Below are 72,089 nucleotides of genomic sequence, written 5' to 3'. Positions count from 1 at the left end.
TTTTGTTAGTTCCCAGCTGCATGGGCTTCCAGATAAGGCTGGCATCATACAGACACAGCTTTCTCATCAGAGGGGGCTGAGGAGCCTTACTGAGAGCCAGGTGGGTTGGCTCAGGTGGTTGTGTTTAATTTGTTGGCTGCCATTTTGCCCTCATTAAATCAAATCATTTGAAGCTGGGAAAACCTTCTTACAAAAAGCTGTGTTGCTGACCTATTGCTTTGGGCTTCTTGCATTTGTTTCCTCAGGAACATTGAGTCACAGTGAGAGATGGGTTCTGTTCCCAGTAGGTTGAGGTAGGATGCGTTACTTGAGAGTTTGATGTGTGTGTGATGTTTCTTGTAGCAAGGAAAAACTGTGTGCAGAGGATAAAGCTTTGCTAATAGCTGCTGAAGGCTCTTGGACAAGCTCTCACAGGATCTAGGAACCAGCTCAGATCTCTTTGCATTCCATTCAAATGCAAGCTGTGCTCTTTTGATATGACTCCAGTAGCAAGCCAGGCACAGAGTGAAATAAGGGCACTTGCATGCCATGGATGAGTGTCATAGTTTAAACCAATCCACACAGGTCGTCCACTCACCCCCCCCCCCCCCGACCCTCCCCACTCCCGGAGGGATGGGGAGGAAAATCAGGAGAATGTAACTCCCACGGGTTGAGATAAGAACAGCCCAGTAACTAAGGTATAACACAAATCACCCCTGCCGCCACCAATTATAATATTGATAAGAGAAAATAACAAGAGAATACGATACCACCGCCGAACAAGTTTGACCCCCCCCCGAAGAGAGAGAGAGCGTGCCCTTCCGGGTAACTCCCAGTTACCTCTCCGGGCATGCCGTGCTGTGGTATGGAATACCTCTTTGGCTAGTTTGGGTCAGGTGTCCTGTCTCTGCTTCCTCCCGGCCTCCCTCATCCCCAGCAGAGCATGAGACTCACAGAGTCCTTGGCCAGAATAAACATTACTGAGCAACAATTAAAAACAATCGGTATTATCAGCTCTCTGCCCAGGCTGGAAGTCAAAACACAGAGCTTGCACCAGTTACTAAGAAGGAGCAAAACGGCTCCTGGTAAACCCAGGACAATGAGGAAAGAGAGAGAATGTCTTGTGGCAGATGCTGGTTTCCTCTGTAGGGTACTACTGGGTTATGACAGAATGATTCAGGTTGGAAGGGATCTTAAAGCGGTTAGTGCAGAAACCTGAGTGGAATAGAGTGGATGGGGACACATACCTACTTTTTACTACAGACATGTTGATCTAATCTGTTGCTTCCCAATATATCCTATATATCCTTATCATAAGTGCACACTAGTAGAACCCCAAGGCACCCAGATTCACAATCATAGCTTCAAAGAATGTGTTGGAATGGACCTTAAAGATCATGTAGTTCTGACCCCCTTTTCATGGGTAAGGATAAAAGTGTGTTGCCTAAACTCATCCCAACATGTGAAGTACTGGTTAATGCTCACTATGGTTTTGCATTATTGTGTAACTGCACAACTTACTCTGTCTGCTTAGAAAATGAAGCTTATCTTTTAAGACTGAAGAGAGTTTGCCTCTCTAGGAGGACCTTTCTGTGTCTGGACTAAGAAGGAATCCCCTTCCTTCTGCTGAGTGGAGTTTTTCAAATACACATGTGCATTGATGGACAAGGGTAAAGCAGTTGATGTCATCTACCTGGACTTGTGCAAAGCATTTGACACTGTCCCACACCACATCCTTCTCTCTAAATTGGAGAGATATCAATTTGATGGATGGACCACTTGGTGATAAAGAACTGGCTGGCTGGCCACACGCAAAGAGTTGTGGTCAATGGCTCAATGTCTGGCTGGAAACCAGGAATGAGTGGTGTCCTTCAGGGATCGGTGTTGGGACCGGTCTTGTTTATCATCTTCATCGCTGACATGGACAGTGGGATTGAGTGTGCCCTCAGCAAGTTCGCCAACGACACCAAGCTGTGTGGTCCGGTTGATATGCTGGAGGGAAAGGATGCCATCCAGAGGGACCTTGACACGCTTGTGAGGTGGACTAGATGATCTTTTGAGGTCCCTTCCAACCCTTGGGATTCTGTGATTTTAAAGCAAATAGCATGACTTGGAGTTTGTGGTGAAGTTCCTCCTGTCTTAATATTTTGGGGTAGAATAGAGAACAGAAATGAAAGTTTAGTGAAATTCTGGGGTGCTGAACTGCGCTTCCGAGACGATCCTTAAGTTAATTGTACTTAAGCCATTTAATAGCATGGTTTCTTTTGGGCTTCCTGTGCTGCTGCATGGGTGGCCTGCTGCTGTCTGCAGTGTGGAACATGAACTTTCTTAGACAAACAGCTGAAATTGGCATCAGGGAAGGCATAGAACGTGGAAAGAAAAAGAGAAGTGAGGAAGAATAACAGAACACTGGATAGTAAGTATTAGTGTGACCAAAACTGCTGGGTTGCACGTGCTGCTGGGAGATAAATTTGACACAAAGGAAGGAACTAGAGCAAAAACTTCTTGGAAGATAAGAAACACAAACAGTTCTTTCCAGAGCTCTTAACGTAGGAGTCCTTCCAGTTGTTAAGGTCAAACATAGAAGAGACTGACTATGTAGAGCCTTAGGATGTGTGGAACTGTCAGCTTTCCAGCTACATTACAGAATAGTGTTCTGTTTGAATGTGGAAAAGCATGCAGAAAGGAAACCTGCTGACAACACCACCATGTGAGAGCATCTGGTTTGATTTGAACAAGAGCTAATTAGAACAAATGGGCAGAGATGGGAGCAGATCTGTTTTCTAAATTGTAACCTGTTATGAAGAATTAGCATTTCAGGTTTTGTCTAAGCTGTGTAGCTGAAGAAAAGACAAATGTGACCAAAGATCTGTGACAAGTTACTGGAAAATGAGGGGTTTTCCTTGAATGTTTTCAGTAAAATAACCTGCATCAGTTACTTGTGCTTCTTGGCACATACAAGGGTGTATCAAGTGAAGTTACTGGGGTAGGTGGCAATGAATGTGCTGTTGGCCAGTATTCTGTTGAACATAACGTGGGTACTCTAATGGAAACTCTGTAAGCAATTTATGAATGACAGCAGGCTGCAAAGAGCTGCTAGAATGGAGAAGGACAGAAGTAGGATTATAAATGACTGACAGAAAACCTCTAAAAGAGCAGCTATAACTTAAGAATGACATAAAAGATCATGTAAGAATAAGCAACATCACACGTGGAAGTAAATGGCAGGTAAGGTCTGTAGTGAAGAATCTGGGAGATGCTACAAGCTGAGCAGGGAAGGCTTTAGGGAAAGAGGCAAATATACTATGTGTTATAGGCAGATATTTGTGAGGTGAACGTGACAGCACTCACACAGGCACTTCTGGATCGTGTTCCCCAAGAAAGGTGGGGATCTCTAGGGATCCATCCAGACCAACTTCGAGCTCTCTTACCCCTGAGTTGTAAACATGAGATAATGCCAGGATATCTCCTTATATGTCCTACATATGTGTCAAATCTTTCAACTGTGAGCCCTGCAAACAAATACTGCAAAGAATAATATAAAAGTGCAACCCAAATGGTGCAGTACCAGGCTCAGAAATTAGACAAAAAATATACAAGTGACAGAAGCAGGATGAGTACAGACACTTGCTTCTTCCTAGCACTGTGATCATAATGCTGCTTTCTGTCTTTATTTAGCTCTCTTGGTTTGGTTGCTCAGAAATGTAGGAAGTCTAAATCTGTTTGCTTCATTCTCCTAGGTAGCAGTTGAATGCCTTTTAATTAGCTGTCTTCTGCATTTCCGGTCCAGGTAGAGAGCTTTTCATGGATGCTTCAGAATGCTTTTGAAAACTGTCTGTGGTGCTGTTCAAAAGATGTTTGAGATCACAGCATTTCTCATGCTGTGTGTGTTGGCTTCTCTCTGCTTTTCATTCATGGGTCCTTGAGAATTAAGCCCTTGTGGCTATTCAGCTGGAATTGAGATGTTAGGGGAGAGTGGTTGTTCCTAACTCACTGATGTGTCTTGACATCCACGTTTCTGTCGGGTGTTTACGTGTCTGCGTGTTGTATACCTCAGAGGTATCCCTGGTGCACACAGCTGAGTTGGTGGAGATCAGTCCTTGCTCTGACTCTGTGCTGTTTAATGCTGTTACAGCAAAGATGATACTATTTTAGTGGTGCAAATGGGACCGTCCCCCAGCCCTTCCTGACCTGACTACATGACTGACAGCCTGTCTTGTTCCTGCACAATGCAGGACGTGGTTGTCCCATCAAAATGGTGCCTGTTACTGCACATTTTGAATTCCTGTTCCTGAGCAGTAGCTTGGCCATTGGGTTTTGGTGTCTCTGTAGTGAATTCTGGACTGAGTTCAGATATTTGAGGTCCTTTGTTATTGGTGAAACTGTTTCCTTTGTTATTGGTGAAACTGTTAACTAACATTTAAATGGGTTTCTGTTTGATGAACCTGACAATTTGCAGCTTCCCTATAATGATACAGTGTGTAGCAAACTTTTTGAAGTAATGTAATTTGGTTTTGAAGGTTTTCTTTCAGAATAATAAACCCCTCCTGTGTTTGCAGAGGTTAGGCCTCTTTGCAAGAGTTGCAAACCATTTACTAAGGATATGGCCTCCAGTGTGGGCAGAGGTACAGTAAAAAGAACCATACGACTGAACTAAGATCCTGCAAGGAGGACAAGGGCTGGAAGCAGTTCAGGTCTCTGCACTGAGCTGTTAAAGTTGAACTTCCAAGTTTCTAATCAAAAGCTGAAAACAGATGGAAGTAAAATGTGAGGAGTAATATGAAAAATATGTTGCAGGGAAGATCAAATGGAAGAAAGAAAATTAAAGTGTTCTCAATTGACTGCAGAGTTCCTTCAGAAGCCGTGTTAGAGGAGAGCAAGCCTATTGATGCTTTGCCTTTAGTTTATGTCTAGATGCACACAGGTGAAACAAAGTAGAGCCTGATGGAGCTGGGGTTATGCACTGCAGCATTGCTCCTGCCAGCACTGAGTAGCTCAGCTTTTCTGTGTTATTAAATTAGATTTAGGAAACCAAGAGGCTTGCTGTGATTTCTGAGGGCTGTCATTGCAATTTCCACCTGAAAAGACAAAGATTGAAAACAAGGATCTCTTCTGCTGCTGAAGTTTTGTTCTTCTTCGAGGCAGTAGGATTACATCTGTGCCATCATGTGGAAAAGCAGGAGTTAGAAGGATTTGAAGTATCATGATCCAAAGATCCAACAAGGAGAAGGGAAAATAATGAATTAATTCCCTCAAACAAGCAGAATGTGTCCTTATTCAGCGCACAGGAATACCATTCTTTCCTTCTTTGGGGATTACATGAGCAGGAAAATGAACTGGGAGAAAATAACATAAGAGTGTTGTCAAAGTATTCAAAAAAATAGCTGCAACTTGTGCAGATGCCAAGTCTAACTTGGGCTGATTCTCTTTTAGGGATTTTTGTGGAACAATTTCTGAATTCTATTAAGATAACAAGCAAATCTCCTTTGGTGCTCTGGGTCTGCACTGTGGGAAGTAAAGGTGATTTCTTGGTGAGTTTTCAAAGGCCAAGAATATGCATGCTTTGAAATGCAAACTTAAATGTTACAGAGAAATAAAAACTGGTGAAATGTTAAGGGAAAGGAAAGGGGAATAAAAAGAATAAACAGCAAAAGTGGAACCAAAGTGGAAATGCAAGAGTAATATAATATCTGGGGGTTTTTTTGGACAACACACCACAATACTGGGCAGTAGCAAGTTTCTTTGCTGCCTGCACACTTCGCATTCTGAGTCTGAGATAAGCCACAGCTTGTATCATAACAGCACTCAGGTCTGTGGTGTCAGCAACGTGAATTGCTGAATGTCACTGCTGTTTAAAACAGGAAAAGGCTGCCCTGTGAGATGAGCACACACCAGTTTGTTGATCTGTGTTAGTTAACATGTTAGTTAGTTAGTTGTTAACATGTTGAGTGACACAGCTCAATGGCAGAAGTATCAAAGGTGTGACAGCATGTAAGGCCTGTGATACATGATGATAATGCTATAGGATATATGCAGTCCATGGTAATGGATGATTATAATGATATATTCAAATATGCCAACCATGGCAAGAATGATAGTGAGGGGTGGTATGTCCGTCTCTCTTACCTGAGTGCCTTCCATAGCACTTTGCCTGCTGCTACAGTAGGTTTGTGTCATGCAATTGAATGCATGTTGCTGTGTCCTGCATAATTCAGAGGAGCTGAACTCTTTCCTCTGTTGAAGTGCGTTTGTCTTTCCCAGATCTGCATTTCCCACTCTTGGTAGCTAGCATGAGTGTATCCTCAAGGCCCAGAGGATGCATGTGACCAACAGCAGCAGATGTGCTTGTCACAGAGATGCTGGGAGCATCTGCACTGTGTTCATCAGAGGCTGAAGGTATTACCTGGGTTGAATGTTACTCATAGTTTTATAACTGTGTGTTATACCAGACTCCTGTAGCATCCTGTTGTGCATCCCTGAAATACGTTTGTGTGGATGAGTAGGATCAACTCCTGGTAGTATACTGAGTAGGTGTTAGTTTCCACAGGTATAAGAAGCAGTCTTTTAGAGTGATGAGTGCATTCAAACATACCTGCTTCTGAAAAAGGAAAAGAAGTTATTAATGCTCTGGTTAATAGATTTCTGTTCGTATTCCTTTCATCTAATGCAGAAGAAGTAAGATGCGTGAGATAGCCATAGTGGAACTAACTGCCACACTAAATTCTCTTAAGTAGCAATTCAGCTTTAGCTGTTTTTACAGTTACTTTTTAACTAGAGTTATAAAAATAGCCCATCACAGTATTGCTGAGTCAGACTAACCAGTCTCAAGACCTCTTTGCAAGGCTCCTCTCACTTATACTTCTTATGTCTTTGCATATAAGAGCACTGCCTGCTTCTTACAGAGATACTGTCTGTGTTTCCAGAGCTGCCATGGGATGCTGAGGGTTACCCCCTCAGGTAATGCTCCTTGTGATGATGTGGTCCAGTACAGGAGGCTGCCATGTTTCTTTGATTCATTTTTCATTCCTAGCTCCCTCTGTGTCTTACAATGATGCAAAAGGAAGAGGCTAAATAGAGGCTTAAATACTTTTTCAGTAATGCCAAAATCCTGCTAAGGTCTTAAAAGCTGTAGAAACTATTTCTGACAAGCTTAAGGAGGTTTTTGTGTTTGCTCCTGTTGGCTCAGAGATCCTCTATTTCTTATCTCTGTTTCTTAACTAACAACTTTTCCCACCCTGATCAAACGAACCATTCTGCCCATGGACCTTGAAGTTTAACCTCTCCTTCCTGGACCAGATTGTCCACAGAGCCACCAAGATCATCAGCTTCCCATATTGAGAAAAGTGGTCTCAGCTTTATGCTGTTACTGCTTCAAAATCCACCTCAGAGAAAGTGTAGGCAGTTGTTTGCAGTGTAAGTTAACATGATCTGTCATGGAGTAACACCATGACATTCTGCTTATTTCATCACACTATGAAAATAAATACAAGAGGTTTCACTTTGACCTCTGGCTTAGAAATGAATTTAAACACTGAGAATAAGCATGCAATGGAGGACATACAGCTTAAGAACTACTAAGTCATTCTGACATATTCTGGCTATTTATCTTTTGCTGTTGATTAGTCTCTGGTTTACAAAGGATCTTTTGTGCATTCACAGCAAAGATGTGAATGAAAGTAACTAGCACTACATCTAACAGCAGTTTAACAATAACAGTGAGTTAGGTTTTGTAATGTTACATGTGATGGATGGCAGACAAGAAGCTGTTTCCAGATGATTTCAATTTCTTGCATCTTTTAGGTTCTAAACAGCTTTAGGTAACATTCCAGCAAAAAAGAGTATAAGAAAAGCTGAATATTCGTAGAATTCCAGCCTGGTTTGGGTTGGAAGGGACCTTATAGCTCATCCGCTCAGGAACGGTGACCATGTGCCTGTGGTACTCCCCTGTGGTGGTTTGTATCACAGCGGTCTCACTCTTCATCTGTTTTTCTTTGCTGTGGAAGCTCTTGTATCTGTATATACATAGATATTTATATATGCAATAGTTGTTCTCTCAACCTACTGGTTATGCTGTGCAGCATCATAGAAGTGCTAAGACCATCTTCCTGCTTCCAATTTCATGCTGCATTTGCAATTTCTAACTTCCAGTCCCTACATGCTTACTTCTCTTGTTTGATCACTGAATGAGGAATACAGGCTTTTTAGCCAAATATTGTCCTAAGGTCTCTTGAAACTTGAAATCTAGGAGGGAGAGTGTTTGGAGGAGGTGTTGAAGCAATCGCTTTCTTTTCTTGTTTCCCCATGTACCTCTTCTCTTGCTCTGGTTTCCGTTTCTGGACTCTCATATTTGAGTTAGAGCTGAACCAAATGGTTGGTGCTTGAGATCCTGAGCACATTTGCTGGTTGCTCAATTTTTCTGGCCTGCAATCTCTTTGGAGTATTATTCGCTGTGAATAGGTCATTCACTCTGAACCACACAATCGTAACAGGAGATTGTTTAATGTCTTTCTGTAACCTTACTTTCTGCTACAGGCAAACCACAGGCACATCTCTCAAGAGTGTTGTTTGGTGCACTACTTTGTCTAAACATTTTCCCACTGGATCTAATCCAGTCTGAGATCTAAACTGTCGTGAGAATGCAACAAATCATTCTGGGAAGTATCTAAATTTGCCCCTATTGGTCAAAGCAATGTTTATGCACAGCCAGAACCACATGACAGAGGAGAGGGTCCTCTTGAACCCTGTTAGTAATATGTGCTAAAAAAATACCAGAGCTCCCAATTTTTTTTCTATGAGTAAACCACAAAACTACTGTTTGCTCGTTTGAACAACCCCCGATTCGAACATCATTGGAAAAGAGCCAGGAAAGCATCTGGAGTCAGCCCAGAAACATTTTTTCATCTTCAGGGCAACTTTATTGATTCAAACAAACAGGATAAAAACCCACTGAAAAAACCTACAGAAGAAACCTTTTCAGAAATGCGTATGTTCTTTGAAAGAGCATTTTAGGGCTTTACAATGATTGCTTGAGATGTGGGACCTACATGACAACTGCCAGGAGGGATCTGTCAAACATAAATGCCATAAGTGTACTTGCTCATTTTCAGACCTGTTTCAGATTAGCTGCAGACACTGCTCATTTCCTATACAGAAACATCCTGACATCTCCAAGGTATGTGGAAAGGAGCAGCTCTGCAAAGAGGTATATTTAGCAGTTTTCCAGTGGAGTGGGTTGCAGAGCACTCACACAGGGCAAATGACCAAGAAAATCTGCTGTTTCCATGGGCTGCTCTGAACAGTCTGGAGTGGTGGATTTGTCTCCAGCTGTAGCTGATGCTCAAGTTGCAAAATACAGCATTTAATACATAGCTGAAGGGAAGATCTAAGGTACTTGGATGACAGATGCTCTGTCAGGCAAAGAGTGAAGCCTGTTGGCAGGAATGCTGGTGTTGTTGCAGCCTGTTCTGAATGAACTTTGGGAGGTAAAATGTGCATTCGTGCCTCCATCTACTACTTTATCTGAAACAGCTAAAACTGTGACCTGGTTGCTCCTGCCTCCAACTGCTGTTTCAGTTTGGGGTATTGACAGGGAAGATGCTTTATGTACGGAATGAGACCTGTTTCAAAGTCCTAGAACATTTCATAGATAATAAGCTTGATCTTGAGCACAAAAAAAAATGGTTTATGGAAATAGAAATAAGAATGGCATGGGGAAAATCTGCTAAACCAAAAGGAAACCTTCCAACTGCAAGGCAGCCTGTTTGACTTGCGTTGCTAGCACCAGCTGGGTGTCAGTACTACAGCTGTTTCCTAAGTATGTCAGCATTAGCAAAAAAGGCAGCAGTTTGTACATAAATACAGGGAATGCTGAGAAAGTGACACTATTAAATGTTTGAATCTATGCTCAAACACAAGATCTGGTTCAAACTAGTTAAAGGGAAACCATCATCTGTTGACTTGTCTTGCAGTGCATGATCCATGCTGTGGGTGTATACTTTAGCTGAAGAATGACTAGTGAACAGAAGGAATAAACTCTGATAATAAACATAATTTTTCAGGCTAGCACTGAAGAAGCTGGGAGCAGCTTCAGTTTGCAAAACCTCATTAATTAATGCGATTCTGCCTATTTGCTTTTGCAGAGCTTTGATGTTCAGCAGTCAGTGTTTAAGCTTCACTGTATTGGAATTTATTAATCACTGAATGAGTCATCTGTTCACCTTCATTGCTCAGTGTCTGAGCAATATGATCAAGTTAAAGATGACCTGGGTTTAGGGAAGATGAGCTAAATGTCACTTGTTTCAATCTATGCCAAATCCATGGTAGATAAGCCATTCTGTTTGCTAAATTATCCAAAGAAATGTCTGGTTATTTTTAAACACATCAGAAAATTAGGACCTGGAATGTCTTAAACACTGGTGGAATAGAGAGCAATTCAGTATTTCAAGTGCAAATTGGAAGGAAACTTCTTGGTTGGTTCTAACCGAAGTTGCTGGGGATGACATCCTCTTCCAGTTTCAGAAAGATAAATCTCTTGGTAACTTTAGTGGATGGAAAGTGTTGCATGTGTCAGCAGTGAGGAGCTTATACACAAGTCTGCTGCTCCTGGAATGCATGGCTTTCATTTTCATAGTGCCACCCTCCTCCTCATGCTGGCTGTGGGAATAGTCATGAGCGCATCTGAGCCAACCTGGGACACAGCAGAAAGCATTGAACTTTATGTTCAGAAACTTTGTTGCCACAGTTCTGGTGCTGGAAACTCTCTCAAATCAGCAAGGAGGCAGTATGGAAACTCCCAGAGGAGGTGAAGTGCAACTAACCAGAACATGCTTGTTTTCCCTTTCATATGTCAGCAATTACTCATTAATTGTAACAGTACCGTCAACATATAGTAAGCTGTGTTATGTGCAGGCCACTATACTTATGTGGCAAAGAGTGAAGCAAGATGATGTGACAGAGAAGCCTGTCACAAAGGGCTTCTCTGCATCCCCTTGCAGTCTTGTGGCAAAAAGTAACAGCATGTTGCCTGGTTTTTGCCTGGTTATTGCAGTTCACTGATACACTTGTGTGCAGCAATTCTAATAGTGTAACTGGCAAATAACTCTGCAAGAGATATATGTTAAATGGCTGCTGAAAAGTGTTAGTGCCTAACCAGTCTGCACTGAGCTTGTCTAATAACTTGCTCCAGTCAGACATCGGAAAAGTTGTTTGCTTCAGGCTAACAATAGCCCTTGCTGAGTTTGTTGTGTTTGGCTTCAATGGTCTTCTTTGGGAGTGCACTTTGAAAGAGAACTTCAAGAACTCTTGTCTTCCTAGAATGACAAAACTGGACTTCCATCATTAGTAAACAGTCCCAGTTTAGAACAGCCCTTTCCCATTAGATACTGCCTTTCCTATGATCCCAGAACCTTTTTGCTCTCTTTCTCGATTCTGATTTTATAGTTGGGAAATAAAAACTTGAGTCTTGCAAACAGAGGTTTGACAGAGTGGACACTGTACACACTCTTTTGTTATTTACCTGTTCAGCAGCAATTTCCTATGGTCAGCTCATTCCACTCAAAATGTCATCCCATGGTGCCTAAAGACTCACAGAGCATGTGTGTTTAGAAACTAGACATGCAGTTTGTGTGAAGAACCTAGAACCAAAGCAATCACCTGCAGTTCATGATGAATGCTCCTTCCCTTCAAATCAATACCAAATGAAAATGAACAGAGCTTGAATGTTGTTGCAACCTATAAAACTGAATATTGCAATTAGCACACAGATTAACTCCTATATCAGACAAGTTCTGTTTTAACCAGAACCTGTAATACAAGTCTCATTATTTATAATAGCTCTATCCCATGGGAATTGGGATTGTGCATGTTCCTTCCTTCCTGCCATGGCTTAACTTGTTCTCAGAGTTGGATTCTGTGCACTCGAGTTGGAATCTAACCAAATCAAATGATTCAAGAGGAAAATGGAAAACGGGGCAAAATCCCCAGAGGATGGGTATGATCAGGAGCAACAGATGTGCTTTTCATAGAGATACTGAAAGCCGCTGCACTGCCTTCATCAGAAGCTGGAGGTATTACCTAGGCTGAATGTTATTGCATAGCTTTGCAACTGTGTGACTCATTTCTCCAATGAATACACTTTGGATCGCAAACTTAAGGGCGAGATCTTGCTAAATGCCTGAAAAGGGGCCACTATGTGGCTGGATTATGTAAATAGAAGTGATACAAAAGAGACAATCCATGAGTCAGTGCATTCAGTACAGGCTTGCCTCTTCCAGACAGAAGAAGCAATTGCACAGTAACTGAATTGCGTACACCAGTTTGTGCTTCACATAACAAACACCAGTTTGTGCTTCACATAACACTTAGATTTTGTGCTTTATGCTGCCTTGCAGTATTCTGTTTAAAAGCCATGTGTGCCAAAAGCAATGCTTCAAATGAAAAAGCCATATGCATTTAAAACAGTAATCCATTGAACTGATTTAGACATGGGCATTTTTAGGGTGTTTTGTTTTCTTTTGGTATAAAGCAAGAAAAAAGTGTCCTCCAGAAGGGTTTGGCAGAAGCACAGCAGAAGAACCTCCTACCTCACCTGCTGACTTCAATTATAGTTAGATTATAGGGTTCCCATCAGTTGGACAACAGGTAGCAAATGATGGCTTTCCTGAACAGAGATGCACAGTAAAGCTTGCATCTTCATCCTTCCTCTTAATTTTTTGGAGAGATTAAGGGAACCCTACAAAAGGTAGGAATTTCTGATTCCATCAGGAAGTATTTGGTGCTGTTTGAAGTCTAGAAGAAAAACTCAACATTGAGGAAGTGCTTACTAGATTGATAAGCTAAAAAAATAATGATTGTAGGAATAGTTATAACTGGGAGGATAAAGACAAAATACTTTGATAATTTGAGGCCAATGCTGGGACCTGTTGTAGTCTTGGAGAAATGAAGAATCCTCAAGCCCCTTACCTGCAAAGCCCCTTCTTGTCTGCTCTTGTCAAGCTTGGGATGTTGTCTTCTGTTACATGCTGCCTGTGAACATTACATTCTCTTATTTGATCCAAGGAAATACCAAAAGCTGTTGGCTGAGGAAAGTGCATCTCTGAATGTTGTCAGCTATTTATTTAAACCGTTATGGAGTTGTTTTGCTCTTCAACACCAGCAAACCCAAAGGAACATTCATTTTTCTATGGAGATGTTGGTCGTGCCACTGAAACCCTTATGATGTCTAAAACCACTGGATACTCTCTCTCATCCAGGTTGGAAGTTAGATAATTGTCTTGTATTTTCTTGGTTTCAGCCCTGTGCCCAGGTGTTCTGCTGGACTGTTTTCTTTAAATATTAAACTGCTGTAGAGTGGTTATTCCATATTTTGTTCCACATTGGGCTGTGACATACAATGTTCCTTAGTCTTTTGCTAGTTTCTTTTCACTTCATAAAGCAGCTTGGTTGAAGGGTGCTACTGAAGTGTCAGTGTCCAATCCTCATTGGTTATACAGACTAAAAGCTGGAATTGAAGATTGTGTATCAGGTCCAGTGGCTTCTTTGTAGGCAGACAGAACTGACTTTTCTAGAGCAAAGAAGTCCTCTAGAACCCAGCCAGAGAAAAGTTAAAATGCAATACACAGTGATTCCAACTAAGTTCTCTGACAGGCTATAATTGCTCTAATGAAAGATATTGCTTACAAAAGGAAAGCTGGAAAGGGTGTGGCTTCTCCAGCATTTAATTGCATGTTTAAATAAGGGATTAGTTAATGAAGCAGCAGTGTCATGTAGGGGAGTCACAAAGACAAAGCGTCATTGCTATGGAACCTGGCTCTTTCCCTCTCAATGTCAAAATTTCCTGTCTGTGTTGCAGTTAAAGTCAAAATAATCAAGGGAAGCCCCAATGAAGTGTAACCTGACTGCAGGTCTAGGCATCAGAGTGGCCTTCCTGGCATTCCAGGCTTTTGGCATCAGCTCAGGAGTAGGAATGATTGAGTAATCAGTAGGATTTCAGACATGTGTCATCGTCTCCCCCCAACAAAAACCACCACCAAACCAAAACTGTAATAACAGCAGTGACGAGAGGATGAGTCCCATGTTAGGTGATGGAAACTGATTATGGTCCACACCTTCTTCATCTTTCTAGAGAAGGATCTGTTTTCCTGCAGGCAAAATTTATCCTGCACTCCTTAGTCAGACCAAATAAGCAGCAGTGAAATTGTTGGTGTTCTGCATGTGGTGTTTGATTAAAGGTGAAACCAAGTCTGGTTTGATTTGCTTTTAGATATAAGGATCTTGGTTTTCCTTCCTCAGAATCTAAAGGGATGAATTTCAGATTCTTGTAGTAGTGACTATGCAGTTCTTCCAATAAATGTGTTTCATAGAAGTCCATTTAGTTCATCTTATTTGCTATGAAGTAGCTTTCCTTATCCATATTTGTTTTCAATCCTGATGTTTATAGGCGAGGCTCTGAGAAGAAATGAAGGCTTTTAATTTTTAGGGAAGCAGTTTGTATTCAAGCTCATATCAATATATAAACTTAGTAAACTTCTTAAACAGTCAGAAGAGAATCTAGCAAAGAGTCTGCAGCACTTCTTTTGAAAGAAGTGGACAACGTGTGTACCACTCTCCATGCTGAACTGCAGTTTTGAATCAACATTTATGTTCAAACTACAGCTAGTACAAATGAAAGTAACATCCAAGTATGGATGCTCTTGTCATTCATTGGATACAGTGGGACGAACAGCAAAGGAAGCCGGTTTTAGTGTATTTAACAGTGTTTCAGAAGTGTAAGTTGTGCTGTGATGTCCCCTGGGTCTTTAGCCTCTCATCCCTTCTCTTGCTGTTGTGGTACAGGTTTGATCACAGGAGATCTCATTCAGAATCCAGGAAGTTCCTGATGGGCAGTAATCCTGTAACTGTTCTCTTCCCTTAAATTCATGGAAGGAAATGGATTTCCACCTTTCCTCTATAACTTTCCAAGGGCAGTGGTGGAATCACCATCCCTGGAAATGTTCATGCACCATGTAGATGAGGCCCTCAGTGACATGGGTTAGTGGTTGCCTTGGCAGTGCTGGGGAACGGTTGGGCTTCATGAGCTTAAAGGTCTTTTCCAACCTGGTTGATTCCATCATTCTGTGACTTGCTGCAATTGCCATCAGTCTGCTTTCTCCAGCAGAGGAGCCTGTAACATGCTGCCCTCTCCTCAGTAACTAAGCTACTGAGAGAGGGCACTGTTGAAAGTTTCTCAATCAGTAACATCCCACTGACATGACAGACATTACCCAGGAATGTGCAGCAAAAAAACTAAGAGGAAGGCATTTAAACACGACACTCAGGCCGCTTTGTACATGACTTCTGCAGCACTACAGGATTCTTTGCATCAATCACAGTGTCAGTGGCAGACAGTGAAATGGTAGATTACCACGTGCTTGACTGGAGGGGAAAAAAGAAAGAAATCAAAGAAAAAGGCTAGCCATAGTAAAGGACAGTTCCTGAAAATACTTACAAACTTCAGATTCAGCACAACAGCTATGCTAACAGTTGCTAATGGCTGTCACAGCTTCCCAACCACCGCCACTGAATCAATTCAGTGTAAGTATTTGGAAAATTACTTGCTTCAACACTGAAAATAATTTTTTTCAGCTTAGAATACATAAATTTGAATTGATCTTCTGAAACTCTCATATTGGGCTGATAATTCCTCAGGTGTTTGCCTTCCAGAAGAGCAAACTGCAGACTGGTGGGTTTGTTCCCTTTTCTGTACTCTGGCAGGAATCCCAGACCAGTTTGGGTTGAAGGGACTTTAAAGCTCATCCAGTTCTAATCCCCTGCCGCAGGCAGGGACACCTTCCACTAGAGCAGCTTGCTCCAAGCCCCTGTGTCCAACCTGGCCTTGAGCACTGCCAGGGATGGGGCAGCCACAGCTTCTCTGGGCACCCTGTGCCGTCACCTCAGCACCCTCACAGGGAAGAGCTTCTTCCTTATATCTAACCTGAACTTCCCCTGCTTCAGTTTGAACCCGTCACCCCTTCGTCCTGTCGCTACAGTCTCTGATGAAGAGTCCCTCTCCAGCATCCTTGTAGTCCCCTTCATGCACTGGAAGCTGCTCTGATATCCCCATGCAGCTTCTCCAGGCTGAACAGCCCCAATTTTCCCAGCCTGTTGTACATGGAATCATTGTAAACAGCAATCTGCTGTAACCTAATGATGTAAAAGGTCAAATCACTGCAACTGAGATGGTGTCTGGGGCATCTTTAGCTGGATTTTTATCTCTGGGGGAAAAAAGAAAACGAACAAAGCTTGGCACTGAATTAGTTTTCTAATTAAATCTTGATGTCGCCCTTCGTTTTTAAGATACCAGTTGTTGCCCAGGGAAGCAGAGAGCAGTCGGGATAATCAGTCACAAATGCACACACTAATTCACCTCCTGGAGGCATTGCATTCTGAGGCCAGTTGCTGGTATGATGCAGGAGGCACTGCCTCTCACTATGTGCTTGTGTAGAAGAATTTTCCACGACAGTTCACCTGTCACTGTAGAATGCTAAGAGATGCTTTTTATTGAGATAATCAGAAGGTCTTTATGAAAGGTGTCTTGTCAATGGCTTCATGGTGGTTTGGAAAGCTCCAGAGGATCAGCAGTTGCTTTTCCCAGGCTTTGTTCTGATTTGGTTAACCTAGCCTGTCGTGCTGTAGAGCAGCAGCATTTATGAGATTCAGTCAGTCCTGTACTTCATTTCTGGCTGTTCGTGGTATCCTATGGTATGATACTAACCTCTTCAGATTGCATGAAACTTTGCACTTGGGCTTTATCAACAGTATTTCTGTTGTTGGAGGTATCAGGAAAATATGATGCCAGTTACTACAAGAATGTCTTAGACTACTGTTGTTTTAAATCCAAGTCTTTAAACATGGTTGCAAACATCTGTAAGTGGAATAAAGTTTTTGAGTGCTGCAGGGGGAATCCCACAGGCTGGGTTTGTGTAGCTGTGGTCAGAGATGGAGCTTTATCTTGCCATCTAAACATGCAGTTAATAAAAAACTTTAAACATAGCAATAATTCTCTTTCTAAGAATGAGCTTTTCCAGGTTTTTCTTGCCCTCTAATCATAAACCCCATATTATCATTACATTATTTTCTTGAAATACTTCAGCACTTTTCAGCACATCATTGGTCAGATCTACATGTCACGCCAGTATAACAACAGATGTGCAGGGAGAGAAATGATGTACACCCGTAAAATTGAAGTTAACCGGCTTGGATTTGTACCTCTAAGTTTGGAATTCCAGAATCTGCAGCTAACAGTGGGATCAAGGTCAAGTGTGAATGTCTTGAGCTGTCCTTTTCACTAGATAAGTGTCATGAAGGATGAGGCAATAATGTCAGTCTCAATCACTACTCAGGTAGTCCTGGATGAGCAGCAGCTTCATTTTCCCTAGTTGCATTGTGTCACGTATGGTAAAGAGCACTTCTAAAGCGGATTTGTTACTTCTGTCCATTGCTTTAAGGCCACCATAGAGCACAGACAGGATTCTGCTAAAATCTGTTTTCCTTTGCTTTGGAATACTGTGTGTTCCACTGATCTCCCTCCATCTTCCTGTGATGACTGGCAGGTGGCTGCTGTTGTGTTTGTGTGCTGTTGTGCTCTACGGCATCAGAGCATCTGATGCCTACATGATTGCACTGTGACTATTCCTTAGCCTCCATTGCCTCCCCCTACTCCAGGACAAGTTGTCATTATTTGGAGGACACAGGACAGTCAGGAGCCTGCCTTCTTGACCTTTCAGATAGCTGACTGTTCACGCAAGTATTGCAGATATGTTCTTCTGGAGAGAGCAAAGCATTCTTGCTGGAATATTGCTGCCCCATACCAGAACCACCTATTAGAGAGAGCAGCAAAGTGGCATGCTAGTGATTCTTGAGAATAGTATCTGTCTTGGTGCCGTCCACTTCATGCAGACTGGCACCATCATACCAGAGAGCAGATCTTGCCTAGGTTTGGTTATTTCCACCGACACTGAACACATTTTCTGTTGAGATTTTCTGCCTTTGCTGTTTACATGGAGGAAGCAAATGACAGCTCTGCTTTTTTCATTAAAGAAAGAACTGCCTAAGGGAAGGCAAGGGTAAAAGTCTGTCCTCTAGGACTTAGAAGAAACCAGGAAGAAAAACCTTCATGGTATTTGTTTTGAACCAGTTTCTGTAGTGGATAACAGCTGCTCTTCCAAAGGAAACATGGAGAGAAAGTACAGCTTTTTCTCAGTATGCACTGAGTGAAACACCCATCACAGGCTTCAGGTTTCACTGGGTCCTTCTAGACCAGTGTTCTCCAAAGCACAGAAATAAGGAACACAGGGTTACTTGGGGCTCCTTCTAAATAGTCCCTTTTGGGTTTTGTTTTATTTTTCTTCTATCATGCATGAAAATACTCACTCTATGTCAAGTCCCTGTTGCGAAAATACTAGCTGGAGAGAATTTAAAATGTTAATTATAAGCCACATAAACTATTTTTATACATTTATACTGACATTTGCAGCCCCATCACTCTTAACAGAGCTCAGAAGTAATAAGCTGTAAAATAGCATTTAAATACAAAACTACATGTATCTAGATCGTAGAATCATAGAATGGTTTGGGTTGCAAAGGAGCTTAAGATCATCCAGTTCCAACCCCTGCCATGGGCAGGGATGCCTCACACTATACCATGGTACTCTTGTGGAGACAAATATCCCCAAATCATTCTGAACTGATTATTTTTGCAGTGAAAATGATTTGGGAATATTAAAAAATGCACAACAGGTCTTACTTAGATATCTGTCTTGAAACATGAAGAACTCGTATTTCCAGCAGGAGTTCACTAGGGTGGCTAATTATAGAAAATTAATATCTTAATGGATAATTAGTAAAACTGGAAGCAGGTTCAGAAAGGTCTTCTTCAGGCTCTTGGTAGTTGGACAAAACAATTTCCATTTAAAATAAACCTACCAGATTTTCACAGTAAACTGTCGGGTTTTGTGAAGAAAAGTTCTTTTGTTGTGGAAGAGAGGAATGTGTGTGAAAACTGTGGGAAATGCTCTGTTTTGGTAGGATGGGAAGCAAAGGTTGTTTAGTGGGAACAACCCCTGTGAATATTTCAGAATCATAGGGCTGAACGAGACTAAAGTGACCCTCTTTTTGAGGGCTTCTGCCACTAAGTAAATAGCAAAACACAGAAAGTTTCAAAAAGAGTTTAATAAATAATGAGGTTCCTTTTTTGTACTGTATAAACTATAAATATGCCATGCAGTCCTTTATAACTTAAAATAATTTACAGGCTGAGGTAGGGGGGTAGTAGGATGTTCTCAGGGGGTTTAGATGCACCTCAGGGTCTCCCTGACTTCCTGCTGAGCACGCACACGCAGGCGGTGTCAATGCGGATGAACCTCCAGGCCGCCTGTTTGCCCTCCATGGTCAGCGCTTTGACAAAGGTGTGTGTGGTGGTGCAGTAAGAGTTCCAGTGCTTTGCGTCGATCCCTCGGCACCCACTGGACACTGGCTTAGGGTCCCTGCACTTGGTCTCAAAAAAGTACTGCTTAAAAACATTGTTGTTAATATTGACTTCTCCCAACACTGTCACCTCTTTGCCTTTAATGTCAGTGGCTGTGGTCTTGTCCCCAACCCACATGCTGACGCTGTCGCATACTGAGAACTCTCCCCGGTGTAACACAGGATGTGCAGTTCTCTTGGTCCTGGCAGTCCTGTTGAGAGCACCTGCACTGCTGAGAAATCCCATGTTGTTTCCTTGCCCTGACACTGGGGGGGGCTGTGTGCTGAACAGCACCCAAGGGGACCGGAATCGCCTCTTCTTAAAAACCTTGGGGTCCATGGTGATATTTATAGATTCTCTTCCACTTATCATCCAAGTAGAGTGGCCTTGGGATGTCTGTGGAGCTGCCTTGGGAATGTGGTGTCTGTTACTCCGGTGGGTATTGAGCGGGGAGTGTTCTGCAGGATACTCCAGTGGAACATTGTCCTCTGACTTTGGAGCTGCCTGTGTGCCGATCAAAAAAGCTATGATCAGAGTGTAGTACAGCATGGACATTACGCTATGCACCTAGAACAGAAGAAGAATGTAATGTTACTGGAAGCCATGCTAACAATCAATTTATAAGATACCCAGGATCATACAAATTTCATCAGGTATTCATGTGGGTGCCAGATGTTATTTGTCCAGAAGAACCCATTCAGACAGCATAAATGTTCTTAATAAAGCGAGAGCATTAGAAAATAAGAGCTAGATTATTATTAATTCCTCTGGTACTTGTTATTAGAACACTGTTTATGAAGCACTTGTTTGGTGTTATTAACGTGGAGACCATATGGCGACAGCATGTTCCCAAGAGTAAAATCTCTAGTGATTTTTGCAGCAACCTTCTTGGCTAGGGCTGGCCTCTTGGCTGTAAATACCCTGCAGAGCACTGAGCTCTTGGCTGAAACAGTCGTCCATTCACTTCATTTGTCTGCAGAGGTGTCCTTGGGGCGAGGGTGGGGACCACCAAGCCAGTGCTTGTGGAAGGAGGGGGGAGCCCTGGCGAATCCTGCCCTTATCATGTGCTTATCTCCCCTATGGACAGGCCCCACCCCTCTGGCAGGATCAGCAGCTTCCAGCAGCCTCCATCTATCCCATCTGCCCTTTTGGGATGCAGCACATCATCACATTATGATTTTCGATAGATAAGGCTTGGGCTCCTTCTCAGAAGAGGTCAAGCATCGTATGTCACAAGGGCAGATGGGGTTTTTGCAATGTTCAAGCTGCCTACTAGGACAAATATGGGTATTACATAGGAGCACTGTTTGTGACAGGCTACTTCTGGGTTTGAACAGTGTAGCTAAAACCATTGTGGCCATAGTAGTGGGAATTACATATGGGGAAGCACCTTCCTTTTGTCAGAGTGCCATGAGCAAGACGCTCCACAGCATCACTGCACAGTAGATCCAGTGCTAGTCTTCCTGCAAGCTGGAGAATATACACCTCTGTTGGGGTTGGAAAAGTGTAAGACAATGTCTAAAACATCACTGAGAACAATTTAATGCAGCAGTAATACCTTGTTAGGTAACTATTGTGTTTTGTTTAATTCAGCCACTTGTTAACAAATCAGCAGCAGGCATCTTGGGAATAAAAGGCATTCAGAAAGAACCTGAAATTGCAGTTGAGGGCAGACATTGTATTTCCTCTGTGAACACTTCGTAAGCAGAGACGGGATAAACAGACAAAAACTCCCCAGCGAGGCTCCTCCCCTGTCTCTTTGCCTTGTTTTGCCTGACATGTCTCAGCTGGCCCCGAATTACACCGTGTCCGGCCAGGAGGCAGGCAGCTGTTTCAGGGACTGGACAAACAGGGTTTTGTAAAGCAGGAATCAGGCTCTGCAGTTCCACTGTGATTTCCCCGCATGTCTTAATGTTTTTCCTGGGTGTGGGTCAATTACTGTTGAAGTTCCCCCTTTCTGTTCAGCTTTCTCAGCCTAGAATCCGAAGCAGCACGAAAGTGCTCAACCAGGGCTTTAGCTTTGCTAGAGCACAATCTAGGAAATGCAGAACCCCTCAGATGTCACATAGGATATCGTGTGGGTAGTCTTAGATGAACTGAAATAAAATAAACAGCTGTGTTTGTGCAGGATTGGGCCAGCATTTAGGAAATCAGGAGATGCCAGTTGAAGGTAGTGACTGAAGAGGGTGCAGATGCTACAGCATCAACAGAAGAGAAAGGCCAAAAGCAACATTAGCTGTTGTGTGTGCAACAGTCGGTGTGGAAGAACTGGGGGCAAAACAATGACAAGGAGAGTCAGATCTCTCCCACAGAGAAAATCTTTACTGTTCCAAAGCTACTTTAATTTGCTTAAAACAAGGCTGAGGGTTGCTGCTTTCCCACATGCTGCTCATGCTTTAGCAGTCGTCATCATCCGTATAAGGCAATAGAGCTGGGTGTAGCTCAATAGCTTGGCTGTGCATGATGCAAAGAGTAACCCCTTGTTCTGCAACCAAATTAAAATCAGATGGTTCATTACATCTCTAAAAGAGTTTGCTTTCCCCACAGAAATGTTAATGGAAAAGGTTTGCAGAACAAAATCCAGGCACAATTTAGGACTGCCAATAGCAGCCTCAACCTATTGTGTTTAGACATAAGCCCCCTTTTTCCCCTGATTTCCTTCTATAGGAAAGAGATGTTGCAGTGTCAGCAAAGAGCTGTTTCTGGTTTTGTGCTACACAAGATTCACTGGTCTCAAATGCAGATAGAGAGTCATAAAATCAATTTGGATTCACAACTGGATTCTAAAATGCAGCTATCACCATTCTCTGAGTTTCTGATGTTGTGTATGTCAAGATTATTGCTTTAAAGCCATTAACACAAAATCAGAAGGATCTCATCTGCTTTTTTGGGGGAGGTTTTTGGTTTTTTTTTAAAGTTTTGCCAATTCTGGGGCTGGTAGTCCATGGGTATCTGTTTGTAAAATTGGTCACAAAGGTTATCACAGGCACTTCAGTGCCACTACAGCTACTAAAACAGGATGTTTAGTGAGAAATGTGACTTTGAAGTGTCCCATCTCACTGTAAGTAACCATTTCCCACAAAAGAGTTGATGTCTGGAGGCAGAATAAAAGAAGACAGAAGAAACTCCCATTCTAGCCAGACAACAGTTAGCCAGTGGATATCTTCGAAGGAACATGCTTTACAAAGTCCAAGAACTAAACTTTTCAAACAGTAAGAGCGTTAAATGCAAACTTCTCTCATCTTCATGCTTTAGAAGACAGACCACTGATTTTTGAAGTTCAAGGTGACGTCTTTTCTCCCTGCCTGTATGTTCATAGACTCATGGAATGGTTTGGGTTGGAAAGGACCTTAAGATTATCCAGTTCCAAGCCCCTGCCATGGGCAGGGACATCTCACACTAGACCATTGCTGAAGGCTCTGTCCAACCTGGCCTTGAACACCACCAGGGATGGAGCATGTTGGTCAGGTGTCATTTAAACACTTTTCCTGGTATTATCTGTTAAGGCTGTGGTCTGATAATGATACTAGGAGATTTCCCCCTCTGTGTGTGTTATGCTTACCTCAGAGTGTACTGCACAGAAAGCTGCTCCGCCAGCAAGATGTTTATTTCATCCAGATGCCGAGTTGGGGTTGGCTGCCGCATGCCATCAGGCCAGTCTGACTGCGTAGCTCAGTCTGGGAGTTGCTTATTCTGCAATTCCACTAGAAGTAGAAGTATTTGTTTCAATAATTAGCCACCAAAGAAGTGTTTTCAGTAGCATTCCCCACTTGACAGCAGGAGTAGAGGGACAAATCCACTTGTTTGACTGTCTGAACTATGTCTTTTGTACTTGCAGTGTCTTGGTTGTCTAAAATGTGGTTCTCAGCTTTCAAGAGCAGCACCTGCTGATGTTACCTTCTGAGCTCTGTTTGCACAGTAGCAGTAGACATAGGAGGGCTCAGACCCCCCAGCATCTTTGTCTGGGAAGCAAGTCTGGTTACAAGCCCCAAGCTGTGTGCCAGTAAATGCAGCCAATGTAAAACTCAGTGGCTCCTCTGCTTGCTTGTCCAGATTCCTCTAACCAGCAGCACCACCTGCCCTGTGCCCTTCTTCTGTCACTGTACCTTAAAATAGTGTATGGCAGTTGTCAGTACTCAAACCCAGAGATGTTTGTAGTACCTGCTGAAGAACTTACCTATGCCCTGTCCACAAATCTCCTGTGCACACATCTCATTATGCAGTTTGTGCCCCATGCTTTCTCTTTCTTTAGATGCCCCTAATGCTGGAAGTCCTTTAGAGGCCCAGAGGGAGGGTTACCAACTCTGCATAGAGGTACCTCTATGCAGGGTACTATGCATAGTACCCTGCAGTCTGCAGTGAAAAGGAACTTCTGTTTCTCATTTGAGTTTTGTCAACCAATATGGTAACATCATCAGTGGTTGTAATACTCCACATGAGATACCAGCTACCTACAGGGTCGTTCCAGCCTTCCCTGCCCCCCATCACTGCTTAAGCTGTATGGAGAAATGCAGTTGTGAAGTTAGCTGGCCTGTTTTGTAGTAATGTCACATTTATTTAGTGAAAGTGAGTGGAGGAGAAAAGCAAGTGTTGCAGCTCAGGAGACGAGAGTGATAGCGTCTCCCAGGTTGTCCAGGGATAGTAACTGGACTCTGCTGATTGTTTGGAACATTAGTTCCTCTTGAGCAATTTCAGAAGAGTGCTGAGAGTCTGTTTCAGAGGGGAGATGGTGCCTAAGATCTTTCGTTCATACATGGGAAAAGAAAAAGTAAATTCTGAGCTCCTATGGTGCCAGAGAAGACTGTGTGCTGAAAGCCTGCTTTTCCCTTATCCACCAACACTGTAACCCCATCACAGAGGGCCACCAAATTTGTTGGCACAATTCGCTCTTAGTGAAACCACGTTGGTTGTCACCAGTCACCTCCTTATATTCCATGTGCCTTAGCATATTTTCCAGGAGGATCTGTTCCATGATCTTGCTGGGCACCAGAGTGAGGCTGACTGTCCTCTAGTTCCCTGTATCTTCGTTGTTTCCCCTTTAAAACTGGGGGTTATGTTTCCCCTTTTTCCGTCAGTGGGACCTTTACCAGCCTGCCATGACTTCTCCAGTATGATGGATAGTGGGTTGGAAACTGTATTTGCCAGGTCCCTCAGGACCTGTGGATGCATCTCATCCCATGGACTTGTGCACCTTCATAGTCCTTAGATGGTCTCAAACCTGGCCCCAAATAAAAGCAAAACTGTTATTGTCATGCTGATGCCTTCTCAGCAGAGTACATTTTTGATTGTAAATTTGTGAGTGCTGTTGAAAGTGATAGAAATAATATTTCATTAACCATAAATATTTAGATAGTTCATCTGTTCCCTTTAATATGGTAAATAAGGGTTGGATAAGGTACTTCTGCACTGTACAAGATCCTGCTGTATTCTGTGCGGAGATTCAAGTGTGTTTGCTAAGTACTCCCTGCTAACGCCAAAGCCTGAAATGGGCTTGGTTTATACCTGCACAATGTCTGTCCACAGGAAAGCTGCCTGCCAGGAACCACATCCAAGCTACTTTGTTTCTTAAAATGTAACAGAAATCTGCCAGGGCCATTTCCAAGCAGTGCAGGGCACAGGAGTCGGTGTTAGCAGCTCGTTGTGTCCCACCCTGCAACACCTCTGCGGGGATGTGTGTAAGGGAGAAGCTCTTCCCTGTGAGGGTGCTGAGGCGTTGGCATGGGGTGCCCAGAGGAGCTGTGGCTGCCCCATCCCTGGCAGTGCTCAAGGCCAGGTTGGACACAGGGGCTTGGAGCAAGCTGCTCCAGTGGAAGGGGTCCCTGCCCGGGGCAGGGGTTGGAGCTGGATGAGCAGTAAGGTCCCTTCCAACCCAAACCAGTCTGGGATTCTATATGTGGCCACTGTTTGGATTTGCTGCTGTCTGGAGATCATGGCTCATGTTCTGCTCATGTACCTGTGTGCTTGAAGTATTCAAGCATTAAGCTTGAAGTATTCAGATATTAAGCTAGTTACAGTTATAGGAATATGTAAGAGAAGTCAAAAGTTCTAAAATCCAAAGCTTCATGCTAGCAGCCTCAGAATGTGGTGTTCCTGCACGAATGTACTAGTAAGGTAATAACCCTTTCAGTGGACTCCTGACAGTTCAGTAACAGTAACGAGAGAGCTATAATACGCTGGCCACTGCCAAAAATAATCCAACAACTTTTCTGACTGTTCTGCCACCCTGAGAAAACACCGCTTCAGTTCCAACTGGCTGCTTTTTAACCACAAAAGAGTTTATTTTCAGCAGGACTCTTTTTGTTTTTTTTAATGTTCTTTTACTGAATTCCCGGATTCCTGGTTGTGGTGGAATCCAGTAAATGATGCGGTGTTATTCAAATGATGCTGAAAGCAGCATCTATATACTATTCCTTTCCTACCTACCATTCCCAGAGATTAAGACATTATCCTACTGAAGTATTTCTTCATCATTTACATGCACTCATGATTATAGATCTGGAGGGGATAAAAAAACCCACTTCATTCTTAATTCTTAGTCTCAACACATATAGTAGGAGTCGGGGCACACCATAAATATGTAAAATGCTGTTTGCATGTGAATTCTTTGTAATGGTTCAGAGTAACCCACAGTATTTACCAACTGATCTAATGGCTGTCTGAAAAAGGTAATAATTGAAGTACAGACAATCAATTTCTTTGCTTATTTGGCAGTCACACGATAAAGAGGCCACTAGTAAAAGCTGGAAAGGGAAAGTGTCAAAGCAATATTACAAGGTGCTTAATGTGAGTGGAGAAATGAACCCTACCAAAAAGCAAGTGATTCTGTGTCTTGAAAACTTGCTTGCAGGCACCTCTAAGGGGAACAAATGCCAAACAAAACAAGTATAGAGAGGGAATCCCTATTTCTTTAAACAATTCTCTTGCAGAATCTGAGGAAGATGAAAAGGGTTATATTGCCTGAAAACTTACTTAGAACTGATAATTTAGTGTATTTACTAAATTAATTGCTTCCAATAACAATAGCAGTGCTTAAAATCACTGCCAAATCTCTGTTCCATGTAACCCCCCAGACCTGTACCTCTTGATTCCAGATGGATTGCAATTCAGTCTACTGGACTATTAGTAACCAGGCTGTAAAGCATATAAAGATGTACGTGAGAGTTCGGGAATTCCAAGAGCAGGTTGACACTTCTTTGTGAAAACTGCCATTGAATTTTGGCATCTCTGTTTTTCCTAGAATACAGAAATACAGCTATTTTAAACCTGGACAAAGTAGCATTACAGTAGGAAGGAAAAAGAGTGTACAGTGTTGAAGTAGTTCTATTTCATGAACTGGAAACTACAGCATGGAAGGTGGGACTCCAGGACATCACCCCCTCTTTTTCCCCTGGACACTGAACAGTTCAGCTTTTCACTTCAAGAATATTCATGGTTTAGTTTAACTTAAAGAAAACAGAGCTTTGATTTACAGCAGCAACTCCAGCAGACCCATAGTGACAGGACAAGGGGTAATGGGTTAAAACTTAAACAGGGGAAGTTTAGTTTGGATCTAAGGAGGAAATTCTTTCCTGTTAGGGTGGTGAGACACTGGAATCGGTTGCCCAGGGAGGTTGTGAGTGCTCCGTCCCTGGCAGTGTTCAAGGCCAGGTTGGATGAAGCCTTGGGTGGGATGGTTTAGTGAGAGGTGTCCCTGTCCATGGCAGGGGGGTTGGAACCGGATGATCTTGAGGTCCTTTCCAACCCTAACTGTTCTATGATTCTATGTTTGACCAACATAAACTCTTCCCTCGGGTGATCAGCTCTGTCAGAACAAAGCACATCTCTCACAATCCTAATGTTTAAATAGCTTTTCTGGGGGTTCTATCTTAAACAGAAGTGACTGGACTTAACCCAGGAGGGTCCCCTCTAGTTACGTGTTCTTCTAAAAGCAGCTGTTTTCACGGAATAATATTATATATACTTGATGGTAACTGGAAAAAGCACCAGATTTGCTCCATTTCAGAGGTATTTTTACAGTCGTGTTTGAAGTGGATTGATTTTGCTTTTTCATTGACTCCACAGGAAATGCTGGGGGAGACAGATGAAAGCTGCTACTTTAAATTTACTTGAAAAACATATAATTACATGTCAGAAAGTTTGTAGTCTTATTTGACCATGATGTCATGAACGATGGACAGCGTTTCAGTAAGGAAATTGGCTCTGGGGCTTATAAGAACTTCCCAGTATCTGTCAGTCCCAGGTAACTGGGCTCACTCTGAGAAAAGACATCCTTCATCTTAAAGCAGTTTTCTTTTTTTACCTATAGAACAAAGAAAACCGTCTGCTTTCTTATCTGCTGCCAATGCAATTAAGATATATTTAAGTCTTAAAGGAGCATGAATTCTAGTAATTCAGCAGAAATTGCAGTCTCATTATACTGCCTTGTTTAAACTAGGAACAGTACGAAGAAACCAGTCACCCAAGCCTTCTGCAGCATCAACAATGATGCTGTTCTTTTATACAGTGTGGTACCTCACAAGCAGTTGTTGTGAGGCAAAGCAGAATGGTTTTGTCATGACCAAGAACAATAGAAGTTTTAGCCACAAGTGTATGTAAAGCTGTCGTGCTGACAGTCAGCCAACACTTTGATAGCTATAACCTCTAAGCTTTAGCTTACAAATATTGCATTAATACATCAAAAGACTCCTACTATCAAATCACAGTCTTCTCCTTTAGGGCAAATCAGAACCATGGAATGGTTTGGGCTTGGGAAGGGACCTTAACGCTCATCCAGTTCCAACCCCCTGTTATGGACAGGGACAGCTTCCACTGGAGCAGCTTGCTCCAAGTCCTGTCCAACCTGGCCTTGAGCACTGCCAGGGATGGGGCAGCCACAGCTTCTCTGGGCACCCTGTGCCAGCGCCTCAGCACCCTCACAGGGAAGAGCTTCTGCCTAAGAGCTCATCTCAGTCTCCCCTCTGGCAGGTTAAAGCCATTCCCCTTGGCCTGTCCCTACAGGCCCTTATTCAAAACTCCTCTCTAGCCTTCTTGTAGGCCCCTTTAAGTATTGGGAGGCTGCTCTAAGATTTTTATCCTTTCCTAGTGTTGGTATACTGGCTGAGTCCCCCAGATGCTGTAAACTGCAAAAAGGGACTCAGTCACTGTACTGGGTTCAGCAGTAGCAGTCATTTTTCTCCTCCTCAGTAGCTGATGCAGTGCTGTGTTTTTGACTTTCAGCCTGGGAACAGCGCTGATAACACAAATGTTTTTAGTTGGTGCTCAGTAATATTTACTCTGACCAAGGACTTTGTGAGCCTCATGCTCTGCCAGGGAGGAGGGGAAGCTGGGAGGAAGCCGAGACAAGGACACCTGACCCAAACTGACCAAAGAGGTATTCCATACCCCAGCACATCATGCCCAGGATGTAGAACTGGGGACAGTTATGTGGAAGGGCTATATCACTGCTCTGGTCAGGCTGGGTATCTGTTGGCAGGTGGTGAGCGTATTCTCTTCCCTTGTTATTTCCCTTACCATTATTATTGTTGGTGGTAGCAGCAGTGGTTTGTGTTATACCTTGGTTACTGGACTGCTCTTATCTCAACCCATGGGAGTTACATTCTTTCGATTCTCCTCCCCATTCGTCCAGGAGGGGAAGGAGGAAGGATAGGGGGGAGTGAGCAAGCAGCTGCGTGGTTCTGAGTTGCTGGCTGGGCTTAAACAATGACAGTCACTAATAGTAAGACTGTACTATGGCAGAATTTAGTGCACATTCTCTTGAAACAGGTTAAACAAATGTGCTTTTTTGACAGAATGATAACTTACTTTCCACTAATAAACGCAGTGAACTCTAAGGATGCGAAACTTTTCAGTTTTCAGCCCAATTTGTTTTCCAGTTCCCTTTTGCTGACAGCATGCTGTGCGTGTATATTGCCACGTGCTTCTGCCAAACATGAGTGAGGATGGAATGGGCAGGAAAAATTTCCTCATTATTACTTTGTTAGAGTTTAATATGTACTGTATTAGAAGTGTGTAATTCCATCATGTCAGGTTGGAACGTTGCTTTCCTTGAAGAGGTTACTTTGAGGTTTTTTTCTTAGCATTTTACATGTTTGTAGATATTACAGTGTTGCATTGTGAAATCTTATGATGTGATACTTGAAAGACCAAGGAAGTTACTAAAACCTGGTGGAGCAACCCGTATTTAAAGCCATACTGCTGTGTTACAGTTCTACCAGCATGAAGTGAAAACTGAAGACCAAGCCTTGATTTTATACCTGGACATCTGTGACACCTCCTGTAATCACTGTCATAGAACTAAACAGGTGGGAGCATCCTCAGCTTGTGGGAAGTGCTACTGCTTGAATTGAGGGAACAAAACCTTCCAAACTGCTTTGGCAAGCCGTTTAGTTGTTTGCTGTCCACAATGCACCAATACAGCTTTCATTATGTTTAGGTCTTTATTCTAGATATTTACTCCTTGCTTCATGCAGAGTACTGGTTAGGCTGCTAGAGCCCAAAACTCAATGATTATGCTTTATTCAGGATTGACAAAAGAAGTTTGTAGTCCATAGGGTTTGACCCAGCAATGAAGTTTGTGCAGTTCTTTCCAATGACACAGTATGGAGCATGAATGCTGTGCTGGGGCTACTGATAGCAGATAGTTTGCAGCCAGTAATCTACTGCTTGTTTTCTAGTGCTACTTGCAGTGATGGATGATGTGCTTGGCTGTCTCTGCAGCAATGGGATGATGGAGGTCACCAAAATAAGCAACAAGCAGTAGTTTTATTTTGCTGCTTCTGGTAGTAGGAAAGAAATGAGTGTTGCAGATGCTGGTGAAATTGCTGTTCAAGGGAAGGGGTTTGCTGGCACATCTTCCTCACTGAAACACTTCAACAGGTCTATAAATTAGAATTTAGCAGTTGTAGTTCTGGGAACAAATGTCTTAGACCTGTGAGGCCTTTAAGGGAATCCTTAAGCCGTTGTGACTAAGAACAGTATCAGAGGCTCTCCGTTTCAGCTCTCCCTTGATCTTAGCTGATGAGCAAGAAAATAGGCATTTCTGATGGACCTAAGATTTCATTCCTCTATATTTACAGTGATTCATCCTGTAAAGAGCAGCTTTATGTATGCTGAAGAGCCAGTTGGAAGCTGCCTGTGTCTCATACACTTCCTTTTGTTCTAAATGCCTCCAGTACCGAAATGTTCCTATGAGTATTTCTAGGGAGAGCAATGGACTGAGAAAAATGCTGCCCTGCAGCGATGAGCATGTCAGTGTGATCATCGTCATCACAGGATGTGCTACAAAGATCCACCTCTAGATTTCTGACTCAAGCTTAGTGTAGGCAAGGGTAATGACAAGAATGCTTGATAGCATGTGATGCATCTCTCTGTTTGGGGTACTTAAGAGAAAACAGCACTGTGAGTCCTGACCTGGAGGAAGGAGATTCACCAAATCAGAAACTGGTAAAGCTTTGGAAAACACTTCTTAGGGTTTATTTTATACTTATTGGGGTATAAGTAATGGGAATGGCTTATTTGCAACAGCCTAATTTTATCCCTTCTATTCTCCTGAACCAGTACGTAAATATTTCACTTGCTTCTCTTCAGAGAAGCCTCAAAAGAGGAAAGCAAGTCCAAGTCTCTTGCCCATCACTTTCATTGACACCGCATTCCTTCAGAGTACTGGGTGCTGAGTGAAGGGACCTGATAGGAGAGATCAGCCTGCAGCAACAGATGTGGTTTCTTGCCAAATACTTGCAATACTCGCGACACAGGACAAACAGAGCTCAGCTTTAAAATGCTCACTTTGCAACTACTGCATTTTAAAACATAATCCAGACTTCTGTTTCTAAGAAAGTAATGCTTGGCATCATGATACTCCAACACGTAGATTACACTCATGGGAATTTAGTCATCAGCAGTTATCTGAACTGTAGCTTCTTTTGGAAAACAATATGTGGTTTTCAGGTCATGATGACCATAACCAGTAAAAACCTGCAGTGGGATGCAGCTCTTACTGTGAGAGATGGGCTGTTAGTACAGCGGTAAACATGCACAAAGCATCCCGACAGGAGAGAAAATTTTATCCTATTGAAGATAACGTTGACAAACTGACAGTCAGAAATTGCCTCTGTCAGGATAAAAATCTCTTTAAATTTAGTGAAGGAAAAATGAAGTAATGGTCACTTATAAAAACCAGTGAGAAATCTCTCAGAAAATAAATGACAGAGAACAGCTTTAGAAGGGGCAGGTGAATCTGGTTCTCCTGAAGTCAGTGGGCTCAATGGCATAAAGGTGGTAAAATTAAATGAGCTAGAAATAAAAATGCTGGTTAGAAACAAGTCATCTGAGCATACTGTGGTTGTATATCACCCCTATATTATAACCTATAAAGGAAACCCTAAAATAATGATTCACATGTGATGATTACTTTGGAACTTTCAATGTAGGCTTCAAACTGTATATATATATTTTACAGGACTCCAGGGTTTCATAAATTCCTAATTCACAGACACAAAGGAGTAACTAAAGATCTCAGGCACTGACTGACAGGAATACTACTGCAGCAAAACGAGGATAAATCCATCCCACCCATATAAAGTTGGTTGCCTTTGAGGTCTATGAAAACATGCCTCCATCCTACCCAAGTATTGGGCAGCATGGAAGGTTGCTGCTCACCTACGTTTCCTGTCCAAGCACAAGGAGCCCTTCCATGTGCTGCTTAAAACAGCAAGTCCAAAGAAGTGCATGAAGGTGGGTGCATGGCCTGTCCTCCTCTCCCTTTACAACGTTCCCAGATGGATCTTGAGCTATTTTAGGGAAGTGTCTAGCTTGCTGTAGTTGGTCCTGAGGTTTCCAATACAAAATGACCAGAAATGAAAGAACTGGACTTTGAGAGTTTAGGGAAATCAAACTGAAATTCATCTGGGAAAGTATGAAGTTAGTCAGTCTGCAAGATTACTATCCCATCTTACAGCCAAAAGTAGTTAAGGCAGAAAAATACAGTATCTTTAAGTGCCAATAAACTTTTCCAACTAATGATCTTATTCCAGCTATTCAGAAGGGAATATAAATCCTGCTTCTTGTTCAAACCCTGATTAATAAGAACCAGCTGAATCCTAACAGTGATACCAGCATTTAATTTTGACTCAAGCTCATAATTTTCATTTTTGTGGTCCTTTTTCACTATCTTTTTCTACCACTGTACAAAGAAATCTGAAGTGAATGAGGTTTTTAGCAGTTGTAGTGTAGTGAGAAGATAAAAATGAGCTGGTGTGTCATGATCAGATTCCCAAAGATAGATTCCTTAGAATCATGGAATGGTTTGGGTTGGAAGGGACCTTAAAGCTCATCCAGCTCCAACCCCTGCCATGGGCAGGGACCCCTTCCACTGGAGCAGCTTGCTCCAAGCCGTGTCCAACCTGGCCTTGAGCACTGCCAGGGATGGGGCAGCCACAGCTTCTCTGGGCACCCTGTGCCAGCGCCTCAGCACCCTCACAGGGAAGAGCTTCTGCCTAAGATCTAACCATCATCTGTGATGTTTCTCTAGATCTTGTATTTGGGGTATTCTTCCCTATTTCTAAATCTATTTTACCTTCATGAGACCTGTGGAATTCTGTTACCTTCTTAGTGATTGAATTCCCTCTCTAATGATTTACTTTACATGGCAATATAAAATCGTAGAATCATAGAATAGTTAGGGTTGGAAAGGACCTTAAGATCATCTAGTTCCAACACCCCTGCCATGGACAGGGACACCTCACACTAAACCATCTCACACAAGGCTTCATCCAACCTGGCCTTGAGCACTGCCAGGGATGGGGCAGCCACAGCCTCCCTGGGCAACCCATTCCAGTGCCTCACCACCCTAACAGGAAAGAATTTCCTCCTTATATCCAATCTAAACTTCCCCTGTTTAAGTTTTAACCCTTTACCCCTTGTCCTGTCACTACAGTCCCTGATGAAGAGTCCCTCCCCAGCATCCCTATAGGCCCCCTTCAGGTACTGGAAGGCTGCTATGAGGTCTCCACGCAGCCTTCTCTTGTCCAGGCTGAACAGCCCCAACTTTCTCAGCCTATCGTACGGGAGGTGCTTGTGTGAATATGGAAATCTTGACAAGAAAGCTCATGTCAGTCAAATTCATTCTACCTTATTGTAACTACATTTAACTCATTTTGTTAGAAGTCCACATAAGGTGTGGGAATAATACTTTAAATTAAATGTTAATACTTTCCTTTAAATGAACATGCCCCGAGTTGAACTGAATGCATAAACAAGTAATTGGGCAGTTGCTCTTTAGTGGTTTGACTTTTCTATTCTTTGACATATCCTGTAAATGTGAGAAATATGTAATTTCTGGATGACTATTGGACATACGCAGTGGACAGCAGTGAGCTGTGTCCTGCTACGCATGAGTTGACATGCAAAGATTGGGCAGGTATTTGTATATCTCCTCACTGCAAAGCCTGAGCTCGTGAAGACTGTAAAGATGTAGTGGTGCTCAAACCCCTCTACTTCATATCCCTTTCCCATTTAATTTGCATTCAAAACAATTTCCTTAAAATTTCTAAGTTCTCTGATACAGAGATGTGAAATATGGTGGGTTTTATCATATACACTAAGCAAATGTTTGAGTTGGGGGCAAGAAAAGCTTTCAGCTTGGAAGGTATTTTTATAGTTCCTAGTAACATTAAAATTGGAAGTTACTAAAGAGGTGGAAAAAAAGTTTTTTTTTCTCTCTGACCCTTTAAAATATGGCACAATTTTGACATAAGAGGGTGAAGTCTCTTAGGAACAGGGTCTGGAGTAGAGCTCGTCCACAACAAAATCTGCAAATACTGCCTTATAAAACAAGGTCAACCAGGGAAACACTGAAAGAGTTACACAGAAATCTGTGTAACTGTTGTAATGTTCCCTAGAAGCAAAAGTAGTTCCTAACCTGGCATCTAGGGTAGTTTACCAAGGAAAACACAAGGATCTTAGGATTGCATAGACCTTTAAGCCATCTTTGTTCTTATATTTTGACTCATTTGGACATGATCAGAAAAAGAAAACAAACAAATAGGATTTCATCTTTGCATTCTAGCACTTGATGCTGCATCATTTTCTATGAAGAGACAGAGCTGTTGTGTAGACTGTGGTGCCGCAGGAATTTGTGCCCATGTGCTTTCATACTTCTTATGTTTATCCTCAGGATTTACTTAGGATTAAAGTAAGGTTTGTGTGTAAATGTGTTGACATTATGCAGAAGGCTCCATACCTCTATTTTTTTTGCCTGCTTGTTTTCTGTTCTGAAGTGTGTTAAGCCTAGAAGATTGCTTTGATTAATTGGCAGGAGAGTAAACCATTGCAAAGCTGATCTACAGAAGTTTTCAGGATGCCGGGAAACAGAACCTATTTGTTTGCACTCTTTGACTTGCCTTTTTATCCTCATTTGTTCATTGTATTTTTGTGTGTGCATGACTCAAGTGGTAGAAAAACAAGTGTGTTTTCATGAGTGTTTGTAACCCATATGAGTTCCAGATCCTTTTCTCTTTACATAATCCTTTTTTGCATCTTTTTCTGTGGAATGAGTATATTAAAAAGCAGTGGGAGAATGGAATAGTCATCCCCAAGTCCAGCCTGTGACTGCTACTATGACTAAGTGCAGATAGGCACTTGCATTCCACCAGGGCTGGACAGACCGGTGCATCCGCTGTCTAAACAGAACTGCTCTTCTGGGCAGCAGTTGGGCTGGTTTGATGCTGATTTGCTGGGCAGCACACTCAAGTACCAAGTAATTTATTCCTGCTGGTAAAATCTCATATTCTCTGGAACTGAGTCCTGCCCCTGATCATGCCTATGTCTTTACATACTTTTTGTTTCCTCTCCAGCACCAAGTGTCTGCTCCACATGCTTTCCGACTGCAGCCTCTCCTTTATCTGCAAGTCTCCCTGCCTTCTCCTTCTACACATTGAGACCAGCTGCCTCAGAGTTGTTGTCCCACCTGATCTTTGCTGCAGTGCATGCTGGTCCTCTTGTCTTAAGCATCTTGGCTTTCATCTTCTGTGGAAGGTATTTACACTTTACTGTATTAATACATTGTAAAGTGTCTCTTAATGCTAGACAACTGCTAGCAAGCATGAAGAGAAGAAGTTACAATATGCAGTGGATTCCGTACATTAGAAACAGAATATATATTCAGAAAAAGATAATTCAAACTGCATTTCCTGGCACTGAATAAGCAAGTATAGTGTCTTGATTTAGGAGGTTGCTTCATTCCTATGCTCTGAAAATCTCAGCTCTGCTTTAGTTGACACCCTGACACTAAACCTATGAGGCCAGAAAAATACAGACCAGTCTTCTGCACTATGCAAAGTTCCCAGCATCCTGCGTGTGTCAGGCAGCTGCTGCATAAAAGAAAATCTAACTAGTGCTCCCAGAGAGCAAAGAGAGCTTGAACTGGGTCCATATTTTAGCTGTATTGTGTGGGCTTCTGGGAGCAGACCCAGTGAGCAGTGGGTGAGTAGGAGTTTTCTGTCTTTGTATTGTGTCAGAGTTTGAGGGGAGGCAGCTGCTGTGAATGTTTTAAGACAGGAGGTTTTTCTTTCCTAACCAGACACTTAAGGTGAAATATAAATGTGAGAAGAGGTTTGTCTGAATCTTGAACCAGTGGCCTCTGGAGCCTGAGCACTCTGCAACATCCTTACCTCACAGAAAGCTTGCTGATAATCTGTGCAATGTACAGAGAAGTGACTGATGATACAGAGTGCAAGATGTCCTCCCTGGCTGGGAGTCTGCAGCTGTCTCTGAGATAAATGCCTATGTCTTTGAACAGTTCTGGTCATACACTTAAACAGAAAAGTGCTTGTAAAGAAAAGATTGATCCTTTCTTGTACTTTTCACTCCCTTTATATGTGGGAATCCTTTAAGCAAAGAACGAAGAGCAAAGAAGTTTAAATGAAGTTCAGCCTTCAGCAACCTCTGCTTATGAACAGGAAACTGGGAGCTGGACTAACCTATCAGCCTTGACAATTCTTGAAAGTCTCCGTTTGGCAACACACTCATGTTAGGAACATTTGTAGGGTTCTTACATGTTCGTTTTCTGCTTGCTGGCATCATCTGATTGCTGAATGCATTTTTTGCTGCAGTCAGAAAGTATAATGGAGAAGAGGCATCTCTTTTCTTTTAATTGTGCATTTGAATGTTTCTACCACTCCTTCTAGAACTCTTTGGCCTTGTTGTAAATCTGAATAAATGCCTAAATAGCAAAGCAATGCTAATCGCTGATATTATCACACATCTTTTCACTGATCACCTTCCCATGGGGTTCACTGACTTCCCCACTAGGCAGAGTTTGAAATGTGGGACTTCCAATAAAGGTAGTCCAGGATTAGAAGATCACTATTACTGTGTTTACCACAGTGTATTATTTCCCTTGCTGTTTTTACTACAGAATCATAGAATGATTTGTGTTGGAAGATGAGCAGGGACACCTTCTATTAGATCAGGTTATTTTTTTATATTAGTTATTACTATATTAGGTATGCACCTTTATTATTTCTATCAATAGACTGAATTTGTAAGTTCTTGGAAATGGGCCGACTAAATGGTTGTAACAAGGTTTCTCACCTACATTGATCAAAACAATCTTGCAGAAGCCTATTATACCAAAACTTCTCTTAGTTCTGTACCACATCCTTTATAGAAGATATCAGAGAAGGAGTCGGAGTGGGAAGAGGCACTTCTGAAAGCTGTGGAATGGTAACTTGCTATAGGAATAAGAAGCTACAGAAATGATAACTTGTAAATAATATTTGAGGGCTGTGCTGGTTAAGTGCAATACGGCTTGAAGTCCAGATCCTGCTTCTTCCAGTTTACTACGGGAAAGGGGGGTTGAAACTTGATGATCTTAAGGTCCTTTCCGACCCTAACCATTCTCTGATTCTAAATATGTTGCAGACTAATGTATCTATGTTCTTAGCGTGGTAAAATGTGTACAGCCTTTGGTTGCTTAAACTACTGAGAAGGATGGCAAGTTCAAAACCTGTAAGCTCATCAGCTCAAGGCAGCGTAGCAGCTCTCTGTAGTATGCAGTGCTGTTGCTACCACTGCTACAAAATGGAGTGTGTTGTTAAAACCACTGTGGATAAGGAGTTATGGCCTGCATGGAAGAATGCCATCTTTGTGCTAACTTAGATGTTAAAAAATGCTAATTTGAACTCACAGATATACTGATTATCCTGCTAAAGGAGACCTGGAATCTCTTCCCAGAATTACAGCATTTTAATTAGAAGAATTTGAGCGAAGTCTTAATCTTGTTATTAGGGATAGACACGGATAAGACAGAAACAAAATCCACAGCAACAGAGCCTAAACACAAAAATCAATGGTTTGAAGACTAGTAACTGCAGTGATTGCTGCAGCAACATACTGCTTCTTGTCCCTTTTCATGGAAGACTAAGCTTGACAGTGAATAAGTTGGAAGAAATACCTCTACTTGTAATATTGAGCTACCTCACACGCAGCTATTTGAAAATACACAGCTGAACTGCAGGGAAAGGTATTTAAATTTACAAAGCAAATCCCCAGATGCATGAGTTTTTTTTTATATTTCCTTTTAGCCCTTCTAAATTCTTGTGACATTCAGGGATCAATAACAATCTCATCTGTGGCTGATTCTGACAGATGTTAATCTTTCCCTTGGCTTTGCAGTCGGCTTGAAATAGTACTTGTTTCTTCATGTCAGGCCTCTGGCAATGCTTACTGGAGTCAGAATTACAGTTTCTAGTGAATCCTATTTTTACTGTCATTAACTTTCTAAACTGTTCCCCATAGCTGGCAATGTTTCCAGGCTTGGAGACCTACTTAGTGGGAAGCTGGGAGAGTGATGGGTTGTTTCTGTCTCAAAGCATTGTGCCTTTAATTGAGGTTTGCTTAACTTTGTCATTAAGTCCATTTAAGTTGAAGGCATTTCATGACAGTGATCACATACTGTGCTTGTAGAGTGGCTGCTTTTCTGTTGTGATTTACCTATTAATGAAAGGGAAAAATAGCTCCATGTTTACTTAAGGTTTTTACAAGTAGGGTTTTTTTTTTTTCCTTCTGCTGACTTGGTTAATAGATTCAGGAAATTTTTGAATTGGAAGTCGGAGACATGGCTCACCTGCAGATCCTGTGCTATGCTTTAGCTAAGGAATTGGCTAGATCTATTTAGCAAACTACGGGTGCTCTGATTTTGGTACCTACATGTCTAGATAGCAGTTGATACCGCCATCAGAACCCATAAGCCCTGGGCTTATGCTTCCAAATTAGGGACAAATCTTGATCAGAAAGCAACAGGAACAGAAAGATTTCTCTCCCAAATGCCATGGAATTGATGGTGAACAGAAAACGGTGGGTGCAGTATTGCTTTTTGTGTTCATCAGTTGTACAGGCTAATTTCCTTCTCTTAGAATGTGTTAGGGGTGACCCAGACCATGTGAGTTCTAGCATGAGCTTGGCAATGATCATTTTAGTTGGGGAAGCCAAATACTCATTTTTTAATAAGAAAAGAAAGCTGATTAATCAGCTGCGTCATCCTGCTCTACTTCAGGATTGATATGAATGGCATTCCCTATGGATCAGCCTAAACAGAGGCAAACGCCAAACCATAATTAAGACTGAGTGACTGCAAGTTCTATGAAATGTTTCAAAATACCAATTTAAGATTGAGTGATGACTGAGTTCAATCAAATGTTTCAAAATATCATTCATGTGTTTTAGATAAAATAAAAAGCCAGGGATATTCTCAGTCAAGCAGTTAATTTCTTCCTGAACACTTAGAATCAGGGAATCATGGAATCTACTAGGTTGGAAAAGACCTTCAAGACATCAAGTCCAACCATTGCTCAGTACTGCCAAGGCCACCACTAACCCATGGCACTGAGGGCCTCCTCTACATGGTATGTGAACACTTCTAGGGACGGTGACTCCAGCCTGAGCACCCTTTGGGGAAGGAATTGTTCCTAATCTCCAGTCTAACCCTCCCCTGGTGCAGCTTGAGGCTGTTTCCTCTTGTCCTATACTTGTGATGTTCTTAATTTGAAGATTATCAGTATGACTCTCTCTAAGTAGAGGAACTTTATTTTTGTTGTGGAGGTTTGCATTAGGTTCCACTGCAGTGTATAGACTGACAGATGGAACATGGCACCTTCCCTCTGTCATATTCTTCTTTCTGAATGATGCTGCAATGCTGTCTTGTTTCTGGGACAGATAATCTGGAGAGCCTCTAGGAATTAAAACAGGCTTTTAGAATATTTTAGAAAGAGAAACAATAGCAACCTACAAAACCTCTTGCAGATATTACTACAAGCGGCAAAAATCACGCCTGGAAGGGAAAAGGGGTATTTTAGAGATAAGTCAGTAGGTTTTTTCAGCTATTATTTTTAGATAATTAATCCCCAAAGGGTGTTTCTATGCATTTTGTTTCTTGCATCTAGCAAAAAAATGTTTCAAATAGGAGCTGAAGACAGCTTATGTTAAATTTTCTTGCAAGAGTTTGTCTAGTTGAAATTAACGGTGATTGTTTCAATACTTGTCTTGTTCCTTATGTGCCCCAGGTTGTGTGCAATAAAATGAAAACCTGATCATCAGCACATCTGTAAATGACTCATCTTCTTTACTGCTCCCACATGGTTGCACAACTTTACTGACTGCTTGCTTTGATGAATATTTAGTATTTGTCATGTGAAGCTATTCCATCACTTTTGTAATATGGAAAATTCCAAGCATACTGAACACCTTAACACCACGTCACAGCTCATGGATTCGTACTCATTTTGTGACCCAGTATGACACAGTAGTCTAATTACCAGCCACATAAAGATAAAAGTTACAACACAGACATCTGGCTGCAACCATGCACCTGGATTAAACAGTTTCCCATCTGGCTCTACTATATTATGGAGCAAAGGAGGTTGTAGAACCTTAGGTAAGAGCTGTCATTAAAGAGTAAGCAATTGCTTTTCTTTCTTGTTTGGTTGGTTGTTTCTTTCCCCAGTGGATTGAGGTGATACATTTATCTCATGCCAATAAGGCTTCCCTCAACAAAAATGCTGGAAATGGTAGATTCTTCCTTTTTCTTTTTACTTTACGATTTGTTGAATGATGGCATTGCTGGGAGAAGAGGGAAATAAAGCTTCAGGAAACAGGAGAAGCAGGTTAAAGGTTTTGTCAGAGCTCTTTTTTGCAGTTGTTTCCTCTGCTTTGTGCCTTGCCATGGGTCCATGCTGCACCTGCAACAGGGAATTTGGAGCTCCCCCACATGCGTGGGGAAGATGCAAAAGGGATGTAAATTCTCATTCTAAATTCACCTTTTACTAACAAGTAAAACTTGTTAATAATCACACAGGGTTGATAATACTAATACTAAATTCTGGTTTTCTGTGTTGGGTAAGTGGTTTCTTTTTCTGCTGTTTTGTTCAACCCTGCAAAGAACAGTGTTGGGATTTTGTAAGGAATCTAGGCACATGTGCTCTAAAGCTTATATACTGCACCTACAGCTTGTCAGCTGGGAGCCTGCTGGTGATAGGCCAGCTGTCTGCTATCATTTTGGTCTTTGCTGTCTAGTCATTAATCAGAACAGAGAAAACATGATAAAATGCAGAATTCTTTCCCCACATCATTATGGTATTTCCATGTTTTGTATGCCAGTATTAATTCAATTAACCTGAAATACTTGAAATTCACTGTCATTATATCACTTAACACTGTAACCATGTATTCCCTTTGTCTAGATATTTGATGTGCATCTTGTTGTATTTATTACAGTATTACTTGGGAATGCTGGTGTCTATTGAATCAGTTGTCAGGAGCAATCACAGAATCACACACAGAATCACAGAAATGGTAAAGTTGGAAGGGAGATCATCTAGTCCAAGCATAATAGTGACAAGAAAGCAATTATATTCCAAATTGGAAGGTAGTATGCATGCGCATATGGTGGAAAGAAACAAAAGATGACATTTGTAGCCAGATGTGATCTGGCTATGTTGTATGGTCAAGAATGGAACTCCACAGATTGTTTTCATAATTACAGCATTAGGAATAGATTTTTCTTGGGTATTTGCTTATTTTTACTACACTGTTCATCAGATGATGACTACATGGCAATTTTAGATTGTTTAACACAAGGCAAATAAGTGGTGGGTTATTTTTTTTGGTTTTAGGATGGTTTTAATAGCATATGCCTAACAGGTCTCTGACTTAAAAATCTTTTTAAAGATGCATATTGTGTTTGCATTTAGCATATTTAAACTTTTCTGTTGTTTTTTTGGGGGGTGAATATTAGGTTCAAAGCAGATAGTCAAGTTTTGTGCCTTATAAGATCATTTTCTGCCAGCTTAAAATGGAAACCAGAGGGAAGTTTTGATCAGATGTGCACCTACTTTCTGCGTGCCGTGTCACAGTTCAGAGAGATGTCTCTTGAAAAAGAGCTTTTGCAAAATGTTATTGCAAAGATAGAGAGCCGAACTTTAAATCTGCTGAACAACATTACATCAGGTCTTCTGTGGCATTGGAGATGGGTGATTTTCTTAGAAAGTATTTCCTTTCAAGTAATGGAACAATCCTGGTTCCAGTGCTGAAGACTGATTTCAGATGACTGAATTCAAATTCTGTGATTCTGTGACTTGAATGCTTTTTCAAATTTGAAATGTTGAACAAAGGTAGGAAATTCTATAGTTCATAAGTAGTTTTATACTTTCTTTGCTTTCAAATAGAACAGAAGGAGTGGGAGAAAGGAGAAGGAAAAGGCCACGTATTTTTCTTTCAAAGCATAGAGGGGAAAAAGTGGTGTTTAGTGCAGCCCTTCTCAGCACTACTCTGTTCACAAGGCAGTTTACAGTGCAGGAATGTACATCTAGGGAGAGCTGGTGGATGAAAGTCCCTCTAATGCATGTGATGTGATTCTGCATGCTTTGGCAAAGCCAGAAACTCACACTTTTGGCATATATAAAGTGTCCTGGAATGTGAGGCTGAGCAGTGAACCTTTGCACTCTTCTGTTTACAGCTTGTGCCTGAGAAAATAATGAGAGGAAAGTTTGGCAAGAACGATTGGGGCTGGAGGATTTGGATCCAGGCAGAACAAAATAATAGATGTTGAATATTTAGAGCTTTGATAAGAAACACCAATAACAAGGAGAGGAATGGAATGGGTCCTTGACATGCAAAATAAAGCATGCTTAGGCTGTGTGGCTTGACATCTTTGTAACTAAAACGTAAGTTGGTACACAAGTGCAATGCATAACTGAGTACACAGTTCTTGGTTGCTGTGCAGACTTCAAAGTGGGGGCAACAAAGAGCATCACCTGGTTTTAGTCCGGCTTAATAGGGAAATGACACTTATGAAGTGACACTGTCTTGTGAACCCTTGACACAATGACCCTTGAAATTGTTGAGTGCCATTTACATCTCAGAGAAGGTTAGAGGTTTTAAAGCTACTAGCTTTCTAAATAAAGATAATGTTAAAGATAATGTTTCTACAAGTTTGATGAAAATGTAGGATAGGTAGAAGTCCTGACCAGAATAAAAGCTATGGTGTTAGAGGTCTGTTTGATTAGAGAGTGTGTTAGACATGTGTATCTCTGTCCTAGAAGTTACTCAGACCTCTCAGAGGCTTACAAATTTAGTACCTGCCAGAAACTCTGACCACCACAGAGAACAAGGTTTCATTATTTCTGCTTATTGTACTGCTTGTTTTAATACAAGGGACTGAAGTAAAATTCTGAACCCAGGGGAAAAGAGAAGGGCAGACCCCGAGCTTTTTAACATGTGTGTCTGTGACCTGCAGGAACAAGTTATATTTGCAGTTAATGGTAATATAAAAAGTATGACAAACAAAGAAGAGGCAAAACCTCTTTTCATAGATCATTATGGATTGCTTGGTAATCTTAGCATAAGCAAACAACACTTTATGAAACAGCCAGCCTGTGGTAGGAGTACAGAGGAATGTCATCCATGGATGAACAAAGGATACCAGCCTTATTTACAGGACTGGAGTCTTAGGGGAAGAAGTGAGTGTAAAACTACCTTGAATGCATAGTTGATTGAAAAATGACTGGCTCTACACTGTAACCACAGTAAAAACAGTTCAAACAGGATAAAAAGGCTTTTTTCTCTCTGTTCTTATTTATTTCCCTCGACACAGTTTGTGTACCTTTTCCTGCCATGTAGGAAGTGCAGTAGTGCAGTCAGGTTTGCTGAGGGAAATGGATAAAATTGCTAACACTGTGATCAGAAGAAAGATCACAGTGCATTCCCCATTAAAGAGAACCCCTAAAACATACTATCGGTACGTAAGAATGACCAAGATGGACCAGACGAAAGAATCTTGTCAATCCTGTTTGCCTGAAGAGGCACATAGAAGATCCTTCTGGAAGTGTCTAAGAGAAAGATAAGCATACAGTGGTACTTTTCCAGCCACTTTCCTCTCCTGCAGTTTTTGGATGAGCAGCTTTCTGTGCAAGGTTTTCTATGTGTTTAAAATCTTCAGTATATTTCCCATCCATGTCCCTGTCTGCCTATTCCTTGACTCAATGTACATTTTGAGCAGCAAAGTGACTGGGAGTTCTGCAGCTTAATTCCATGGTGTGGAGCAATGGCTTTCTGTCATTATTGAACCTGTCATCTGGTAGTTCCCTTTGGTGCACTTAGCTTTTGTAGTAGAAGAGGCACCAGGCAGCTGGGCCTTCTGAATCTGCCCATGATTTAAATCCCCTTTGGACTTTTACTGTTTTGCGTAAGTCCAAAAATATGGTTCTGGGGAGAGCTGAGGAGCTGGGCCTATTCCCCAGCACAGCAGCCCAATAGCGAGGAAAGAATCTAGCCTGTGAAAAGATAACCCTTTTTATAGGTAATGGAAGCACTTAACCTGCATTCTTGGTCAAAGGCAATATATGATAAAAAGAGAAAATGCCAAAGCTGATGGCTGTGGACTGCAGCCAGCTGGAAAGGAAAAGCAAACCAGAAATGCCTAAACCAAAGCCTCAAACCCCAAACTGACTAATGAGAGAAAGAATGAGTGGCTTCTCATGTGGAAAACCTTTTAGGTTACAGGGCATTATCACATGGATGTCATCCTTCATAGTGGAGCCTATTCGAGTCTTACCTAGGAGACTGAATGTCAACCATAATGCTGTTCCTTGGTTCTGAGTTCCTTAAAAGACCTGCTGCCTGGCTCTACTCCACTCATCCCTAGAATTCTCCACTGAGCACATCTACCAAGAAAATAATATTGCAGAAAGTTTGCTGCTTGTTATTGACTCCCCAGTCTTAGTCCTCTAGTAAATGGTACAGAGATCCTTCTTTGAGGAGGAAGATGGACAGAGGACCTCCTGATATCCCATCCAGTTTGATGAAAAAAGAGAGAAAATTGTGGAAAACTTCAGATATCCTCTAGGTTATTAACTTTGGATGCAGAATTTCCTGTTCTCTTGCTGATACATAAGGAGGTTGTATCCATTGACCATAAAAAACTTAAATGATTTTCTTAATGAGGATAGAATGCTGTAACTTCCGAAACACTATTCTTGGGTTACTGAAGTTATAACCAAGCAAAGCTATAGAAGCTTGATACAAACCAGAATAAAGTCAATGGTCGCTTTGGAATCCATTGCCTTTCTAAAGAATCCAAAAATCACTCAAATTTAATGGACTGTAGCTATACAAAGTAAAAGCAACAAGCCCTATATCCACTTGCGTGTTTAGTTCAAAAGAAGGAATGTATAAATGTAATTCAAAGCATTTAAATCCCCTAAGGTTACATGCATGTGTGTTTGTCTCATAGGTTTTGAACACTTCACCGAGGAATCAGTCACAGTGTGCTTGATTCCTTAATACAAACAGCAGTAAAATTTCAATGGGGTATGAAACTCTACTAAATGTGAATTATTAGAAAGCATTTCTTTTGAATATTTCTAACCTTAGAAACAAAGGGGCACAAATTTAAACACAAAAGTAGCAGGTATAGTTTGTTTCCTAGGGACTTCCAGAAATGTAAAAGGAAGCTGATAAGGAATGCAGTGTAACTTAGCACTTCGTAAGTGCCTGATAAAACACATTACCTGTGGGCATCTCAGTTTTTAAATGCACAATTTTCAGTTCCTGGAATAAAATTTCCAAAGCTCTTGAGCTCCCTAATTCTATACTGATTTTCAGATGCTTCAGAGTCTGCTAGAGTGGGTTCTTAATGTGACACACAAGTACAGTGAAACTGGGAATTGGTAGCTGCTTTTGAACCAAAAAATGCCCTATCTTTTGTAGAACATTCTGCCCTGAAGCAAGTTGTCCTATGAGTCATATCATAGAATCACAGAGTGGTTTGTGTCGGAAGGGACCTTAAAGCTCATCCAGTTCCAACCCCCTGCCATGGGCAGGGACACCTTCCACTAGAGCAGCTCGAAGCCTCATCCAGCCTGGCCTTGAACACTGCCAGGGATGAGGCAGCCACAGCTTCTCTGGGCACCCTGTGCTGGAGCTTCACCACGCTCAAAGTAAAGAGCTTCTGCCTAAGAGCTCATCTCAGTCTTCCATTTCAAGCTTAAAACCCTGAAGTCACAACCGTCTGAGCAGCAGCTGTCTGCAGACTGAGCAGTGTCACAGTCCATCAGCTGCAGTTAGAAAATGCACTTCATACATCTAAATAAGGTGAAAAACTTGTATGTTTTCAGAGATGGCTATTCTATGCCTCCTTGCCCATTCTTAATGAGGGAAAATTGTTCAAAGGCTGCTGTGTAAAAGTGTTATTTTTCAGTCTGAAATATGAAAGCACCAGAAAGTTAGGAATATGCACACCTGGAGTGACCAGACATCCATGCACAGTGTGACAGTTCATTCTTGTCTACTGACCCAAGCAGCTGATTTGCCCTGCTGACCCTCCTTAAAGGCCACAATATAATCATTTTGATGATTAGTGAAAGTACAGCTCCTAAGTGGGGCTGAATTTATAGTTACGTTCATCAGAATTCAAGTTCTTGTAATGTGTTAAGCAATGAATAGTTGAAATGAGCAATTTGGATGGCTGTACTAATACACACACCATAAATACTGCTCTGGAGCTGGTACATAGAGCATCAAAAAGGGATCGTGAAATAATGGGCAGGAAATGATGCATTTCAGAAAATTCAGGCTGTGTCATTCACCACAGGGCAAATGGCTCTGTGCACAAGCACAGGTCTTTTTCCATACCTGAGTCATCCAGCACATAAAGGCTTCAAATGAAAAAAGGAAAAGATATGTTTCAAAATAAAAGAAAACCCCCACATATTGTGTGAGCCAGAGCTGTTAAATATATTGTAATCAAAGAATATATAGCAATGAGGTGTTTGGTGAATTTCCATCCCCAAAATTTCTGAAGAGCTCTTTCCTTTCCTTTTAAAAGCCTGGATCACATATGGTTCTGTAAAGAACAAACTAAAGCGCTTCACCGAAGTAAATCGGTGAACCAGACCACAAAAAAATCTGTCACCTTTATACCTACACAGTACAGAGGGAAAAATATGAAACTATTCAGAATAGGAATGATTCAAAATAGTAATTTTTAGACTAGCAAAGCCATACGTAGCATATAGGAAGTTGTCCAAAAAATAATCTGCTTACCAGCTGTACTTATACTGGGCTAATTTCCTCATTGTGGGTCAGAACTGCCAGAAAGAATCTAATCTTTTATTACTTTTGAGAGCAGTTAACAACTAGCTGAGCTAAATCAGTTTTTGTCACATACTTTTTAAGGCAGCACTATTTCTCACAAATAGGCACTCAAAACTAAATGACACAATGTAAGGAACAGATTCAGTTTATCGATTATTCATTCATTGCATTGATTTTATTCCTGGAAAGATCCTTGTATTTACGTCACAGAAATGGTCATTATGATTTTGGCAATAATATGTAAACCAAGGCCCAAAAACAAAGTCAAACTCTTAACCTTCTGTTTGACTTTTTCAGTCTTTGTGCTTGAATCTTTTTCCACTGAAATCAGTGAGAGTTTTGATACATAGCAAGTCAATGGGAGCAGAATCTGATCTTTTATTAGCACATTTTTATGGACCCTGTGGGAACAGGAAATTTGATTTCAGAGCCAGGAACATCAATTAGGGAAAGTTGGTTTTGAAATCAGTTTTAGTGGTCTGGGTTCAATATTCAGTTTTAGAAAATCTCTGAACAAAAAATGTCTTGAACTACACCAAGTGGCCTCGCTCCTGCAGGTTTGATTTCTGACAGCGATCAGATCTGTGTCCGGAGAACATCGGTAGGGACTGTCAGACTGAGGGGAGACTGTGTTAGGGTTTGGGCTGTAAAGTTCAGGACAGGCAATTCCTCAGGATTTTTCACCAGCGACTGTAGCAATAGGACAAGGGGTGATGGGTTCAAACTGAAACAGAGAAAGTTCAGGTTAGATATAAGGAAGAAGTTCTTTCCTTGAGGGAAGGTGGTGAGGCACAGGTTGCCCAGAGAAGCTGTGGCTGCCCCATCCCTGGCAGTGTTCAAGGCCAGGTTGGACACAGGGGCTTGGAGCAGCCCGCTCTAGTGGAAGGGGGGTAGCTCCTTTCCAGCCCAAATCATTATATGATTCTATTATTTTTGCTCTCTGTTGTCATCATCTCACAGTTTCTTCCAGGGAGTACCTCTAGGTAATGTGGAAGCCACAGTAATGGGATAAAACTGATCCCAGCAATAGAAAACATGAGTCTGATCAATCTTGATTTTTGTTCTCTGATAATGGCAGCTACTGTGCCATAAAATCTCAAAGCATTGTTGTAAAAGCAAGAGCTTAGGCGAAAAAGAAGAAGGGCTCTTTACTGGGAAATAAATGTTGTTTCCAAGGTAAGAAAAAGTCAGAGGTGTGTCATTCATTGACAAATGGCACAGGAAATTCAAGTGAAGCTCCAGAAGCTGGCAGTAAAGCCATTGAGCATGTTATTTCAAACTCCCCCATGCAGTTATTTTCATTTTGAATTTAGATAATATGCCAGACAAGTCTTGTACATATGTATGTATGATTTCTACAGGCATACAGCAATTTGCATCTTAATAGCTGTATGCAAGGCTCAAAATACCAATCAGCACTTTGCATATTTTCTTTCGCTGTGCAGTAGGGGTGCAATCTAAATGTCTTCCACGTGAATATAGTCACACAGAGATTATGCCTGAAGGTAGTCAAGTACTGCATTCTTCTTTCTGTCTCTCATTTCTAAATACATGAGAGCTCTGGGCAGTGTGGTGTACATGGGTGTGCTTTACTTGGGGCTAATGCGTTCAGAGATGTGCTGACTAGTGAACTGCTGTAGCCAACTCTGCATCCTCGGTGACTTACCAGCTCTGCCAATGCAGTCAGCGTCTTACGTCTTCATTTGTGTATCCATTAAATTGGATTTCATCCCTCTGCATGTGTCCCAATAATTGTTTCCAAGTGGCAGGTGTTGATGTTCCAGTACATCATAACTTGTTTGCAAGCACTTAATTATCTCACAGAAGCAAGATCTGTGGACAGAGAATCCTACTTGTACACAGAGGAAGTTCTGTGTCATTGGAGTGTTTCTTTATGCAATGCTACAGGCTGAAAAACACATCTAATGCAACAACGAAATCATAAGCTCTTTAGTTTCTCTAAATAAGGAAAATTTTTCAGGCTGTCATCATTTGCACCCATACATGTTTCACTTTCTGAGGTATAAATGATGACCAGAACTTACTATTCAGGATTTGGGGACAGTATAGGTTTATATCAGCAGCCTGAGATTTTCTTTCCACCAAGTTCCATAGCTTTAGACTAGTGGAACCAGGCAGATAAGAGTGCACATAACCCACATGAAGTTACTACAGTCTCTTGGCAACAACAAAAATGATTTTGCTTGGCTTGGCCAAGTTCATTTTGGGTCTAAATAGCACATGCACAGGCAAATATTTCATGAATTCAGCAGAGCCGCACAAAGGTCATTGTGTCAGGAGAACAAGCCACATGCATCCCACAGGACATCTATCCCAGAGCTTCTGTCATAGAAATGCTCTTAAACACATCAGCCTCTCTGACCGGGCTCAAGTCAAACCCAGCACAGAAGAGTTTTCTCCTTGCTGTGTGAGCAATGCAGCTGGATCAGCATTGCTACACGTGCCTTTCACTTTCTTTACCATGGGGCATGTTTCTTGGGCACAGGTGTGATCTTGTGTTTCTCCAAGTGTGTCTCAGCTGATCTAATGTTTTAGTTCGTGGTCACTTTCTGAATAAGCCCTTAAAACTTCTGTTCAGCAGAGGGCACTTGCCAGCAGAGGTCATTGTTGCTGTGGCCAGTTTGAGTTTCACCGGCTTTATTTGGGCTGAGATTTGAAGGAGAGACAAATATTTCTAAACCCAGCAATCCAGGATTGACTTCCAGGCTTAGAATATTGAATCTTTGGGAATGAAAGCATTCATTTTATTACCCCTTTATTTTTTATCAGCAGATTTTGCTCTTAAAATATAGACTTGAGAAAAAGGCAGAATTATGTTAACTTCTTAGAATGAGCAGAATTTTTTCCACATGCTTTAAATTTAATTCAATTAATGCTAATTAATATGTATTCAATATTCTGTTAATCCTAAAAGCATTTCGTAAGGAACCACAAAACTAATTGATAGAACTTGCATTTAAAGGAACATTTTTAGATGGCCAAAGCCACGGAGCAGTAGGGGAATTTATGGGACTTATTCTATTGATTGCAATAATCTAGTTTTTAAATGTGTTCTATCTGAGCCTTGTTCTAAGTATCCCATTAAAGAAACATTTTACATTTGCAAATGCTAATCTGAATACCTATTTTAGGTATTTTTCTAACCTGATCTTTTAAATTAACATCTTACAGTGATTAAATAGACTGCTTGGTTCTATGTGACAACTGTTTACTTAGGGTATGGTTTAGAATGAGCCTTTGTGCTCATTGTAATTCTCCACTGAACTTAAGTGAAGACATCTGAAAAGACAATTTAAGCTTTTGATGGAGAAAATGGACACTGCTTAGCTAGGCGGATGAGAAAAGGAAAACCACAGTTACTCTCTTTACTACCTTATTGTGAGACTGACAGATCCCTTTAGGGCGAGTGGCTGGGACTGATAAAGATGTGAAATCACGATTACTCCGCTGCACAGATTCATCAGGAGGGCTCCTCTCCAGACCTTGCTGAGATTTGTTACAAAATGATTCATATCCATAATTACTAATATATTTAAAGGCCAAATCTTACTTACAACACTCCAGTGAACACTCCAGTTAATATGGATCTTCATTCTGTCACTGTAACCTCTTTGTGGAAGGGCAGAAAGTATTGTAACCTGAGTTTCAGATGAATGTCTGTAATGGTAGTTGTCAGGGTAATTTGAAAAAGCCTGGTTTCCATAATATCAGAAACAGCCCAGAGCTGCAGAGTATGAAAGTACAGGCAATTGCGCTGCTCCTTTCTCTTTTTGCAGGTAATTGTCACATTTTACTTTGGCTTAGCAAAAAAAAAAAAAATGTCCAAAAGACTTTATTGTGATACTCTAATGCATGAGAACACCCATAAATTATCTGTCTAACAGTTACAGTGCAGCTTCGAAGTTGTGACAACTTGGAAAAACCAGCCTGACAAGCAGGCTCACTTTGCTGTTTTTCCAAAACTTCTCGAGCATATAAGGAGAATTTAAAGTGAAGAAAGCAACTGCAGCACAAACACTTTTTGTTCTCAGTGCACAAATTCGTTCTGCCTCCCTGACTGGGGTCCCCGTTTTTGTCTCTGCCTGGTGCATCAGATAAAACAGTGTTACCACCTGGCATAAACCAATAAACATTATCAGTTTCATCACTGGCAGGCAGCAGAGAGTTTGTAAGCTTTTCCAAGTGGACATCCTAGAGGATACAGTCTCTAGTGATCTACTACTCTGCCTATAGCTAAAGGTTTCTGCCTTGGCCCAGTCATGCTTTGATTTACCAGGATTCCTATTTATATTAGTAAAGAAAGAAAGGAGTTCTTATCTAGGTTAGAATTATGCTATAGGATAAAAGAAATAAAGTGTTAAGTAAGCCTTAATATTCAGAACAAAGACAGTAAAGAATTTTCATATAGGTGTGACTGCTCTATGATGCAAACGAAAGAAATTCTCATGTACCTGGATAAAAAGAATTAGAATAATATTAAATTTCTCTAAGATTAAGCTGTTCTTACTAAGGATGGTTTTTGAACTTTAAGCTGAAACACAAATGCTTTATGAACACCTTCCAGATATATGTGCTGTTTAACCTGCTTTAGCAGATGCAATTTTCAGTTTCCCTAGACCATGCTTTCCTTGTAAATGCTATTCTTAAGAAATGAGCACTCCGTATTTCAAAGCCATCTGCTCTGTTCTCAAGAGAGTAAAAATCACTGTACAACAAAACCACATTGGCTGATTTTGAAGATCCCAAACTTCCACAACTGGTGCGACAGCCGTGTTCCTGCTTTGTGAACACTGGCTCTTGTGGGGCACTCACCTCAGAGCAGCGGCACTGGATGCCAGCAGTACCGGGAATCCGGAGGGTTGTCCGAGCTGTTTGTAGTCCGTAGCACCCCAATCTGTGGACACTTTCCCAAGCCAGAAGAGCCATTCACATTCCCTCTGCCTTTCCAGCCTCATTCACTGCTCACAGGGCTCAGCTAGCTGCACTGACTCACAGAAATGAAGCTCCCTCTGGGTCCTAGTGCTGTAAACGTGTGGGAGCTGCACGGACTCGCAGGAATTCAGCCTCTGGCGTGGTGCCTAGACCATGCAGTGATGCACAGATGTGCAGTGAAAGTTTCAAAGTGTGCACTGGTATGACTGTGCATACAGAATACTGAGAAAAACCTCCAACTTCCTGGTTTCACTGTCAAGAACTGAAACCCTCTTTAAGGGATGTTTTGTCCTCAGCCTTTCTACTTTGCATCTTAATCCTTGCTATCCATTTAAAGATGAGAGCTCACAGAAAGAAACTCCACGCTCCCTGATGAATGGGTCCTTTTGAAAATCATCTGTGGAGCTGTTTACTTGTGTGAGGAGTCTATAAACGAACCGCCAGGAACACTAATAGTTAACTGGTGAAGCAGTGGACTGGGTTCCCTGCAGGAACTGTGCAGTCCCTGTTATCAGCTGGCTGTAACAGGGGTCAGCCAAATGCTGATCTAGAGTAGCAAAGAAATATTTGACCCTGACTTGGGCAGAGGAAAAGATTATATAAGAACCTTTCCAGACATAATATTCAGTGTTTAACATACTTACCTTAAGCAACAAAGAGGTATGGAAATGTTTCCCATTATGTATGGGGAGGAGAATTAAGTACTTTACAAGGAAACAGCAGTGTGGTCTTAAGCACTGGTAAATACAGGGAAGAAATGGAAAAGCAAAATTTTTTTTAAGATGCCAGGGAAAAAAAAGCATGTTGGTTAAAAACTCTAAAAAAAAAAAAAATAAATATTGGCTAACTATGTAGGGAACTGTGAAGCAGCCGCTTAGAATTTCGTAGTTCTCATTCTGGCATAGCGTAACCTTCATGATTACACAGACATAAGGAAAGAATTTAGATCGTCCTCTGTTGAAAAGTAGACACGGCAATTTATCTGTGTGGAAATCATGGAACTTGTTTGATTCCATCCAGAAGAGGGCAGCCGTCGGGAGAGCCTGGTCCTTATAATCCTCTGGGAAAGTGAAGGATGTGTGGAAGGTACTACATAAGGGTGTGGAGCAAGAAGGCAAAGTAGATTGGAGATAATAATGCTTCTTATTTACCACATGGCTATGCTTCTTTCTAACCCTGAAACAAGCACATCTTCATGTTTTATTATAACTAGTTGGCAAACCTTAAATTTATTTCCAGTCAAAAGATAACTGGCTCCAGTGCTCAACTGGTTTCTGAAAGTGATGTGCATTTAAAATTGCCTGAAATATCCTTCAGGAAATCGCAGCACAAAATGCTTGATGCGAATGCTAATATTATCTTCCCAATTTGCCGGGAGTAAATGCTGCATCCCAGTGGGAAATGCTCCTTCCCTGGCAGTGTTCAAGGCCAGGCTGGATGGGGCTTGGAGCAAGCTGCTCTAGTGGAAGGTGTCCCTGCCTATGGCAGGGGTTGGAACTGGGTGATCTTAAGGTCCTTTCCAACCCAAACCAGTCTGGGATTCTATGATTCTATGCAGATTGCTTTATTTTTATAACAGAAAACTGTTTTCCATGCATGATAGCAGCCATGGGCCAAAGGTGATGTCTTCGTTTACACAGCCAGCCATCAGAGTTTCTGCAAGTTCAGCCTCTAAAACTTTTACCCGAGGCTCTGGCTTTAGCTTCATATTTTACTGCAGAGCTGCCAGGCTGTTCTTGTGGTGGGCATTTGTCTTGCTTCATTAGAATATCATCAGATTAGGACTTCGTGCTGGAAAATCAGAAAGCATATTATAGCCCATTGTGAGTGCAGCAAAGAACATCAAACCAGAGATATAAAAAGACATGATTTGCTTTTTTTCTCTTTACTAAAAAGTTAGTGCACCCTTGTGTTTAGCATCTCTAGAGCTGATTCTTGGCAAGAGTGGCCTCATTTTTCCTTAAAAATGTGGTCACAAAACCTCATTTGGACACAGTGATCAATGATATATTGCGTTTGTACTTAATCTATATCACGAGCACTTATTTCTGTCTTGAAGAAATCCTTTTCTTGTACCTTCTTGTACCTTGGTAGTTTACAGCAGCAGGCTGATATAAGCAAGCCAGACAGCTGGGATAATCCCTAGGAAAAAGCCCTGGCTTTTCTTCTGTTCCCATGTAACCCAAACACACACCATTCCTTGCTTTTGGTGTAGGTGTTGCCCTATAGGCACAGTTTCAGTGCCAGAAGAATGCCTAATTCCAGGTGGACTGCTGTACTCTGAGCTGTGCATTGTACAGAGGTCATAGGTCTTTCTCTTTTAGCAGTGGTCTGAATCAGATTTAAAGAGAAAAGTCTTACCACATGAGTGGTTGCTTAACTGTGATCCTCCATGAGATGAAGATTTTCTTGCTTTAGTGGGTTACTACATACTCAGTGAGGGACTTGTTAAACTGAGGAAGTAAAAGGTGAAACAAGGGAGATTGAGATGCGCTCTTAGGCAGAAATTCTTTACTTTGAGCATGGTGAGGTGCAGCTGTGGCTGCCCCATCCCTGGCAGTGTTCAAGGCCAGGACGGACAGAGGCGCTTGGAGCAACTTGCTCTAGTGGAAGTTGTCCCTGCCCATGGCAGGGGTTGGAGCTGGATGAGATTTAAGGTCCCTTCCAATCCAAACCACACCATGATTCTATGATGATATTACATTCTCTGGAATCAGTGAATCTGCATAAAGAGTTCTGTGAGCACAGAACTAATGAATCCTGGTTCTCTATAGATTTGCATCCACTTCATTCTGTGCTTCTACTACAGTAATTTCAAGTCTCCCACATTCTCTTGTATGGGTTTCCTTAAACAGTATCTCCAGTTCCTTCTAAGAGTCTATCCAGTGTGTGCCTGAGTACTGCCATGTAGTGCGCAGTGCAGGAAAACAAAAGTGCTCCGGCCAAAATGAAGAGCAGCACTGTTGGGAGTGATGACTACTGCGAAAACGTTTTGCACTCTCCTGACCTCTGGGCTGAGGTCGGAGTTACACTGAGCCCCACAACAGCAACAGTGTGGATCATCACAGTCTCCTTCTCTGCATCAGCATTTCTGTTCAGTTAAGTTGGATGGTGGAGGGGGCACAATGTAGGAAAATGGTGCCTTATGCTTATGTGGTGTGTTTAGGATTGTAAGAGGGCTTGAGGACTGAAGGTGGATTCCTCCCAAAGTTAGTGTCTTTTATGCTGCTGAAAGGCTCAGGGGAGGCACTCGAGAAGAAGTGGCTGGGCTTTTCTGTTCAGAAGCAACACTCTTCAAGAAAAAAAAGCTGCCCAAAATTATGAAAATCCTAATTTCTTTCTGAAGTCTTTGTGGGTTTGCAAGTAGCACAGGTGCGTGCAGCTGCTGTTCCTAAATCCTGACACTTTGGAGACGTGTTGGGTCACTGAGAAAGGGGCCCTCAGAGCACGAGATGGTTTTCAGAGATCCCATGAAAGTGTATGGGGATGGGATAAGGTTAACAAGTTTTACTGTCTTCAGAGACACCTTGTGTGTGTGAACAGTTACATTCAATACTTCCTTGTAATACTGTCCCTACGTGAAAAAAGATGTATCAAGAATAACCCAGTTCCCCTAGATCACTAGCTTCCATGTGAATACAGGGAAAGCTTTAAACATCTCAGATGAGGAATTCAAACTGTGAGACAGTGTCTGTTTTACCTAAAAGAATATTTATCGATTCCAATTTTAAACGTTTCCAGAAAATAGAACATAGCTATCCTGCATCAACATGTCTCAGACCTCTCTTCCTAGGGCTAAATTGAATGTAAAGAGATACTAAACTTTTCCCTTAATATTCATCTGGAGGAAGCTTAACCATGGTTGCCTGAGTTAATCAAGAGGTAGGAAGGAATAATCAAAATGCAGATTCTCCTCTTGGGTTAGTTACAAAAAATGAACAAATTGATACAGGGATTAAGTGGTCTACGTTGTTAGTATGGGTAGCATCACTTCATAGTATTATGTGTATGATAGAAGTTAGTAGCAAAAAGCAGACATTCACTTACAGGTCATGAGCAAATAGGTCAGACAAACAAGTTCATTACTGATTTGCTGCAGGACTCAGTCTCCTGTGAATATTTTCATAACCATTTTTGCCACATGGCTTCACAGTTGAGTCGATAATACAGAGAATCATAGAATCACAGAATAGTTTGGGTTGGAAGGGACCTTTAAAGCTCATCTAGTCCAACCCCCATACATACAGAATGTAGCCTGAGTGCTCTGGAACATTGATTTGTACATGAGGCATTTCCAATACACCACAATTCAAACCAAGTGCTGATTAGAAATGTTCAGTCATTATGGAATGGATAAAGGAATTGATATGCATCCTTTCTTTCACTTGTGATTAGTTATGTAGTAGAAAGAAGCCCTTTTACTATAAATGAGAACATCTCAAAAGCCTGAGCTTAAAAAATCAAATGTCTGTTGATTGTTCAAGTGTTGCTGCAGAGGATATGATTCTAATGGCAGTGACATAGAGACAGAGCAGAGCTATGAGAAAAACTTTATATTACTCTTCAGGTTCAGCAGAGATTTTGGCTGATAGTTGTTTGGAAAGACAGGGTAACTGTAGAGTGACTATACTGATACTACAGTAACTATAACTAACTAGAGTAACTATGTTTCTGGACTACACAAGGCCTGCACTTCTGTTGCAATACCTTTATTATTGACACTCAGCTATTGGTTGGCAGTGAGGGTCAAATGAGAGCATGAATGCTATTTAAAATTATAAAAGAGCTATGGATTTTGAAAATCAGCTCTCAGATGCTTATTCCATGCTCTTCTGCAAGAGGATAAGAGGTTTGAAGATACACTGCTTAGTAGCTGGAAGTATTTTTCCTAGTATGTGGCTTTCTGCACTTGGCTGAACCATACCTGGGCTGGAGTCTGAATTCTCCTTGGAAACCATGGAGTTTGTCAGTGAGAGCTCACAAGGTGTGGATGGACTTTTGTTTGAGGTCTCTCTCTGGGGACAAAAGCTCCTTTGGTGCAGTTTCATAATGAACACATGGTCTGGTGTCCGTTTCTTATTCCTCCCTGTGATGGGCCTTTCAAGAGCTAGTAATGTGCATGCTTCCCTGATTTGGGTTGGTTTAGTTTTTTTGACAGGTTATCCACTACTAACACTGTGCTAGCATGAATCTTTCTAAGATCCACAGAGTCTGACAGTGGTATCCTCTTCTGGGGGGTAATTAGCACTGTCAGTGCAGCTCACAGCTGTTTAAAGACTCCCTCATCCAGTGTCAGCATGGAATGAGACCATTCTGCAGGAGGTCTGGACACACCACCTGGATAGCAAGGCTGTGATTTGCACACTCCCTGAAAAGCCATGGCTTCCAGCATTGCTCCTCTGCTTTGCTGCCAAGGATTTGGGACCAGAGAAGAGTACAGACTCTGGTGTAGAATGATTTCTTTCTGCTGTGATCTATGAAACGGGCCTCATATTCTTGCTCTCTACCACTCTTGTACTATGCTTTAATAGAAACTATGGCTCCTTGTCAGAGTCTGGCTCCATCACATGTGTATAATGCGTGCTGAGATAATGAGGATAATTTGCCAGGATAGCCATACTTTGCTTATGACCTCTGGGAGCTGGCAGATGCTTCAGGGATTTTATATCCACAGGGAGTGAGTATTATAATCTGATCCTTTTTGCCATGTTAATGGGCAAATGACACGTGATCATATCACAATTTCTCCTTCTTTCAGGCTTGCTGAATCTTCATATACAGCAGCAGGGCTTGCTAGAGGTGTGGCTGCATTGAATGCATTGTTTATCAGACTCTGACCCACAGGCAATCTCCACAAATGTATGTGAAAATGTCCACATACACAAGCACATACACATGTGTACACACCCAAAGGAAGAATGTCAGTGTCTGGCTATGAGTGACCCTTGCTTCTCCACTCAGCTTTAGCCCCTACGAACTATCTGGGGGAAATAAAAAAGATGTAGTAGGAAGTCCTGCTGTGAAATTAGGAACCATAGGCTTAACATTGAACTTGGAGTGAGATGCATTGGACTATTAAGGGTGGGACGTTTTAAAATAGCCTAAAGAATGTGCTCAGCTGGGGGGATCCTGCGCTGACACAAGAAGACTCCAAGGATGGACTTGCTCTTCACCATCTCTGTGTCCAGTATCTTCTTGCCTTTAGTGATAAATCTTGAAGAGGCTTTGGGAAAAGGCTGAAAAGAATTGCAAATGATTGTATTTAAAGTAATGCTCTGAAAGTATTTTCTATCATATTTGTCTTCCAGGACCTGAACTCTGAATTATGTAGCAACAATTGAACTGATGAAAGTCTAAAAAGCTGGGACTCTGCCAGTGTTACAACTTGGTTTTACTACTAAAAAAGGCAGTAAACTGGGAGGGTTTATCAAGGAATAAATTGCTCTGCAATTGCCCCTTTTCTTGCACTTGTTTTCTACACATCTTCTGGACACTTGGAGACAGAACTCCAGGCTAGAACTACCTTTGATCTGTGTCAGTTTGGAAGGGCTTATGTATGTTAAATTGTTCTGCAGTAAAAGTCATAGTTCTGTGTGTGAGAAGTATTCGAAGTTGAAAACTGAATGAAGGCGCAGCTTTTCAGTTTTGCCATGAGGAAAACTAGTCCTGAAGTCAATCACTGGTAGGGCTGTAACACTCATGCACTGGGTTTTGCTTTCAGTAATACAGACATTTTCTCATCTTCTTTCATCTCTGTATTGCAGGAATGAAGCTCTTATCTGACTCACTTTATGCATCCTGGACTTTCTTTCATTGTGTGCTAATGTGGGACCACGAGTAGAGGTGGTAGAGGGAGGTGGAGTAGACTTGGCAATACAAACTTTAAGAAGAAATAGTATTATTTAGTATATATATAGTATTATATATAGTGCTAGGTTTACTAATAGTTCAGCTGCAGTAGAGATGGAGAGGATGGGGTGAAGTACTGGTGGAAAGCCAGGTGAGGTGGGGAAAGAGGCTTGTGGGAGAAGCAGGAAGCTGCTAGTAACTATGAGTCTGTATTGACACAAGGAGAAACTGCTAAATGGCATTTTGTATGCTGCACAGATCTGCATAAATAATAGTATTTTCAGCAGGCTAGCAGAAAGAGGGAGGAATTTGGGGAAAAAAACCAAACCCTTTTATTGCTAAATCAGGGTAGTGGATCAAGCCTTGAAAGTGGAACCAGCTCTGCTTTTCAGGTACATGTTCACACACTCCATACCCAATATCCTGTGGCATTGTCATTAGACATGCAGTACTATAAAGTGAAAGTACATCAGTGAAAGTCAAGCCCACAGATCAACTGCAGGTTTAAGACATGTAGATGTAGCATTAGTTGAAATTGCTCTCTGCATGCACAGGAGAAATCCAAACCAATTTGGGCTTGAAGAAGGCAGGGTTTACTCCAGGACACAATGTGCAGCATTTGCAGATCATTGGACAGCTCAGTCTAGTACAGATCATGCCTTTTTATGGGGACATTCCAGCTCCAAAGAAAGCAAATTCTTCTGAAACACATTGTCTTAGTTAAACTTTTAATATTGTTTTCATACTGCTAGCAGCAGCTTTATATAATGTAATCATGTAGTGCTCAGCAAACAAAAACTTACTCTGCATGCTCTTGAAGAACTGGATGAAGCAGTTATCACCACTACGAGATTTGCACACTATTTTGTGCCTGGATCAATGGGTTTGTTATCTTCCCGGCACTGCCTTGAGTCTGGGGAAGTACAGAGTGCTTCAACAGCATTGTTGTTCTGGAACCAGTGGCAGAAGGCATGTGTTTTGGCCGGGTCATCTTGAGCTGAGGTTATGGAACTCATTTGGGCCCTCTTTGGGTGGCAGGAAGAACCCCACTTAGATCCCCAAATGAGAGTGAGTTCTACCCGGGATATCTATTTTATTCCTACTTTTCTTAATGCATTGCATACCTCATATCCTCTTTCCAAACCTGAAGACAAGACATTGGCAGTCATTGCCATAAAAAGGAATTTTGATTGTCCATCCTATCTATGGTTGCTGTTTAGAGCAATGCGCAGAAAAATCAGTATTGCTAAAGGCTCTTACCTCATTCTGTAATCTGAGAGACCATGCAGTGGAGTCAGTGAGTAGGCATGGTCGTGTAACTGCCTTGTGCGTAGCATCATGCCTGGCTTCTCTGTGAATATCGAAGTGTAAAAGGCTTGATGCTGTATGAGTTCCTGTGTGTCTTGGCATCATTCTCCTCGCTATGCTGTGATTCTTTTGAAATGCTGAACCACGTTATATCTTCAAACTATTCTGCATTATGCAAGAAGGGAGAGTTGGTATTTTGAGGTTTCCTTTCCTTGCTGTTCTCCTCAGGACATGCAAATCCAATTTTATGTTGCATTTGTCATTCCATTAAGCCTTTCCAAAATTTGTATCATTCCAAATGCAAGCCATCAGAATAGTAAAGTAATTCTCCTTGGAAATTAACCTAGGATTTGTGTTACTATATTAAGAGCAGAACTCAAACTTACAAAGCTCATGTAATACATATGCTTAATGTTTTCCTATGAAGAAGGATAGCTCCTAAGGGGTTCTGGAGGTCCAGGTAAAATTAAAGGATATTCAAAGAGTGCCTCCTTATTCACTCTAAGGTTGATTTAATGCATGCAGCTTTTTAGCTGGTCCTAAGTCTTTGTACAATGTTGTGGTCAGTGTGAAAAGCTTTTGGTTGGGGTTTTGTTCCATCATGTGTTTACTGTTTACGTATGGCCTGTCAGTTCCGCAGCTACATGAACTGCTGAAAACTTCTACAGTCACATAGTGTCCTTTTGGAATGAAACCAAGTGCTTTGTACCAGGGATTTCATTACCTGTGGTTTGCATGAAATGCTGGAGAATAGGGAGATACTGAATTGGAGTTGATCATCCATAGTATTAGTAAATTGTCAAACAAATCATCATTCATATTTGTAAATCTGAACTCCTAGATTCTTAAAGGTATAGTCTAGGTAAAGCAGAAAGAAAGAGGGATGTTCCCAACGTGACAGGAAATGCTATTGCTTGTCTGAATTTTAACTTAAACCTGGGGAAGGCAGGGCATGCAAAGGCTCTACCCAGTGCTGGAGTGCAAGTGAACTGTTCTCTATGTCTCCCTTTCTTTTAGGATTATATTTAACATTGTCATGCGTTTAGATGTCCAGCATTAAAATTATCAGCATTTACATAGTGCTTTGATGAGAGACAGCAAACCAAGTTCTATCATGACTGGCAAAGAAAGTATTTATGTAAGAGGTGACTGACAGCACCTCATCCCACTCTGCTAAGTTTTTTCTGTGACTTCTGTGTCAGGAGTTCCTCAAATCCTCCACCTCCCTTTATTTTTTAACCTGCTTGCTGGGAACAAGAACATTTCTCTTTCCCAGCATTCTCCTTTCACATTGCCCTCATTGCAAAGAGGAGCTGAGTAAAAAGGATTAAAACCCAAACGAGAACAAAAAAAGCCCCCAAAACAACCAACCAACACAACCTTCATTCCAGAGTCAAATTTGCAGTGTGAATCTTTGAGCCTATTTTTGTCCAATTCCATTTGGACTAAATTCAAGAATTTGATTTTTCCCATTGCTTTACTTCATACTCTACTTGACTTGGGAAGCACAGGCTGAAAGCAGTGCTGAACCACAATGTGCAATTAACACAGGGCGCGTAAGCAGGGAGTAGAAATCAATGGGTGGATTATTCTATCAGCTACTGTTCCCATGATTTTCTTATCTTAACCTGCACTACTACAAGATCTGTTGGGAACCAGCTCATTGTAAAATCAGATCTAACTGCTGCATCCTCTCAGCTCATAGCAGAAAATTGGATCAATAGCATGAGCCTGTTCTTGCTTGCTTTCCTTCTAAGCTGGACTGCAAATCCATCCATAGCGTGGAGGCTAATGTGGTTTTTAATCATCTGCTCTCCTACTGTGAAGTTAAACAACAGTATCTGAAATAAGCATCAATCAGTAAAGAAGCCAGGCCTCTTGAGTCTATATTTTACTGCTGTTGTATGCATCTAGCAACTAAATCAGACATTTAGAACAGAAAGGTTTATCAGTCATGAAATTACCTATGTGTCTATTGAAAAGAAAACCTAAGATGGGAGAGAAGCGTTCTAAATGACAATATTCAATTTTTAGTTTGTTCCTACTTCTATCATGTAGTGTTGCCTTTCCAGGTAGTTTTATAGCAGCACTTCTGAAGTTTCACATCAGAGTTCCTAGAGACTAGTGGAAGTGAACAGAAAGAAGAAAACATGTTCCTGAGCCAGTATGAGCTGTTTTAAAACTGCTTTTTGGTGCAGGGACTTTTTATAGATTGACAGTCTTCATTTTGAAAAGTCAGTGAATGAAATTGAGGGGTTGGAACTGGATGATCTTAAGGTCCTTTCCAACCCTAACTGTTCTATGATTCTATGATTATAAATGTGGGGTTTAAGTTGATTTTTTTCTTTTATTCATTAATTATATTAAATGATGGACAGCAAATGGTGTAAGCCTGTACAGGTAGTCATAAATCATGGAATGTCCAGAACACTGGACGAAAAGGGGATTGCTTGTGTCTCCTTGCAAGAAACTCACCATTATGTATCTGCATTGTGCTGCAGAGCTACAGACTTTAGGTGTCTTTGGTGGCAAACTGGAATGTTTAGCTCTAGTAAATGCAAATTAATTTACCTGGAATAGTTGTTGCATCATAGTACCTGTTTTGGAGTTACATAGTGCTAGTTTTGATCATTCCCTACTTGAAACTTGGTCTCTTTGGAAGTTTGGTATTTTGAAGTGTGAGATGGCCTGCAACATTGCGATGTACTCTGTTCATAGACAAAAAGTGTGCTAATGAGAATAACACCGATGTCTGGTTCCAGAAGCAGATAGGCATAACCAACATCTCTCTAGGTAGTTTGACTGGCTTCCTGACCCTTGATCATCACAGTACATTGTCTCTCTTAAGCTCTTAGAGCTACTATATAAGCATATCTTCCTTTCTGCACTTTTTTCTGTATGTTTATTATTGTAGCAGAGGGGGGGGAAATGGAAAATCCTCTGTGCAGTAGCCACAGAAGCTGATCTACCACCGAGCAGGCACATGGCCAACTGGATGCATGGGCATGTATGCAGAGAGCCGAAAGGACAGATGTATCAAATCAGATTTATGAGGTCAGTTTTCCCAGCCAATAAAGTCCAGATTGCTGTCTGCCCTGTCATAACCTTCCTGTATTTAAATGGATATGAAACAGATAATCCAGCCTTGGGTGGGAACAACACTGATAAAACACAAACATTATTTCTGTAGCCACATAAGATTATTTTTCCAATTCAGCAGAAAGTATTGGCTTGAACATTGGTAAGGAGGTCACAGTATTTTTATACTGGCTGTCTGTGAATAAAAATTTTCTCAGTCCAGGGGAAGGGACAGATTGTGCTTATTTAATAGACTGTAGCAGAAAGGAAATTTAGATCTTACTGTAATGCAGCAATGGAGGTATGTCCATATGAACAAACCTATGGAAATGGAATCTACCCTTCAAACACTGTAAATCATCCCACACTATGTGAGCTTTATAGAATCATAGAATAGTTTGGGTTGGAAAGGACCTTAAGATCATCCAGTTCCAACCCCCCTGCCATGGGCAGGGACACCTCGCACTAAACCATCTCACCCACGGCTTTGTCCAGCCTGGCCTTGAACACCACCAGGGATGGAGCACTCACAACCTCCCTGGGCAACCCATTCCAGTGCCTCACCACCCTTGCAGTAAAGAACTTCTTTCGTATACCCAATCTAAACTTCCCCTGTTTAAGTTTTAACCCGTTACCCCTTGTCCCGTCACTACAGTCCCTGATGAAGAGTCCCTCCCCAGCATCCCTATAGGCCCCCTTCAGACACTGGAAGCTGCTCTGAGGTCTCCACGCAGCCTTCTCTTCTCCAGGCTGAACAGCCCCAACTTTCTCAGCCTGTCTTCATACGGGAGGTGCTCCAGCCCCTGATCATCCTCGTGGCCTCCTCTGGACTTGTTCCAGCGGTTCCATGTCCTTTTTATGTTGAGGACACCAGAACTGCGCACAATGCTCCAGGTGAGGTCTCACGGGAGGAGAGTAGAGGGGCAGGATCACCTCCTTCAACCTGCTGGGCACGCTCCTTTTGATGCAGCCCAGGATACGGTTGGTTTCTGGGCTGCGAGCGCACACTGCAGCCGGCTCATGTTCATTTTCTCATCGACCAGCACCCCCAAGTCCTTCTCCGCAGGGCTGCTCTGAATCTCTTCTCTGCTCAGCCTGTAGCTGTGCCTGGGATTGCTCCAACCGAGGTGTAGGACCTTGCACTTGGCATGGTTAAACTTCATAAGGTTGGCATCAGCTCACTTTACAAGTGCATCAAGGTCCCTCTGGATGGCATCCCTTCCCTCCAGCATATCAACCGGACCACACAGCTTGGTGTCATCGGCAAACTTGCTGAGGGCGCACTCAATCCCACTGTCCATGTCACTGACACAGATGTTGAACAAGACTGGTCCCAACACCGATCCCTGAGGGACACCATTCATTACTGGTCTCGAACTGGACACTGAGCGATTGACCACAACTCTTTGCGTGCGGCCAGCCAGCCAGCTCTTTATCCACCGAGTGGTCCATCTATCAAACTGATGTCTCTCCAATTTAGAGACAAGGATATCGTGCAGGACAGTGTTGAATGCTTTGCACAAGTCCAGGTAGATGATGTCTACTGCTCTACCCCTGTCCGTCAGTTCCGTAGCCCCACCATAGAAGGCCACCAAATTGGTCAGGTAAGATTTCCCCTCAGTGAAATCATGCTGGTTGTCACCAGCCACCTTGTTGTTTTTCAGGGTAAGGATTTATCATTATAAATCCTACCGTTTATAATGATAACTGAGAATATTATTTTCCCATACATCTAAAATTAAATGCAAATGTCCCTTTATGATGGTTCTCTCTTGGTTATCCCGAGTAATAGCCATCTTAAGCATAAAGTTGCACTTTTTCTTTATTTTTTGTAAAACAAAGTAGTTTCTATAAAATCCCTTCTTTCAGCAAACAAGCTGAAATTCTTTCAATATTGTTGTTTGAATCTTTACTTATCCTATGGGAAAAATGCAAATTAAAGTATGAACATTATATGCAAGACACTTCAAGAAGATACTGAAATTGTATAGTAAAAATAGCTTTCTGATGGGAATATATTAAATAACATTGAACATAAAGCCTCATTGGCAGTGTCAATTGCCAGCTGCAAAAACATACAGTATTAGGATGGGAAACATGCTAGGAAGAAGCAGGCACTTGGGAAGAATACATTAGTAAGAATGCTATTTTTATTTAAAGGTCTGTACTGTCAAAGTTCATCTTCCAGTGTTTTCTAAAGATTAGGGTTTCAGTGACATTGAAACTTTTGGACCAAGCACATTCCTGGAATCCTGTTGCCCTCACTGGAATTGAATGAGGAGAAAAAAATGCATTATATAAAAACTTATTCTTGTTGTGGTCTTCATAAGCACCTCAGAATTTGGTTTTGCACTGTAAAACTGCAGAAGGAAGTGAAGATTAGAGCCCTTACAGTGTGTCAGGTTCTGTTGACTGTTAAAGCCATTAGGCCACACTGGAAACTATAATAGAAAAGAAGCAGCAGAGACAGATCATTCAGATTTTAACCATGCCAAGTTCAAGGTCCTGCACCTGGGTCGGAGCAATCCCAGGCACAGCTACAGGTTGGGCAGAGAAGAGATTCAGAGCAGCCCTGTGGAGAAGGAAATGAAGGTATTGGTGGATAAGAAATTTAACATGAGCTGGCAGTGTGCGCTTGCAGCCCAGAAAGCCAACCGTATCCTGGGCTGCATCAAAAGGAGCGTGACCAGCAGGTCGAAGGAGGTGACCCTGCCCCTCTACTCTGCTCTCGTGAGACCTCACCTGGAGCATTGTGTGCAGTTCTGGTGTCCTCAACATAAAAAGGACATGGAACTGCTGGAACAAGTCCAGAGGAGGGCCACGACGATGATCAGGGGACTGGAGCACCTCCCGTATGAAGACAGGCTGAGGAAATTGGGGCTGTTCAGCCTGGAGAAGAGAAGGCTGCGTGGGGACCTAATAGCAGCCTTCCAGTACCTGAAGGGGGCCTATAGGGATGCTGGGGAGGGACTCTTCATCAGGGACTGTAGTGACAGGACAAGGGGTAACGGGTTAGAACTTAAAGAGGGGAAGTTTAGATTGGGTATATGGAAGATGTTCTTTACTGTAAGGGTGGTGAGGCGGTGGAATGGGTTGCCCAGGGAGGTTGTGAATGCTCCATCCCTGGTGGTGTTCAAGGCCAGGCTGGACAAAGCCTTGGGTGGGATGGTTTAGTGCGAGGTGTCCCTGCCCATGGCAGGGGGGTTGGAACTGGATGATCTTAAGGTCCTTTCCAACCCAAACTATTCTATGATTCTATGATTTAAAGTTTTACAAAGCTGACACTGAAATGAAATGTGACGTATCCCAGCCAAAATGCATCACTTTGCAAACCTGGACCTTGCTCTTCTCTGTTGTAGCTCATGCAATGAGAAGAATGGACTTGGCTGACATTACAAACACTTCCTTAGGCAACTTGTCTCAGGCTGTCTGTTGGAATTGCTACACAACACGTGAGAAAATTCATGCATACAAAAAATCCCACATTAAATCAGCATAATTCTAATAGCCACCATTTATTCCCACCCCGCTCTGTTAAAGGCACACAGTGTTCTGCAGTTTTTGCTCTGCGGATCTTAGTAACAAAACAAAAGGATCCAGATGTGTCATGTGCGCACATTAAAATGTCACAATTAAAAGGTAAAAGGTCCCTGAATGCAGCATGAGTTGGTTGACACATACAGAGCTGAGCTCCTGTTCAAAAGCCTCCTGTTGCAAAGTGGGTTTTTAAAGCTGAGGATATTTGATAGGGAGTCCGAATCACACAAAATATTGCAGTTTTCAGACTTCAGGGTTCAGTTTTACCCAAGTGATGTACATAGCATGATTGCCTCTGAATTTCATGGCAGGCAGGTGAGCTTCCAGTATGCTGGAATATAAGCTCCATTCAGCTATAATAATCTGTACTTACATATGTTTTATACTCCCACTGCCAACAAGATTGGAACTGGCACCAGGAGAAAGAAGATACCAGTAACAGTCCACCTATTTGGGTCCAGTAGTTTTAAGAAGATTTTGTTCTCTGAATACCTCAGCGTCAGAAGATCTTTGCATTTAATTATATGTGGACTAATACCATGTCCCAGTAAAGGCTGGTTGAAAATTTTGCAGTATTTGGTTTCCTAGTGATTTAGCAGACATAATGCTGTAAACCTGTATGTGTCCCCAGCACCCCAGAGCTACTCCAGCACATGGCTGTTTCTCTGCCTAAAGTTTGATCACAGTAGAAGGAGCAAGTGTTTAGAATGTGATGCAACAGTTCTGGCAAGAGAAGTTAAAACTAGTTGTTTTAGCAAAATAGCTAGAGGCTTGGTTGCTGGCATCTTGGGAGAGAATGGGAAATAAATGTTGTGCAGTTGGGAGAAGAATCAGTGCCAGATTCTGTGCAAGAAGGTGCTTGCACCACAAAGGAAAAAGAGCTTCTGTCCTTTAGCTGGTGTGCCTGCAGTTACAGTTGTTCCATTCATTTTTGTGATGTAAATATTAAGTGCATGGTAAAGTCTGCTTCAGGTGTCTGACCTTTTCCTTTTTCTTATTTCCCTCCCTTTAGTTGAACAGGGGAGGTAGCTCTGGAGTTGCCAACAAACCCTGTGAAGAGCAGATAACAATAAGGTGACAGTACCCAGATGTCAAATCATACTTCATCAAATTAATCCCAGGACAGTCACACGGATATGTTTACAGCAGATAATCTAAACACAAATATAATGATCTAATCTCTGTCATGGTGACTCAGTAACAGATGCTGAATGCATGCATTTTAGCCTTAAGGCAAAGCATCAGCATCTGTTAAGAGATGTTTAAGGCAATGTTTTGAAAGTATAGCTTTTATTTTTATTACAATTGCAATTACATTTTACAGTATTAAACTGTCACTTGAAAGTCTTTAAAAGCAAGAACAATAAGCAGTGTAAAACATGGAGTAATTTCAGATGCAGTCAGAGCAATTAAAAAACTTAAGGGTAGTAAACCTGACGTACAGCATTCTCTGGTTTTCTTTAGATGTAGTTTCTGGTAAAGGACAAGTCTCTTGCCTAGAGTACAACTTTGGCTCTTCAAAAAGGATCAGACTGAAATAGAAATATCTGGTTACGTAGCACAGGTTGGTGGAGTCTTATTTCTGTTTCATCTTTTTGGTGTGGGTGAAGCAGTTCTGTGGTCTGTAGCCCCATGGATTTTTGTTCCTTTTACTGGATACTCTGAAGTTATGCTTCTTATTTCCATATGCTGTTTTATGAAGGGAATTCTGCAGTGTCTTCCACTTAGAGAAACAAACGGTGATTGCCTTTGTTTAAAGCCTGCACTCATCCTTACGTGCAAGAACAAAGTACAGAGTGGCACTTCTGAGGAGTTAATATCCTGAGGAACAGTGTCTTTACTTCTGCAAAATTAAAGTGCAGTGTAGCAGGTCACTTTTTGATAGATGGGTATCTAGTATTAGCAAATAATTCCCTATTTATTCCCTTGGAAAAAAAATCACTGACTGCCACTAGGAAATGAGAACAAATTCCATACAGCTCCTGAAGTGTTTCCAGCTGATCCATCAAGGTAACATTTATTCTCCGATAGTGCCATCTTTCACATTTATTGCTCATTTGATTGTTTTGAAGTTTTAGGCTTCAAATATACCAGGATGGTTAATCTGGAGGTTCAGGCAATTCGTATCAGATAGTAAATTCTCCAAAAAGATGTAAAGAAACCCAAACTTCAGTTGGGGTGTGGGTGGTGGGAGGAGTGTGACTCCATGACACAAGAAAGAAACTGAATGTTAATTCAAATACTGAACAAAACCATGGCAGAAAGTTCTCAGACCAAGACTCCCAGAGGACACGGACACGGAACTACAAAATAAATCTTGGATATAAAGAAGTTCTCTAAAAATTCAGTGCTGCCAAAAATATCACCTCCCATCCAGACCAGATGACAGGTGGCATTTGTATGTGGTCTTTCATATTTGAAAGATTTTAAATAAAGATTCAAAAGTGCAGAAAAATCTGAGGACTAAGTTTGGTCCTGAAATAGCAATGTGGAAAAACCTCTGTGTCTGTGCTGCACTACCATCAGTTGTAATCTTTTATTTTAAAGCTACTGAAGTCCCCAGAGACATAGCAGTCTTGGAAAGACTTAGCTGGTTAGTGCATAGATCCATGAGGCTCTCAAATTAAGCGCTTGCCTTCCCTGAACTTCTCAGTAGGTGAATCAGATCAGATCCTAAAAATGTGATGATCTCCTCTCGTGATCCCAAGGGACTGCATCCAGCAGATGTTCTCAGAATGTGGTTAATGCTGCCCTGTAGGTTAAAGTCCTCAGAAACAGTGGGGTGGACTTGGCTTTGCTCTGCAGTAATGCCTACTCTTAACAGAACAGGTTGACAGTTACAACACTCTTTCAGAAGATGGGAGATATGGGTTATTGTGCTTTTTTACACTTGTGCCTCCTGCTTCTTGGATAGATGCAGTAAGAACCTATGTGGTGTAAGGAATGAGTGCAGTGGCTGCAGTGCAGGCACTTGCATTCACTGCCACTTTTCCAATGAATGGGGCTGTAGAGAAAGTTAAAAGCAAAGTTGCGGGTGCCTTCTCTTGAGCCAGTGCTTCCAGGCTGTGAATCTTACATGGTTCCATGCAGACTTGAGTGAAATACTCAATTCCCATTGAGCTGTGAGATGTCAGACATGCTCTTGCCTGATTGTCACTTTTTGGGTAGTCTTTGGTTATTAGGCTGAGTTATGAAACCTCCCAGAGGAGTGCCTGTTCCCCACATTATAGTACACTTATCTTAGCACATGGTTCTGAATTCCAGGTGAGACCAAATGCACAAAATTTTCCTGTTTCAATCACTGATTTAAAATTGTCTGGAAAAATGGAAAGTGAAGACACACAGATTTCAATAGAACTCTGATTATTTACGCCAACTGAGATGTAATTTTTCCCTGGAAATTATTTGCAACATTGGTAAATTTTGATATCACTGTTTTTCATCACTTTCATTGTTTAACGATTTAGCTGCCTCACAAGAATACATGTGAAGTTACGACGCAGAATTGAAGTTCATAATCTTTATGTAATCTGTCTTCCTCACAGAATGTAAGAGCAGAGAACACAGAGGAGCTCCACAATTGCTCTCCATTTTCCTCTCCTGTTATTCTCCTCTATTCCCCTTCTGCTTGCCCTTCCCCTTTCTTTCTGCCATAGTATATAGGCTGTGGAGGTATAGAAGTTCCTTTCTCTGAGGAAACACCATTAGTTTCCACTTCCTGACAAAATATAATTCAGAGACTTGGTGCAATCTGCAGATTTACCCATCAGCTGTAAACCTGGTTACCTTCAGTAAAAATGATTCCTCAGCCTCTCTGACTATGAACACAAAACTGACTATTCCAGTTAGTGACAAAAGCAATCTCCTGCTAACACATGGTTTTTCTCTTTGTTTTAGGGGACTTTTGAGTAAAATTTCACTTGTTCCTTAGCGTGATGTCTCCATGAAGTGAATTCATTCTGGTGACAGGTAAACTGTAACTACACAGCTATAAATATTTTATGTTGCTATGTAGACCATAACTACATGCATTAGTACACGTCTTTCTTGCTTAAGTGTTTAATTACATACGTTTTGTAAATAATGCAACTGCATAAATTAAACCTACAATCAGTTTGGGTTGAGTGAGCACTCCCTACTTACACTTCTCTTCAGCATACTTGAATTCTGTGCTTGCAGTTTGCTGAGGTTTCAACAGAAGCCTTTAGCATTGAGGACAGAGCTGCAGAACAGGGTAATAAGCTACCTTGTTACCCTGCTTGTTTGGAGGAAAAGTCATGGAGTCATTACTGAACAATTGATTCCTGTTTATGCTAAAGCCGGAGAGTGGGAAATGCACTTAAAGGATACCAAATAAAAACATTATAACATTTTCTAGTCTGAAATTATATTGAAATGAGTGATGTATTTCAGTACTAAAACTGCTAGGCTGTCATGGTCAATGAGTAGAATAATGGAATAATAGACATAGAATGGTTTGGGTTGGAAGGGACATTAAAGCTCATACAGTTCCAATCCCCTGCCACAGGCAGGAACACCTTCCACTAGAGCAGGTTGCTCGAAGCCCCATCCAACCTGGCCTTGAACACTGCCAGGGATGGGGCAGCCACAGCTTCTCTGGGCACCCTGTGCCAGCGCCTCAGCACCCTCACAGGGAAGAGCTTCTGCCTAAGAGCTCAGCTCAGTCTCCCCTCTGGCAGGTTAAATCCATTCCCCTTGGCCTGTCCCTACAGGCCCTTGTCCAAAGCCGCTCTCAATGTTTTCTGACACCCCTTTAGGCACAGGGAGCTGCTGTAAGGTCTCTCTGGAGCCTTCTCTTGTCCAAGCTGAACCAGCCCAGCTCTCTCAGCATGTATTTACAGGAGAGGTGCTCCAGCCTCTGATCATCTTCATGGTCCTTGCACATTGAAATGAATTGTTCAGAGTAGGCAACAAGATGTGAGTAAATAGTCAGATTTCCAGGAAGTCCTGCAGGGGTTGAACTCAGGCTCATCAGCCCTCCTAAGTGTTTGGGAATTGAACAATAACAAGGAGACTCTGTTTTCATACTTCTTCCTTATGTCTAACCTGAACTTCCCTTATTTAAGTTTGAACCCGTCACCCCTTCTCCTGTTGCTACAGTCCCTGATGAAGAGTCCCTCTCCAGCATTCTTGTAGTCCCCCTTCAGACACTGGAAGCTGCTCTGAGGTTTCCACGCAGCTTCTCTTCTCCAGGGTGAACAGCCCCAGTGTTCTCAGC

At 41.8% G+C, this 72,089-nt stretch overlaps 1 protein-coding gene across 3 annotated transcripts; it reads right to left on the bottom strand.

The window, feature by feature from the left end:
* Positions 1 to 19,204: 19,204 nt before the first annotated feature.
* On the bottom strand, positions 19,205 to 52,331 carry NGF (nerve growth factor). Of its 3 annotated transcripts, none has more exons than XM_065698750.1 (3): positions 51,959 to 52,045; positions 23,043 to 23,184; positions 19,205 to 20,047 (listed from the first exon to the last, which is right to left on the bottom strand). In XM_065698750.1, the coding sequence occupies exon 3, from the start codon at positions 20,033 to 20,035 to the stop codon at positions 19,316 to 19,318; it is 720 nt and encodes a 239-aa protein (XP_065554822.1). In that variant the 5' UTR covers positions 20,036 to 20,047; positions 23,043 to 23,184; positions 51,959 to 52,045; the 3' UTR covers positions 19,205 to 19,315. The 3 variants fall into 3 exon arrangements, 2 of the variants coding, with proteins under 2 accessions (XP_065554822.1, XP_065554821.1); XR_010616713.1 differs by lacking the exons at positions 19,205 to 20,047; positions 23,043 to 23,184 and adding exons at positions 47,290 to 47,849; positions 48,792 to 48,958 and having other exon boundaries at positions 51,959 to 52,043; XM_065698749.1 differs by lacking the exon at positions 23,043 to 23,184 and having other exon boundaries at positions 19,205 to 19,984; positions 51,959 to 52,331.
* Positions 52,332 to 72,089: the final 19,758 nt, after the last annotated feature.

This window comes from Lathamus discolor, chromosome 19, assembly GCF_037157495.1.
Source record: "Lathamus discolor isolate bLatDis1 chromosome 19, bLatDis1.hap1, whole genome shotgun sequence".
Classification (NCBI taxonomy): domain Eukaryota; kingdom Metazoa; phylum Chordata; class Aves; order Psittaciformes; family Psittacidae; genus Lathamus; species Lathamus discolor.
The sequence above is the reverse complement of the archived record's forward strand: the minus strand, read 5'-3'. Positions and strand labels throughout refer to the sequence as shown.

Bases quoted from the DNA above. Each gene is read 5' to 3' on its own strand.
- NGF (XM_065698749.1), bottom strand. From the start codon at position 52,072: ATGGCTCTTCTGGCTTGGGAAAGTGTCCACAGATTGGGGTGCTACGGA. The intron at 19,985-51,958 runs GTGAGTGCCCCA...ATCGGCACACAG, and splicing joins TCCAGTGCCGCTGCTCTGAG to GCAGCTCCAAAGTCAGAGGA.